Source organism: Ricinus communis, chromosome 3, assembly GCF_019578655.1.
Source record: "Ricinus communis isolate WT05 ecotype wild-type chromosome 3, ASM1957865v1, whole genome shotgun sequence".
Classification (NCBI taxonomy): Eukaryota; Viridiplantae; Streptophyta; class Magnoliopsida; order Malpighiales; family Euphorbiaceae; genus Ricinus; species Ricinus communis.
Genome location: NC_063258.1, coordinates 3,467,581 through 3,539,669, shown reverse-complemented (window position 1 = coordinate 3,539,669; position 72,089 = coordinate 3,467,581). Strand labels below are relative to the sequence as shown.

Sequence of the window (72,089 nt, the reverse complement as noted above, 5' to 3'; positions counted from 1 at the left end):
GCATCCTGAACTTCACAAAAAGCTTGTCTTTGCTGGTTAAAACTAACGCTTCAGAATCATAGGTTGAGTCTAACCCTTTGATTTCCAAAATGCCTTGCAGCCTAACACTCAAGCCATTCACAACTTTATTGGTGGCAAAGGTAGTCGCCCTTTAGGCTTGATCCAACACGAACTAATCAAGATCCTAGAGATTCTGGGGCATTCTTCTCTTAGTAGGATCTTCAGCATTAGCATTAGCAGCAATTTCAACGGCAATTATAGCCGGATTAAACAATACAGGAGCAACCAAGACAATCAGAGCAACATGTGAGGATTAATTTACAACCATCCCAACAAAAGTTGATAGAGCTCTCCTTGGATCACACCCCTCAAATCATCGATGACAACATTCTTGAGGATCTTAACATCTTTTCATTAGCTCTTTCATTGGCCATCTCAAATGTAGCTTTAGTCTCATTAGTGGAAGCTTGATGTCTTGGCTTTTCAAGAAGCTCTAGTATGGTTCATATTCTCAGTGAGATAGATATTCTGTCCAGCCTTCCATTATCTTGCCTCTTCTAACTTAAAGGAGTGTTTATATGGCTAAAAAAGCAAAGGGTTAGTGTGATGCATTTGATGCATGAGATGCATGGTGCACGTGATATGTATAAAGACAAAGAGAAAGGTTAATATACATAGAGTCATTATACAAAGCATCCTTGAGACCTTATTTCTCCCGCACACAATTCATGATAAGTATTTATTCCCTAAGATTTTAGGTCTGAGCTTTCTATTGATAGGAGATAGTAAACCCAATGCGCATGCCATAAGCCAATTAGTGACATCATAGAGCCAATCGGCTCTAAGGCTTGATTATGATCGATTTTGTAATTTTTTCCATCCTCTTTGGCCTAGAAGCCAATTTAATATGCACAAGAGATAAAAATAAGATTGAAAGTAGTACCGCAACTTTCTAGTAGCCCATATTATGGCTAGGCACATCTTTTTCATAAGGTTGTACTTTAACTCGCAAGGCATTAACTTTTTATTGAGATAATAGAAGGCATGCTCTACATCGTTAGGCCTGCATTATGCCACCATTGCTCCTATGGCTTTCTCCTCCAAGGCCAATTAAAGGATCAATAACTTGCTATCCTTCGGCGACTCGAGTATTGATGGCTTTATCAGATACTCCATGATTCTATCGAAGGCCTTTTGATAGTGTTCATCCCACATAACAGACTGATGTTTCCTCAAAACCTTAAAGATAAGATCATAAACCATTGTGAACTTGGAAATAGATTTGCTAATGTACTGCAAACGTCTTAGGAAACCTCTTACCTCATTCTTTGTCTTTAGTGCAAGCATCTCTTGAATGGCTTTGACTTTATCTAGATCGATCTCTGTACCCCGCTGACTCACTATGTGCCCTAACAGTTTCCTTGATGTAATTCCGAACACACTCTTCTTTAGGTGGAATCTCAAGTTATACCTTTCTACTCATCCTAAAAACTTGCCAAGAGCCTAAAAATACCCTTTCCTTGTTTCAAACTTTACCATCATATCATCAACATACACCTCCACCTCTTTGTGCATCATATCGTGAAACAAGATACTGGCTGCTCTCTGATAAGTTGCCCCTGCGTTCTTCTGTCCAAAAGGTATAACCTTGTAGCAAGTATGTCCCTTACTCAGTGATGAACGATGTCTTCAGCTGGTTCATTACTGCCATCATAATTTAATTGTATGAGAGAACCTATCTGTAAAGGAGTACATTACATTTGAAGCAACACTATCGACTAACACATCCATGTAGGGAAGAGGAAAGTCATCCTTTGGGCATCCTTTATCCAACTTCCTAGAATCCACGCACATTTGAACCTTATCACCCTTCTTCCGGGCTAGAACAATGTTTGCCAACCATTCGATGTAGTCAACTAGATCGAGGAAATTAGCTTTAACCTACTTGGCAACCTCCTCTCGTATTTTCTCTGCCCATTCTAGTCTCAATCTTCTCATCTTCTACTAGGCCGGATTGATGTGTAGATGAGTTAGGACATGGTGCTTTACTATTTCCTATCTAAATCTAGCATGTTATTATAGGACTAGGAAAATACCGCTTTTCTTTTTTCCTATTATTTTCTTAAATTCTCTCATCTCATTGGGACTTATATCATGAGCTATTAGAATATTCTACTGATTTACATATTTGCCTAAATTAAATGAATTAACTTGTATGGAATTGATGGCAAACATGCACATGTCATGATTATCAAAATGCATACTACCATCAGGAAAAATATCACACAAGTAAATCACTCATATCATTAATCTTAAAAATAAAAGAAACATCATCCTCATAAATTTTGGACGTTATTACATCCTCGTAAAATACATCAATGATATTATTTTCAATAAGAGCAACTAGCTCCTCTTAGCTTATATTTTCTGGGTAAACAATAGGCTCTTCTATCTTGATGGTAACCTTCTCTTAGACTTCCGTGATACTCAGCTTTACCATCTTGTCGATGATTAGATTTTTGAAAATCTCGAACCTGGTACCTCAATCCCAGCTATACTGATAGGTTTAGGCTCCCTAGAGTAGGGCTTGTACTTATGGACGAACATGTCTTTTAGAGTCTTGCCCTTCAGTTTGCCCTTGTCTTCTTCCTTAGAATATCCTAAGTCCAGCTAGGTCTTTTGACCTTTGAAGTCTGCAACTTCGCAGCACCCTGCTGATTCTTTCCTAGCCATATTCCAGGCATGAAGTTCATTATTTTGAACATGTTGGCTACCTTAGAATCCATGTAGTCCTTGTAGAGAACATCCCTAGTATGGGCATCCACCTTTTTGACAGCTTCCTGGATTGCTGAGATAACCTTACTACCTTCGACATTGATAATGACAATCTTGCCTTCATGAGAGAATTTCACATTCTAATGGACTGTTGAAAGGACTCCTCCTAAACCATGGAACCATAATAATGCAGATGTTACTGGGATCTCCAGGATAGTGAACTCCACCCAAGATTCAATAGGACCCGTCTTCACCAGTTTTGGTCTCGTCATAAGCCTTTATGACCATATCTAATGGGTTTAGGTCCTTCATAGTCATCCCTAGTTTAGGGAGTATGCGAGAAGGACGCACATTAATAGCTGACCCGTCATCAACCATCACATATGGGGTTCTCTGCCCTTTTACTTTTGTTGCTATATAGAGAGCGTTATTGTGGTCTCTCCCTCAAGCGATAGGTCTTTATCCGAGAAGGTGATCATTTTGATGGTCTTGTGGTTACCATTTTGATCATCTCCCCAAGGGTAGCTCCTGTGTTAACACTTATAGCAGATAAGACCTAGATCAGAGCCTTTTTATGGTCAGATGAATGCATCGGTAGTTCTTAAACATCAGTTGTCTTTTTCTCTTTCTTCTGTCATTTTAGTAACACGGCATCGCCATTTTCAAGTGCTTGCTTTTTTTGCTTGAAATCTTGTACCCTCGCTTTCTTACTCTCAACCGCTAGTTCAATCTCAGTATCGCTGTTTGCCTAGATGTCCTTGGCCTTGGCATCTTGAACGCCATTCTCATCTCTTGAACTATACTAGATGTCAATAGCCATGGCCAACTTCTTTTCCCTTTCTTTCCAAACCTCTAAGAGACTAGGCTCACAAGTGGCTTGATTGTCAACTGATCCCCAACGACTTGGCACAATATCCTTAATTCGAACATTAGTTGAGGGTGGGCTCAAATATCAGACCTTGAAGTTATATTTGCCCAAGGGCTAACCAAGCAAGTGTTCACACTCATACCGAGGAAGTTACTCAACCTCCCATTCTTCACAGTCGATTAAGTCTTGAATCTCGTGCTTGAGACGGTTGCATTGGTCCGCGACATGCCCGAAAGCCTAATGATACTCACAATACTAACCATTGTGAGGCTTAAGACTATCATTCAGTGATTGGGGCTTAAGCTTCCTACTTTATTTTAAGTGTTGAAACACCATATATAGTGGTGCCTCCAACTTGGTGAAGGTTCTTTGTGGGCTATCTCGTCGATTTAAAGTAGATTTATGAAAGAGTTCGAATCTCCTCTTCGCTAAAATCTGGGTTAATCATGGACATTTGATTTTGGGATGATGTTATTTGTAGTTTGATAAGGGATTTCTTCTAATACTAGGTTGGTAAGTGTCAGTGAGCTTACCACCATCAATAAGGTCCTGAATTTTATGTTTCAACTGGATACAGTTGTCGGTATAGTGGTAAGGTGCTTGGTGGATCTTACAGTATGTGTTAGGCTTATATCCGGGTATGTTAGGGTTTAGTGGGTTCTTTAAGGTGGTAGGTTGGAGCATGTCATTCTGAATTAATCTCTCAAAGATCTTAGAAAGAGGTTCCTTGAAGTTAGAGAACTTCCTTAGTTGTTGCACAACATTCACATCTAGGGTCCTACTCCCTTTAACCAATTTCTTTTGTCATTTATTTCTTCGACCTGTAGCATGTTATCATACAGGTCCATGAAGGTTTTAGGGTTCATTATCTGTAACCTTTTAACCCATCAAGGAAGGACGTTTTGGACCACCATATGAACTTGGTCCTTTTCAGAAGGCTTATTCTTCATTAGACCAGCCTTATTCCTCAATTTGGTTAGGAAATTAAAGAATGACTCATTTGGCTTCTCCTTAGTGGATTCAAGATTCTTGATTGGCACTTCCAAATGAGTATTGTAGTCATACTGCTAGATAAAAGAATTTCATAAATCGTGTCATTAAGCTTTGGCGGATTTTTTCAAACCGTGGTAACAGTTGACAATAGGTCCTGCTCAGCTAAGTAGTTCCCATGATGGTTACATACTACTTTAGATGAACCTTCGAGTCAGCAATCTTATTGAACTTATTCATCTCGGGCATTCTGAACTTCGCAGGCTGCTTGTTTCCCTGTTAATACCAACTTCTCGAAATCATAGGTTGGGTCCAGACTTTTGATTTCCAGCATGCCCTGCATCTTGTCAAACCTGGCGTTCAGACCACTCACAGCTTCATTGGTGGCAAGAGTAGTTTCCCTCTCAGCTTGGTCTAACATGGACTCATCAAAATCTCAAAAGTTTTGGGGCACTCCCTTTCTAGCTAGGTCTTCGGCATTGGCATTAACATTGGTCGCAACAACAATAATAGTTGTAGTGACATCAGTAGTTTCAGCGGCAACCCCAACTGGGTCAACAACAACATGAGCAGCAAGTGTGGCTTGGTTTGCAGCCATCCCGGCCAAGAGTTGCTAGATTTTCTCTCGAATCACACCCCTCAAGTATTTGATTATAACATTTTTAAGGATCTCGATGTCTTATTCATTAGCTTTTTCGTTGGCCATTTGTTTGGTAGCTTGACATCTCGGTCTTTCTAGGTGCTCTAGCACAATCCTAATCCTTGGGAAAAAATGGTTACTCTTTTCAACCTCTCAGTATTTTGCATCTTCCAACCCATAGGATAGTTTATATGACTAAAAAGGAAAGGTTAGTATGGTGCATGCTATGCATGGGATGCATGATGTATGTGAAATGCACAAGGATAAAGGAAAAGGTTAGCGCACGCATAGTAGTATACAATTCATTCTTCTAACCTTATTACTCTCGCACATGGTTTGTGGTAAGTCTTTCTTCCATAGGATTTTTAGTTTGGACTTTCTATCAATAGGGGATAGTAGGCCCAATGCGCATGCCATAAGCTCTTAAAGCAGATTAAAACAAACATGGTAATGTTTCACAATGTAAGCATAAAAGCCTACATATTTTGGGCTTAGGACCTGGTTCCACATTTTTGGGCCAAGACCTTTTAATGCTTAGGCTTAAGATACTTATAAGGAAAAACATCTCATATAGCAAGCAATAAGGTACCTAGAATAGATTATTATGGTCATTACCATGGGCTGAGTCTTGGGTAAGGATAAAAGGCTCCCACAAGCAAAAAGTGTTCTTCCTTGGCCCGTCTCCCCACTCAAGGATCCATGCAACAAAGGAAATACACTCATTACTTGTAAGTGATGGTAGCCAGTATCACAATTCTAGGATTCAAATAGAACCAAAGAATCGCTAACCAACACATCGAGGGTATAGGGACTAGAAAGTACAATGTGTGAAAGTGTACTGATGCAAGAATAACCTGTTAAATAATAGAATTAAAGACAAACATGTACTAGAATCATCTTCTCTTATCCCGAGTGGAGTCGCCACTATGAGCGACAGTTTCGGATGCACAACTAAGTGTCTTTAGCGACTACGACATTATAAGACTTTTCAACCTAATCGAGAATATGCTAATTAGTCATTAAGACTAGCGCGGAGATGAAGTCACCACCTTAGTAATCACTATGACACTTTTACTAATGAGTGGCGTTTCTGAGATTCCATAAGGAAACTTACGCTACAAAGTCTAGAGATGGATCCATAAGCCAACTTTCTTATTTGTGTATATTAGTCTTTAATTTTATTGGTTGACAAATTATTCTCTATAAATGTAAGCAATTTATATACAAGCATGCCAAATAACACCTATAATACACCTAAGTCTAACCCACTTTTATCCAAGTCGAGCCCATATTAGAATAGTTAGCCTAATTTACTAGTCAATTATGTATATAGCCCATTTAGTCGTAGCCCAATTACATATTATGCTCAGGATTTTTAGCATTTAGATCTAATAGACTACTTATTATGATAAGGCCCATTCAGTGTGATCCTAATTCTAATTAAGTCCAAAACCCTAACTAAACATGCCAAAAACCGCTAAGTCTATTTAGTTTTTGAGGTCTTAAGCCGAGTTAAAGTTGGTTAGCCTATTAGACTACCAAGTTCATATTGAATCAATTTTTAACCTTAAGTCTATGTGATCCATTTTGATCAATCATGTAATCACATATTTAATTAATATATGATAAATAAAATAAATAAGAATAAAGCAGAAAGTAAAACCTAATTATTACAACTCGTCTACAACTACGATTATGAATAGAAAAAGACATAAAACTATAGAGAAGCTAAAAGTACATAAAAAAACTACCAAAAAAATAGAAAAACTGGAGGTTGGCTTGAACAACCGATCCGCTCATTGCTGAGCCGATCGGCTTGAGAGTTTCCCGAGTTGGTTTTCAGCATTTGTCACTACAATTTTGCATCCCTATAACCGATTTTCACATGTATAAATAGTAAAATTTGATTAGAATAAAAAAAAGGTAAAACATTAAAAAAAAAGACAAAAAAACATTAAAATCAAAAGAACAGTAGACTATTAACTAATCAAAACCCTAAACTGCTAAAAAATCCTAAACATTATAGACTAACAAAAGGCAAATCTGAACATATTTAATCACCTAAACACAATAAAAAATATATTTAAACATTAATCCTATAACATATTTCTAATTAGATCTAAAAAATCCTAATTGATACAATATCATATTTCAAAATCCTAATTTTCTATTATCATAATCAAATCCAATAATCATGCATATTCATAGAAAGAATCCTAATTAATCATACTTATCATAGATCAAAATCCTAATCATGTTTCTAAAAATAAAATAAAAAAGAAAATAAAAAAATGAAAGATCCAGTTTTATAATGATGGTGAATGCTTGATTAAAGGAACCCTCAGGTTGTCATCGTGAATGTTGGATTTACGGGTCTTAGACGATGATGATGCAATTGACTCAAAGACTGGGTAGGAATCCATTGCTGGATCTAGCTTAAAGAAACCATTTATCGATTAAAATAGTTTCCAAAAATGATATTTCTTGAGTGGCTTATTTTCCAAAATTGTTCTTCCTTCAGTGGCTTAAACCTTCTAATGATGACTAAAAGCGACAGTGTTTCTCTTTTTTTTTTCACTTTAGATTTTTTCTCTATTTTTTCTTTCTCAGCGTCTTTCAAATATTGATCTCACTTACTGCCATTTTTCAATTCTTGATTCCTCCTTCAAAATCCGAATCACCTCTTGCTATTTTTAGAGGTAGGGTTTCCTAAAGAAAGTGATAGATTTTAGGAATATATCAATAAATATATTATTTTATTTTTAAAATTTAAATAATTATCGATCAAAAGGATGATTTATCATCGAGGAAAACCTTATAGAATCTATATTTGAACATAAAATCTTCATAAAAAACAACATCAGAGTGAAAAAATCTCAATTGGCTCTGTGTAGAGCAGATTAGCTTTATATGGAGGGGAGCTTAAAAAGTTCAATTCAGTCTTTGAATTTGTAAAAACTTCAATTTTGACTCTCAAACTTAATTTTTTCTGACAATTAGGTCCAAATTGATTTCAAAAAGGTAATTCCAGCTCGATTAACCTCGACTCTAGCCTTGGATTCACTTGTCCTTCACCTCTTGATACTTGAGAAAGCAGTAACTTTCATCATAGGGTTTTCCATTTTTCTCTCGATATCAGGATCCAAAAAAGGGTGCTCATAGTTAGGAAACCTTATATGTATTAGATAAGTATTAAATATTTAAAATAAAAATCATAGATTATCTTTTCCTTTTATCAGATTAATATCTAATAAAATTAAATTAAATCTTTTATATTCAAATAATTATCACTAAAAATATCCAATAATTATGATAAATCACTTCTAGAGACTCTTTTTTTTATCAATTTCAGGGTTTTAAGTTAAAAAATATGCAAAAAAAAGGCGTCGAATCTCGAAAAATAGCCAACTAGCACTGTGTAGAGCCGATTCACTGTGCACAGAACTGATTCAGCTCTATGTTAAGCGGATCGACTCTATGTACAGTCGATTCGGCTATACCCAAAGCTAGTTGACTTTATGAGTAAAAAGTTTGAAATTTTTTAGCAATTTAGCCCATGAACTTATAAAAACTACTATTTTATCCCTCAAAGTTAATTTTTTTTACAATTGAGTCCAAATTGATGATAGAAAAGTAATTTTGATTCAATTATTCTCAATTCTAATTTGGATTCACTCGTCTTGAATCTCCCGAGACTTGAGGGAGGCAATAACTTCTATTGTAGGATTTTTCATAATTTTGTCAATATCTAAATCCAGAAAATGGGTGCTGATAAGAGGTGGGTGGCCTTCCTCTACCAACTCATCATAGGAGTAGCCTACTTGGGCCCGCTCTATGTCCGCTGCCATCATCTAGCTCACTCGGGTCAGTCCCCACGGTAGTGGCAAGGGAATGAGCCGATCGGATGGGCATAACCTCCAATCCCTCAACCGATCACCCATGTACTAGATTCAAACTCTAGAGGCCTCTACCAAAATGCTTTTCCAAGGCAAGTGCCACCACTAAAGCCTCATTGTTGCCTAGTGCTACCCAGTCAGCGGGCTGACCCCACAGAAATATCTCCACCTACAAAGCAAGTATGATGTCCTAACTTCATCAATATTAATTTTTCACTAACATGTAGTGCTTCCAAGTACTAACCTCAGCCCAAGGGACAGTGTTAAGCTGTGAGTAGTGAGCACCTGGCTGATGTGAGGATCTACTCCGATGCAGGAATTGGTCCACCGATTGAGAAAAGGGATGGTAGGCCCGTTTAGAGTGGGGCACCCAATCAAGATTGACGCTTATAGGCTCATATCTACATAAAAGCACGGCCAGAAAATATGAATGTATAAAATAATAATAATAATAATCATAATAAAAGAAAATAAAACAAATAAAAGATGTACTAGAAGTAGGTAAGCAAAGCCACATAAAGTCCGCCCAGCTCAGCAACCTTAGTCTAATCGCCGGTACAGCTGCGCCAGCCCAACTCGGCCCTAAGCCAGCCTCGAGAAAGTGTTTAGGTTCGCCAATAAAGGAAGAATCCCAAAATGGACACACTACTCGGTATTGGCCAGAATGGTGCTCCCCAATCGATATGCAATAAAGAAGGCATACTGGTCCACCTCGGCATCACTCAGCGACTGTTCATCGGTGTCAACTCTCTTGATCCAGTGGGTGCACAATAAAGTTAGAACCTTTTTCATTTAGCTCTTGACAGTAGGCATGAAGCCTAACAGCTCAACCAGCCTACTCGTGCTCTGGCGGAATCAATAATCAAACATAGGAGGGTCGTTGTCACAAGGCAATCTTGTAAGAGCTTTGTAATCCAACAAGGTCATAGTCATCTCCTCGAAGCGCAGCTTGAAGCTTTTTGTCGTGTCTGACCACCCCTCTATCAATACAGTCATCGCTGCTGCATCGTTCCAAACGTGCAACAGATGTAACATGGAGGCCAACTAGGAAAAGCCAGCATCGACAACACATGCCCTCACCCTCGACGGTAACTCATCCCACCATTTATATGGATAAGACAAGTTACTCGCCAAGCCATGACTAGCAGTGAACGATTAAAAGCCAAATATACTAAGCTAATTCTCAGTCTTTTCTTTTCATTTCATTTATTTTATCCTATATATATCCCTAATATTGCAGTTGTTTTATGTTCATTTAGGTCCTATAAGCATCATGCAATCTAATGTTGTTCACATATTTTTTCTAGCATGAAAATAAATAAGCTAAAATAATAATAATAATAATAAGAAAACAAAAAGAAGAATTAGAGCCACTAACCTTAGGATGCTACCGAAACGCCTGATGGGTGGCCGGTTGCGCAAGGAGGGATGTATTATACTCCTCCCTGATCACGACGAAATGCTCCAGATAGTTCATCGTCACCGATCACCTAAAAAGTCGCATAAGGATTCCAAGAACACGTGCCCTCTGATCAACCATCTGAAAGTGCAAAGGTACACAGATTTTGACAAAGTCCTAAAACAGTTAGTCCTAGACGCCTACTAGGCATTTTCTCTCGCTCATAAATCACTCAATTCACTAAAAAACATAAAAACAAGGCAAGTGATATCATCTGGCATCACTAGCCTATTTATAGGCCAAAATTCAATCTAAGCCCATGTGGGCTTAGGCTAAGTCCACGTCGGCTTAAACTTAGTCCACATGGCCTTAGCTTAGTCCATATGGAGTAAGCCTAAGCCCACATGGGGCAAGCCCGAATTATAAATTATAATAAAATCAAGGTCTTATTTTACCTTAAAACATAAAGAATTGAGGCGAATTCGCCCCTATAATTCCAATTTATGGACAATTCAGTCCGCATACATAAAATTTATTATTCCCACTAACTCAAACCTAGGATGCCAGTCTTAAGACATAATTTCTTTGCAGATAATTGCTTTATTCAAATTCGCAAAGCACATTTTTCAAAGCAAGAGGGAAGAATCGCCCGCACTATCGAATTTTCTGTAATTTCTTCGATATCTAAATTCGGAAACGAGTGCTTACACCTGCATTTTAATATTCTTCAGTTTTTTTTATTCTAATCTGTATAAAGACAAAAACTTAATGGACTTGATACATTCTAAAATGGAAGGAGCTCATTCAAGTTGAGGCGGATCATCATGTACATAATTTGATGTTGTTTCAATTTTGAATTTTGGGTCATGTGGTGAGTATTTATAGAACAATAAATTGATAAACTTATCTCTATCTATGAGAAAAGAGGCTCCAACCAATAGTCTGACTGTTTTAATGTGGCGGTATTTTTTTGGAGCTAAAATGTGAAATGACGATAATGATACTAATTACAAGGCTCAGAAAGAGGAAAAAGATAATAGCAGTTCTACCATTGGTGAAGAAAGATCAATAACGATACATGTGTGTGTGTAAACGATGGCCCCTAAATAACAATGATAGAGCTATTCATCGATTATTTTCTCTTTTATTTTTTCAAATTTTAGTTCCATTCTTCCATTATTTTTAATTTGTAGTTAATTTGAGTATTTTTAATTTTATAAAAATAGTAGAAAGGATAATTTTGTCATCATATTATTGGTGTAAATTTAAATAGACTCTATCACTAACTAAAATATTAATGGAATTAGTAATTGCATTTAATTATATTTTTCTTTAAAATTTAAAAGTTAAATTGAGTCAAAAATGAAAGATAAGGGTTTAATTATTCTTTTTCAATCTCTTCAGGGGCCTTTTTGTACCTTTTGCCAACACACAGTATATTTTATTTTGTAATGATAAATTTTAATAAACATAACTTATTATTAAAATAAGAAATCAAAATCAAAACCCATCCCGTTCTCCGACCACATCTACCGTCACAGTTGCAGAATTCATTCCATCACCGCCCATCGCCTTGTCTGACCAGACCAACCAAGAATTTACTTACCGAAAACGACGATTTTGAAATTGAGATTTCGGAGTGAAATCGAGATCGAGATTGTTGAGTGAAAACGACGAATCAAATTTCTCAGTTAACATTTCGGAGCTTCTTTCTGGCGTCGAGAAAAAAATGGCGCTCAACAATTAACGAGAGAAGAGAGAGAGAGGGAGAGAGAGAGAGAGAGAGAGAGAGGGAGGGATTGAAGAAATAGCATTGAAACCCTTTTAAGTGCCGATGATGAAGGTAGCAACGCTGTCCTCTCGCACTTCAGCCTTTGGCATTCTTCCAACTGATCTTTTCTTCCTCCTTTAGCATCTTTATCCACTTCCACTTCTTCTTCCTGTAATTCCTCTGCTCTAATGCTTCTTGTTGATAAATGAAATTGTGAAGATGTGAGATAAATTGTCAGTTTGGAATTATTAATTTAAAGTGTTTGCTTTGATTTTTTTGATGTTTGCTTTTGGGTATTTGAAAGATTAGATCTAGATTAATAATGAGAAAGATAAGAAAATGGAGATAGTAAATTTTGGGTATTTGATTTTTCAAAGAAATTAAGCACATGGCTGGGCTGTTGGTTACTTTGATTATGATAATTAAGTGAGGCAGTGATTCTGCTGGCGGCTGTAGGTGGCCTGAAACAACGGTTGGGATGATAGTGGTAGTGATGGGTTGCAGACGGTGGAGGTGATGGCCTTGAAGGTTTTATTTTTCATTTTTTCTTAAAATCAAAGTTGCGGGTTTTGTTGATTCTTTGCCTATGATTTTGTTACTCTTTGAATTTCTCATTGTTTATTATTAGGATAGAAATGAACTTCCCTGGCATGTTTGTCTCTTGATTTTAGCTTGAGTTTTTTTTTTTTTTCTTTTTTCTTTTTTAAAAAACCACTTGGCCTATATCATGGATCCTTTAAAAAACAAAACTCAAATCTATTACATTTAGTTTTTGACTGCCATTGCAAGCAGGTATTTTGATGTCCATATAAAAAAATATTCAAATTTATTTTATTGTTCTAATCGATTGGCCACTTTGTATTTTGAGAATGATATGTTTCACGGTTATATTGCTCTTACACAGTAAAATTCATTTCCCATTAACCTCTGATTTTAAATTAGAAGAATTATCCTTCACTTGAGTAACTGCTTAGATTGACTTTGATGGGACGTGTTTAGTGGATCTTATATTTGCATGTAATTTGTTTGTGAAGATTGTTGGCCTATTGTTGTGCCTCATTCTGATAGCAATTTATTTGTTTTTGTTGGTTATATTGGTTTTGTTAATTTAATGCGCGCTTTTGTGCCTATGATTTCATGTTCAAACTTTCATTTGCTTGATTTTCAAATTTTTTAGGAGAAAGAATAAGAAATTTTCATTATTTTTAAAATAATGAGTTTTTAGATTGTGTGCTGAGGGTGCTTTGATGTCCATCACTTAAATATTTTTATTGTTTGATTTATGACTGGTTTTTATGCTTTTATCTAATAGATTATCAGATTGGTAGTTGAAGTTTTTTTGGGTTTTAATAATTTTTTATGCTTATATTCACTTCTCAAGCATAGGAGGAGCATTTTGAAAAACTTAGTGAGTCTGATAGACTACATAAGTGTCACCTGCCAGGGATTGTTTCTGAAACATATATTGATTACTGCATACTGTAATTTCCATGAGCTAATTTTTCTTCAATGCTCATGTCATGCTATGTATTAGCTTCTCTCTCTTTTTTTTTTTTTTTTTTTTTAATGTATGCTTGCATTTTAAAAAATAATATTTATAGTTCCATGTTCATCTTTTATGTGTGCTCATGCATGTGATTTTTTTCCTTGAAGTTTGCCTCATGTGGTCAGAATTATTGCCTTTTGCTTTAGGTGTGCATATTCAGTTAAAATTATAATGATAGATTCATTTGTTTTCCTAGGCTTCATTTAATTTTAAACTCTTTTGCTTCTTATTGGTTCTCTACATATGTGAAATTTTCCGTTCATCCTCTAGTAGTTTCACTATATTACATCTGTTTTCTGCTTATGTTTTTATAAAATATTAAAGGTTGTTTTTGATTTGTGTGCTGAGGGTGCTTTGCTGTCCATCTTTAAATATTTTATTCTTTAAGTTTGGGCTATATTTTAGGCTTATTTTCCAGAGATTGTCAAGTGGTAGTTTATGTATCAATTTTTTGGGTTTTAATAAGTTCTTATGCTTAATTCACTTCTCATTGCTAGAAGGGGCACCTCAGTATTTTTTGACAGCTTAGATGGTCTGCCGATCTGCATAAGTGTCAGTTGTCGCATGTAATCATTACTGAGTATTGTAATTTCCAAGACCTGACTTTTCGCAATTCCTCATGTCATGCTATTTCTGATACCTTATTTTGCTTACTTGGCTTCTATCACAATGCATCCATGCATTTAAAGAACAATTTTTATACTTCCATGTTCATCTTTTTATGTATGCCTATGTAATGTATGCCTATGTAAGTGATGTTTTTTTCTTTTTCTATTTGACTCCTACGGTCTGAGATATTGGTATTATTTAATATTTATACACCTGCTACAACATCATTTTACTGCCAGCATTAAATGCTGGATTAACCCCTAATTGGCTCATAGAACAGCCTTTGTTTTTACCCAAATGACTTATTATGTGATCTTCACTCTATATATGCTCTACCTGGAGTAAATGCTGTGTTGTGTTCTTCTGACTGCAGGAATTAGCCCAGTCATATTTGCTAGTGGAATTTTACATGTATTTTCTCTTTTGAATGAACATTTTGAAAATTTCTTTTTAGATGATATGCTTTTACTATTCTTATGCTTTAAAACTTACACGCTAATATTGTATTTAAATTAATGGCTTATATTATTGTAATAGCATCAAACTATGAAGCACAAACTCTACATTTTGTTTCTTATTTATTTGTATTTAAATTGATGCTCTATATTATTGTAATAGCATTGGATTGTGGAGCAAAACTCTACATTTTGTTTTATATTTGTATGTTATATCTAGTCTGCTGCATTGCGCAGGTGCTTTACCTAGTTAATAAATATAACTAAATTTTTAGTAATTATAATCCCTAGCCAGCCACTAGTCCTGCTCTTATTCCTATTCTAATCCTATTTATATAATTATTATCAGTAAAATCTTGTTTTAAATCCAAATTGCAATCGGACTCAGTGTTTGGTTTTAATTTAAAGATGAAAGAGAGGAAAACAACTTGATTTATAATTATAATTGAGGCCGACAATGAATTGCAGGCAACTTAATTATTGTTGATTGGGAGAAGACAACGATGTGGTTTTCCTTTTGGAGATCCAGAGATCGATTCTCCTTGGACGAACTCAGGTTTGTTTTCTTTTATCAATTTTGCTTTTCTTGGAAAATCTGCGATTTTGAATTATGTTTTCTTAGAATTTAGGTTTTTATTCAAAACAATACAATTTTTTGTTAGCTAGTAGAATAAATTACATTAGTCATAAATAGTAAATTTAAGGAGCATCATTGCTAGTCCACTTGTTGATATAAACATTCTGCAACTTCTCGCAATGTGAACATTATTATCTCATTTAATAGGTAATAATCACAATATTATTGACTCATTTTAATGCTCAAGGCTGAACCCATCAACTTGTAATTGGGTAGGAATTGAAGCTGTTCATAAAGCCGTGCAACTACAGTCACAATGTTCTTTCTTGTGTGATTTGTGCTAGGCTATAGCTTTGGTCCTGAAAGATGCATTGGGTTTGCGGTGTAGGCAAGGACATAAATTTAGAAATCATCTTGTGTGATTGGTAACAAGTTGTGTCTTTTTGCAAGCAATGTCATACACTTCACAATTAATGTATGCTATGAGACCTAGGATCTTAGATTAAAATCCTATATTAACATTGAATATTGTAATCCTTTTAGTTCTTAAGCTTACCCACCCTTGAGAATCCTTAAAACCTAGTGCACATTGTTCATCTTTTATTTGCTTGTCTGAAGCTAGAAAATCCTATAAACACTCTTTTGAAGAACTATTCTCGTGTGTGTAGATTTATTTATTGGTTTATTTTTAAGTTTAGCCAACCTTTGTTTGCTATCAGATCTAAATGGCCTTGTTTTAGGATCAAATTCCAAATTTATTGGAGTCTAACTCCGTCTATACTGAGACTAGGATTACTGGTAATGACATCTCCATATCATAGTGATGTAGGATGGCTTGCAGGGAAAGCGTAGGTTTGGAATTTTAGGCAGCAAAAGGATAGGATTAGGAAGCTAAGATCTGCAATTATTCTGCAGGTTGTTGCATCTGGTTGTGGAGAGTGATAAAGGAAAGATTACAAAAATTCCAAGCGTCATACATTAGCTTGTTTGGTATTGAGATAGCAAATAGTATTTTCTAAGAGCATCATTTTAGATGTTATCGAAAAATGTCTGAAATTGCTGTTAAAGATTTTAAAGTTTTTTACCAAAGCATGCAAATTTTCTGGAAACATCTTGTAATGGCCTATGTTTAGCATATTCAAGAAGGCACTTTTCTTAACATCATCTCTGGTAGACCTCTTGAAGTCCTTAGGCAGCAAGCTGAAAATTAAACTAGTTGTGCTTCAGTAGTTGATATTTGATACACTTACTGATCCTAATCCTAATCCTCTAATTACTGACTCAACAACTAGAGGAGGGATTGGGCCTGTCCACACGGCCCAAAAGTCACCCCTAGATGCCAGTAGTAATTCACCTAGGCTTTTATAAGCACATAAAAAACTATGATCATTTTTCAATGTGGGATATGGTGTTACAAGCTCCCTCAATCAAGGCCTTGACGTCCTCGTCAAGATCTGACCATAGTCCAATAGTCCAAAATCTTAGCGCACCAAGCGGAGTCACAAATTCTAGTGGTGGCTTGTACAAATTCTAGAGGTGGCTCTTGCGGATATGCCATGGTGTAGCACTTAGTTTTGTACAACACTTAGTTCCATACTCGGCCAACAAGTTGCTCTGATACCGTTTATAAAGCTCGAACTTGCATGAATTATTGACCCAACAATTAGAGTTAGCATTGGGCCTATCCATGTGGCCAAAAGTCAATTCCTAGGTGTTAGCGGTAATTCACTTGTATGTTATTAGCACATCAAATCCATAATTTTTTTTTTAATGTAGGATAGGGTGTTATGGTAATGTTTATGACCCTTAAGATATATGGAATGTTGGTTTGGGAAACCTAGAAATTGCAAAAGCAACCCTCTTAAGGTATCGTACCAGCAACTAATTTTAAAAATAGACATCCTTGCAAGACAAAGATACTTGATAATGTCCCAAATAAGCCCCAAATAACGTTTTGGACTGTAACTTTCAAGTATTTTTATTTATATATGATTTTCTCAAGTTCCTTGGTATATGTATCCTTATTAATGATGAGTTTTCTTTTGCATTAAATTTTTTGACTTCCTCTATGCAGATATTTGACTGATCAGCTCCAGAAAGTTCAAATTGTAAATGAGGTTAATAAGGTGGGTGACATCTTTTTTCCCATTGCCCCCTCCCCATCCTCCCCCTTTCTCCTTTTGTCTAATACTTTTGAAATATCTTCTATTTCAAAGGATTTTGTCATTGAGGCACTAAGATCGATAGCAGAGTTGATAACTTATGGTGATCAGCATGACTCAAACTTCTTTGAGTGAGACCTCTTAATACTTGATATATGGTTTTCATATTTGAGGTTCAAGGTTGAATAGTTTATGACTTCTTGATTTCTCTAGATATTTTATGGAGAAGCAAGTCATGGGGGAGTTTGTACGAATACTAAAGATTAGCAGAGCGGTGACTGTTTCACTTCAATTACTGCAGACAATGAGCATTATGATTCAGAATCTTAAATCTGAACATGCAATATGTAAGTTGGTTTCTGGACCAAACTTCCTTGAGTAAGCCAGTTTGCATTTTTTATTTCTGTTCCCAAGCAAACTTATAGGCTCAAAGAAAGTTTGGAAAATCTTGCAGATTACATGTTTAGCAATGAACACATTAACTTCTTAATTACTTACTCATTTGACTTTCGCAATGAGGAGCTGTTGTCTTACTACATTTCATTCTTAAGGTATGTTTTCTATGATGTAAGTTCTTCTGATAAGCAATCAATCATTTCCATATACATCTATGTTTTGATGCTTGATCACTGATGGCAATTTTGTGAACTTTCAATGGCATGTTTTCTGGTTCATGAAGAGCAATAAGTGGAAAGTTGAACAAGAATACTATTTCTCTACTTGTTAAGACTCAAAATGTAAGTTTGTCTTTTATGTACTGTCTCTGTTACTCCATGAAAATTAAATCAATTGTTCTGTTTCTTCTCTTTTTTATTTTTTTGTGTATGAATCTAGCTAGTTTTTTATTTTATCTTGCCTATGATTTTCTTAATGGACCTTGAAATTATTCTAAAGAATTTTATAATTTTTCTATACATGCTGCTGAAGGAAGACTTGTTATGCAGCCATCTTATAGCGTTCTTTCTAAGTATTTTTGTTTTTCATTCCTGTTGTTGATTCAATTTGACCAAATAACAGATTAGCAAGTTGCTTGTATGATACTAATTTTATTTAGGTTTTAGTTGTTGTCTGACAATCGCTGTTATGGGTATTCTAACCAGTGCATTGATTGATGCCTAGATTTTTCTTTGTCCATCCTAATCATGTTTCATCAACTTTGCAGTTCCGTTGAAATGCATATACTTTAGGAACTTGTTATGAAATTTCTTCTTGTTTCACATTGCTACAAATTCTTTACTTTGCTGTGCATGTAGGAAGAAGTAGTTTCTTTTCCACTTTATGTTGAGGCAATACGGTTTGCTTTCCATGAAGAGAGTATGGTTCGGACTGCAGTACGTGCTTTGACATTAAATGTTTATCATGGTGAGTTACTTTCTACTCCTGTTTATTTGTCTCTTAATGCAGTAAGTTTTAATTTCTACTGTCCTTGTTTTCAGTCGGAGATGAATCTGTGAATAGATTTGTTGCCAAAGCTCCTCATTCTGATTATTTTTCAAACTTGGTGACATTTTTTCGGAAGCAATGCATTGATCTAAACGGATTGGTCTCTGAAGCTCTAAAGTAAGAGTTGGGATTGTTAAACTTATTATAAAAATGAGTTGAAAGTGTTTCAAAATAACTCCAAAATGTTATCATTTGATTTCTGAGACAGAAATCCAGACACAGATGCAACAACAGCGATTCTTGCCGCAGTGGATGAAATTGAGGACAAGCTCTACTATTTCAGTGACGTTATTTCTGCTGGGATTCCTGATGTTGGAAGGTTAATAACAGATGACATGTTGCAAGTTTTGATACTTCCATTGCTTCTTCCATCTTTGCGCTTGGACACTGTTAATGTAATGATCTTAATCCTTTTGCATGCTTTCATTCATTCATTAATTTTTTCCTGCCCTACATGGCTTTCATTACCAGTCTTTTCATGCACCTTTTGATTATATATTATGCTTTGTTCTTACTTAACTTCTGTAGCTTGTATATCCAGGAAAAACAGATTGATGCTATCACTTCTCTTTATCTACTTTGTTCCATCTTACGCATAGTTAAAATGAAGGATTTGGCAAATACGATTGCAACTGCTCTCTTCTGTCCACCAGAGCTCTTCATTCCAAAAACCGAAGCTAAGCTTAATGGTCATGTGTCTGATCACAGTAACATGAATGACACCCTAAAGTTGGAAAGTGATAGTACGGGTAAGGTTGATGGTTGTCTGAAAGTGACTTTGCCAAACTCGACTAGTTCTTCACACGTTAATCCTGAAGATGCTGTCATGCAAAATGATTGTAGTAGTTCACACAGGAGCTTGAGGTAAATTTCATCACATATTTCTCATCACATTCATGGTGTTTTCTGTCTGTAGTTGCTAAGTTTTGTGTTGTAGTTATTTTCTTTCCTTATGGCATTGTGTCGCAAGCCCACCCAAAGCTACGTTTTACTGAATGAGTAGCATTATTCTTCTTTCCTTTGTTGCTAAGTTTTGTGCTATAGTGTTTCCCCCCTCCCCCCCAGAAGTCCTGCTGACTTTTGGCAACAGATTTGTCCTTCAGGCTGGAATTTATTCTTGGCCTTGTCAGTTGTTCTGGTTGGATGGCCACGGCATTTCTAATCTGAGAGACCTGCATCCTAATGTTTACTGCTGATTGGCTTTGCTAGAGCCTCTATGAACTGTTCTGCCTTAAACACATTTATGATGATAATGAGATAAAACCTATATTGTCATGGTTAATGCCCTTAAAATAGCAATGGGAATGAGAAACAAATTCCTTTATAGAAAAGGCTTCCCTGAATTTTGAGTTTGGAGAAATAGGTACTCTTTTTGGATAATTGAGAAGTTATTTCTAATCAAAGAAGTTGTGAGACGGTATGGCTGAAGTTTAAACTAAAATTGGGTTATTTAGCAAACTGCTAAATTGCTTTAAGAGATTATAACAATGTTACTTCGGTGGTTATTGATAATCACAATGCCCAGTTTCTGGAAGTCGTACTTCCGGAATAGCTATTTATGATACTATGCAATTTGTGCGATCAGATGTACAAACATTATGCGTGGGATTAGCTGCTTCAATGGCATCTTTTATCCTAGTTGGAGGAAAAATTACCAAACGTTTAGCATTCCCTCATGCTTGGCGCCAATGGGTTTTTATTTGAAAGAAAAAAGAAAACTATGCCTTCGCCATATGAAATGTTGAAATATGAATATTAAGTAATACTAGCATGGCAGTTCGAATGCCCAATTGCAAACCTAATGGAGCTCAAATCTCTCTCTCTAGCTGATTACAAAGTTAGTGGCAATTGAGTGACAGCTAGGTTGTGTAGAGAATTTCATAATGAACAGAAAAAGTTATAATTGTATTATATTTCTGTTAGGGAAACAAGCCGTAATATGTACAAATGTATCTAGATCTTTACAAGGAATCAACTCCTAAATAATAGGAAGAATAAACTAGCCTAGGAAATAAATAAAACAGAATAGAAAAAAATATACAAAATAATAATATAATTTCCTAGCTATTAAAGAAGGAAAGATATCATTTAGATTCTGAGAATATTTAACAGTCCCCCTCAAGTTGGTGAATAAATGTCCCTGCATTCCAACTTGCTAGTTAATTCTCGGAATTTCCAAGTAGACAAACCCTTAGTCAACATATCTGCAATTTGTTCTTCTGATCGAATGTAGGGGATACTATAAGACCAGCTTTAAGCTTTTCCTTTATAAAGTGTTTGTCTATTTCCACATGCTTGCTTCTATCATGCTGAACCGGGTTATGTGCCATGTTGATTGTAGATTGATTATCACAGCACAACTTCCTAGTTCCATCCCTTTTAATCTATAGTAGTTCACATATTCCAAGTGCCATGGCCGTAAATTCAGCTTTGGCACTTGATCTTGACACCACATCTTGTTTTTTACTTCTCTAAGTCACAAGATTATTTCCAAGGAATGTGCAATAACCTGTAGTTGATCTTCTATTAGTCAATGACCCTCCGTAATCTGCATCTGTATAGGCTTTGACCATTAGCTCATTATTTTTCTGAAACAGAATTCCATTTCCAGGTGTAGACTTCAAGTAGTGAATAATTCCTTGAACAGCTTGCATATGCTCTTCCCCTTAATCATGCATAAATTTACTGACTACACTAACTGCATAGGTGATATCAGGACTTGTATGAGACAAATAAATTAATCTTTCCATTAACCTTTGGTATCTACCTTTCTCAACTGAGTCCTCCTCTTTCTTTCAAGTGGTGGTCTCACTCAATAGGTGTATCAATTGGTTTTATTTCCAAGACAACCGGTTCCTTTAAGTAAATCTAGAACATATTTTCTTTGGGAAAGAAATATCCATTCTTTTGAGTAAGCTACCTCGATACCCAAGAGATACTTTAATCTTCCAAGATCTTTGATTTCAAATTCTTGAGCCAACTCTTCTTTTAGCTTTGCTCTGTCAACCAAGTTATATCTAGTGACAATTATGTCATCCACACATACAAAGAGAGCCATACTTATCCTTGGGCTGATTGCTTGATAAAAAGAGTATGGTCTCCTCTACTTTGTCCATAATTCATTCTTTGCATAGCCTTTGTAAACCTTTTAAACCAAGCACGTGGTGATTATTTTAGGCCATAGAGAGCCTTTTAAGACGACAAACCTTGTTTTCAATGCGACTCCATAAATACCTCTTCCAATTTTCCATGCAGAAATGCACTTTTAACATCAAATCAGGAGACTAACTAAAATGTGCTGCCAATGCTGATAGAGTTTTGACTGTGTTCATCTTGGCCACAGGTGCAAAAGTCTCCAAGTTGTTTATCCCATATTTTTTAGTATACCTTTTGACAACTAATCTTGCCTTGTACCTCTCAAGTGACCCATCAGCCCTATATTTCAAAGTAAACACCCACTTGCAACCAACCAGCTTTACTCCTTTTAGTTTATCAACAATGTCCCATGTTTTATTTTTGTCCAAGGCACTCATTTCCTCTTTCATGGCTTGAGTCCAATTCTTGTCATTCAATGCATCTTGTACAGTTCTCGGAATTTCTATTGAGTTGATAGATATGAGAAAGGCTTTGTGTCTAGGTGAAGGTTTGTGATAAGAGAAAGTGAGAAATAGGATGTTATGTACAACTCCTAGTTCCTTTTCTATGAGCTATAGGCAAGTCCAAGTCATCACAAGTATTAGAAGAAAAAATAGGAAAATTACCTCGGTCGTCGGAACTGGTTCTCATGATTGGGTTTGCTTTGCGGTTGATTCAACCTTTTCCTTCCTTGAGTAAGTTAAAGGCGGTTCCTTCCATTTTTTTGTGTTTAGCTCAATTGGTCTTCTTTGTTCTTTAATGGCAACAATCAGTTCTATAGAGGGTTAGGATTCAGTATTTGAAGAAATTGATGTTATGGATGCTAATGGTGGATCAGTGCTTGTTTGACTTGATGGAAAAAAGAGCTAGACATGGATGGTGACTCAAGAAGAAGAATAGAGTTGAAAGACCCTAAGCGATCTCTACCATCGACATTCTCACTCTCCACCTGATGATGAGAGTTAGGTACTGAAAAATAAGGAATTGATTCACAAAATGTAACATGCATGGAGATAGGATTTCTTAGAAGGTGGATGATAACATTTGCAGCAAAGGCAACACGTCCAAATACTTTTGGAGTAGGAAATCCATGAGACAGAAATTGAGGAAAAAATTTAGAGAGAATATGGATGGGACTCTTATTGTGAAGAGAACGAGAAGGAACCTTACTGATAAGAAATGTAGCAGTAAGCACTACTTCAGCCCAAAAACATCTAGGTACATTCATTTGAAAAAGAAGAGATCGAGTGACATTGAGAAGATGTCGATTTTTACACTCGGCAATTCCATTTTGTTGTGGGGTATGGACACATGAAGACTCGTGAAACTATTGCTTTGTCAAAAAAAGAGTTAAAAGAGTTTCATTAAAATTTGCTTTGGCATGATCAGATCTTATTCTTTTGAATGAAACACTAAACGGAGTGTGAAGTAATTGATGAAACGAAGGAATAGTGGAACAAACTTCAGATTTGTCTTTCATAAGATAAAGCCAAGTAACTTTAGTATAATCATCTATGAAAGAGATGAGCCAACAAGCCCCATTAGCATTTGGAATGTTGGAAGGGCCCCAAACTTCAGTATGGATCAAAGAAAATGGTTGAAAATAACTTTTGTTAACAACTGGAAATGGCACTGGATGGTGCTTAGCAAGTTCACAAACTTCACAATGGAAATACTAACTTCAACGTTTCGAAACAAAGATGGAAACATATTTTTGAGTAAAGAAAAAGGGGGAGGGGGGTAGAAGAACAATTAAAAACCTGCTGACATTCTTTTTGTTTAGGGATTTAGTAATTTGATGGATAGAGATAAGGCTGGATGTGGGATTAGGTACATGAAGAGCATTTTTTAAAGATACAAAAGATGGCAAAGTGATATTTTATCCTCACTAGCAACTAGCAAGTGTTTTTCGTCAGCAACAGAAATTGATTTCTGATTAAGACAAGGTTTATACGTATAAAGAAATACTAGAGCTAGAGGTCTGGTGATCAGTTGCACCTGAATCAACTATCCAAGAGTCTGAGATACCTGTATTATTTTCATTAAAACAAGCAGTGATCATACCTTTACTTGATTGAGCCAATGAGCACGAGCTGGACGATAAGGTCTCCAAGAAACTCTTTAGTTTTTTAGTCTCCTCATCATTGAATCCTTTGAATAATCCTTTGTCTTCATTAGAGGATTCTTGTGGATTTGCCTCTTGTTTTATCAAATTTGATTGATCTCTTTGATTTTTAATTCTGCTCCATACTTGTTCTTTTCCATGCAACTTGAAGCAGGTATCTCTTATGTGGAGCAGTTTTTTACAATGAGTGTACTAGAGATCATCATGAGAGGATCCTTTGGTTGGTTCCCCCTTAATTCTCAATCCTCTGTCTGCCATGTCCATCATTGCCTCTAACTACTGCTATAGCAGAACCAACAGCTGAGGAATGAGCATCTAGCGTCACCAATCACTGGTTCTCTTCCCCTCGAACAGTGGAAAAAGTTTCATTTAGCGTAGCAATTTGTCCTTACCAAGAATTTGGATCCTAACCTGATCAAATTCAGCATTTAGGCCCACCAAAAAATCAGACACTCGGTTCCTTTCTCTATCTTGGAGTAGTATTTGGGTATCGTCAGCCGAACTCAGTTTCAAATTCTGATACAAATCCATCTCCTGCCACAGACTAGTTATCACATTTTAATATTCTGTAATTGAAAGATTACCTTGTTTGGTATTAACAATCTTAGTCCAGATCTCATACATCATTGAAGCATCTTGATCCTTGGAATAGGTACCGTGCACAGTCTCCCACACTTAGCAGATTGAAGAAACATAAAATTGCAGTGTCTTCCATATCCCATGCTTTGAATTTGGGATCTTCAGTGCTTGGTCCTTCTCCAACAATGTGATTGAGTTTATCCTTCCCTTTGAGAGCAAGTTTCACAATTCTGGCCCATTGCAAGTAATTCTTGCCATCTAAACGAAACCTTAAATTCTGACGTCTTTAGAAGAGGGGTTGTTTGCTGATTCAAGCAACGTAGTTTGCGGGGCAGCATGAGTTGATTTTGTTTCAGAGATGTCAGACATCTTTGAGCAATAGTGGGGATGAAGGCCAAAAAACTAGCAACACAATAAGACAAGGGCGATAAAGGCCAAGATGTGTCTGCATAAAGAAACCCTAGGTGGGCTTTGATACCATAAACAGAAAAAGTTCTAATTGTATTATATTTCTGTAAGGGAGAAAAACCCTAATATATACAAGTGTATCTAGATCCTTACAAGGAATCAACTTCTAAGTAATAGGAAGAATAAACTAGCCAAGGAAAAAAAAATAGAATAGTAAAAGTTATACAAAATAATATCATATTTTCCTAGCTATTAAAGAAGGAAAGATATCTTTTAAATTTTGAGTATATCTAATACATAATAAGTACACAGTAGTTACTTGGCTAATCCATTGTATATGTGAATAACTTGCAGAATGTTTACTTTTCTTATGGTAAAAGAAGACAACATTAGGTTTTCTGTGGGGAATACCTAGAGGGAGGCATGAAATGAAGTTCACGGGAAATTGATGTTTTTATTTAGACTTGGGAAAAGGCATTGGGTACATATTCATGTATTAGGCATGTAGAAAATTGTGCACTTTTTCCTACATTTGAAGGATCATACCCAAGTACCTGTTCCTGTTTTAGGTATCCATTATTTGACATGGATGTGTTGAGATGAAAAGTTGGAGCAACATAACTTGTAGTGATTGAAAAAGAAAGTAATGTTATGTGATAATAAAATTTTAAATGAAATGGGTTATTGAATTAAGACAATATCCTTGCCTAATAATTTCCTACCATTTTATTTTTCACACAATTTTTTTATAAAAAGAAGCAATGATTGAAATGGGGCCATTCATTAAGTTTGCTTCACTATAATGAACAAGTTTCACATTCGTATATATGAAAACAGTAGCTGTGGTTCCATAAAGTAGCACATTTAATAAGAAGCTTATAAAATCTTGAAGGGAATTATGTCATAACAATAAGATCTGTGCACCATTTTTTCTTCTTGCTGTGAGTTAGATGGTACAAACAAGTCTTTCATGTGAGGCTTGACTTCTTGTTCCACAGTTAACAAGCCTCAAGAGGAGCACCGAAAGGCCATTGAAGTGTTTCATCACTGGCATTGCCATGGAATTACTATCACTTGGGAGAATTGCCTCTTTGTTATAATCCTCTATTCTTTTCTCTCAGCCTTTCCTGCATTTTCTTGTTTTGTGCAAAATATATTCTTTGGAATATTGCTATATTCAACATCAATAAAAAGTCAATGAAAATGTTGTGTTTTCACTCTACTGATCGAGGCTTTATGCCTTTTTTTTTTTTAATTATTTTCCTTCCACTAAACAAGTAATACTGATCCATAACCAGAGGTTGTTATTTGTAGTGTTTTATCTCACTCTACTGCTTCGTGTGTTCTCGTGTCTTTATCCATATGACTTGCATTTTTTTATGTGCTAACTTTAAGATATTTTGTCATACTATTTATTGGGAGCATATAATCATTTTTTTCATGTCTGCCATTTGTAATTCTTATGATGGTGCTTGTGATATTTATAGGGATGCCTTGCTTTCTTACATAACCAATGGTGATGACCTACAAGTTATGGGCTCTTTAAGTGTGCTAGCAACACTGTTGCAAACAAAAGGTTTTAATACTGGGGTTATTCAATTCAGTTATGTTCATATTGATTCTGTATTATCATCTCATTAAATATTCTCTTTTGTAGAATTAGACGAAACAATGCTAGATGCTCTTGGCATTCTGCCTCAGCGTAAGCAACATAAGAAACTATTACTGGTAAGTTGTAGAAATTCATCTCATGAATTTTGACATTAGTATTTCCGAGCATATATTGCTGTCGTCGCTCTGAGTGCTGATAAATATCTCATATTGTTGCTACCAAGAATCTGAATATTAAATGGTACTTTTTAACAATCATAAATTTTAATCACAAGCCTTTGAAGTATTGGTAATATGTTCATATTTGGTATATATTCAATGTGTCAATATGTCGGACTCCCAAATACTTTTGAAAATCTAATATGGATGTTCGGTAATTAAAATTGTCTCACCAATAATGATTTCTCAATTTTGAGAAAATCATTAACTTTTCAATTTGGTAAGAAAGACTATATTTTGAAGATATGTGTTTTTTGGGCATCCAACTCTGTTATTTAACATCAATTTTGGAATGGGTCGTAATCATGGCTAGAGATGGAAAATTGGTGGATAGAATCATGTTTGGATAAGATCGTTCTGAGTTTTGAATTATTTTGGGTCTGATAATTTCAGATTCTGGGGTTTGGGTCATTTTGGGTATTGCTCATTTCGAGCTTGGATTCATGTTTGGTCGAGTACAGATCTTCTAGGAGCATGTCTTTTTTGGGTTCGGATTATCACCGGCTTGGGTCAAGTCGGGTTAGGATAACCTCTAGCCCGAGTTACCTCAAATTTTGAGTTGGTTTTGAATTAACTTATTGAGTTTTGGTTAGGTTTTTAAGTTAACTTATTTTGTTTTGCTTTTTTATCTCATAAATTTATATAGTAACACCTACAAATTTAACAATCTTGCGATCATAGAGATCTAGTAACTAAACGAATTATTAGAGCATCTCCAATGGTGCTCTTTAGTTAAAGAGTATCTTGAGGAATATGAAAATATAAAGAGTAAAACATTTTATTTGAGTTCAATAGACCCTTTATATTTTATTCTTTATTTTGCTTTTGTTTCCATAAGCATTAATAGTTTGATTTTTTTTTATTTTCTTTTTAATTTTTATCAATAGGAAACAAGAATTAAATATCAATTAATCATGTCATAGAAATTCGTAATGCATTTATTAAATATAAAGTAGAGAGTGAACTTTAGTTCTCCATATATAAAGAGCCAAATCAACTTTTTATTTTATATTTAAAGAATAAAGAGTGCATTGAAATGTCATTTTATGATATCATTTTTTAAAGTAAAGAGTTTGACATATATAAAGAGTGTATTGAAGATGCTTGCAGTCAATTAATTTGTTGATTAATGAATAATTAATTAATTAATTAATTAACAGTTAATTAATTAACAAATTATTTATCAACTTAACATATAATAAAGTTTTTAATATAATTAATTATCAATGTTAATTCTATATATTGATAATTAATATGTTTATGAACATTTAATCAAATTAACTCATTATACTTACTACGCAACGCCTACTTTATTATAACTTTTTTTTTTCCCTAAAATTCTTGAAACCAATAAAACTAAATTATAATATAACAAATGCAAAGAATCTATTTCCAAACTTAAATTTTTTTATTTGACTTTTTGTTAATGGTTTCTTGTTTATGTGATATGTTTTTATATTCAAACTAATTATATATTTAATACTTCAAAAATCCATAAAGCAACATTTTAAAAGATTAGCGACTTGGAGATGAAAATTTAAAAAAAATCATAAATTAAAATAAAATTAACTTAGAAATTAGTAGTAAAAGATTATTATATATATGTTTTTGGTCATTTTGGGTTCGGGGCTTTAATCTTTTATTAAAATTTAGGTTTGGCAGGTTGGGTTTCAGGCGAGTTAGATTGGGTTTCCAAGTTTGGGTCAGAGACTGTCATCTCTAGTGATGGCTTGTGACAATTTTTCACATTGTTGTGTTGGCATGCTTGTGTTTATTAACCCTTATCAATTGATCAAATATTGAAATCTCTTTTATCTATTTTCTGTACCAAATTGTGATTGATAATATCTCTTTCTCTGAAAGAACATTCTGAAAATATCTAATATGTTAATTGCCCATGGAATCATGTATTGCTTCTTTTGCAGCAAGCATTGGTTGGTGAGGGTTCGGGTGAAGATCAACTTTTTGCTTCAGAACTTGGCTCTAGTAGATACGCTTTCAGTAGTGAGCTTGACAGCTATCTACAAAAATTGAAGGCAATATAGCATTTCCTCATTTTCCTTTTTTTTTTTTTTTTTTTTTTTTGTTTTCAGTGTTACGTGTAACTAGCTCTAGCAATTTGCAATTTGAATTTCATGATTGGTATTTATGCATCATTAAAGAATGTTAAAATTAGTGGTCTGACATCCAAAAAGTTATGAACTAAGGATCAAACAATTTTAGTCATTTTATATGATCTAGTTATCATTATGCTACAAACTCTTAGACTTGGATGATTTTGATAGCATTGGATTATTTCACGTTACATCTTTAACTGAAACTGAGTAATTACACTTTTAGATATATGTACGTTGGTTGTCTCTATCTTTCATTTAGTTTGCTATTTTTTAAAATTTCAAGATATGCAACTTTAAACAATGTATTTCATTGTGGACAATTTGCATATTTTACATCAAATACACAATAGTATGGAGTTTATTACATTATGGACAATCAAATTTTGTCCCTACTATACAGTTTTAAGGATCCTCTGTCAAGTCCCCAACATCCCATATTTCTAGTCAAGTATGTGGTCTGTTCCCATTGTCGTTCTATGTATAAGGGTGAGGATAATCTAGGTAACTTTGCTCTAAATATTGCCCCTTTTTCTATATTCCAACAATCATAACAATGCTTGTACTCCTGTAGGTTGATTACTCCAGCATTTTGCTTTTTAGTATGTTTTAACCTTTTCAGGCTCGAGGCTCTTATAGTTTGGTGTTCAATATGAATAAATATATGTCACTCTGGACGGATTTTACATCTTACCAGCTAACTGATTTCAACATCGTCCATTTTCACAAATTAGGAGCATTTTATTAAAACTACAATCTCCTTTTAGTCGTTTGATTGTCCCATAAGAATGATGCATAGATACATCTGAACAGAAATAAGATCTTAAAATGCAGTTAAACCTAGGTCATAAAGATTTTCTTGGATCATTCACATTTTTTAAAAAGTACCACCAAAAAGTTTAAGAAGTTTCACAAAATTCATATCGTTTTAAACCTTTAATTTGTCAGAAGTTCTTCCATATGATAATATAGTTATATGTTACATTTTCTGTTTAATTGTTTTCAACAGGAGCAGTATGGAGGATTATGCTATTTTCCAGAGGTGGGAACGAGCCCTCGTGTGCATAGGTATCAGGTACGTTTTCTTTGTGGAGTCATATGGGGCATTCTTAGATTGTACATAATTTCTTATGGTCATGAAAGCATTATTTGCTTCTTTCATTTTGTTGATTAAATGGACATGCTTCAACTTTGGTTTGCTTTCCAGAATTAGGAGTTCTATTTTGTTCACTATTTCTTATTCATCTTTGATTGAAAAATTTATTCTTTAGGTGCTTGATGCGTTGGTCAGTCTTTTTTGCCGCTCAGATATATCTGCAGAGACATTGTGGGATGGTGGTTGGCTCTTGCGTCAGCTGCTCCCATATAGTGAAGCGGAGTTCAATAACCAGCATATGAAGGTAAATTATGTTATGTCTAATATTAAGTGATATCTCTTTGGTCTTTGTTTTAATAGGTAGTTGGTTTAACCTATTTCTTGAGCACTCTATTTTGGTGGCCATTTCTTTTATTTACTAATTTTGTAGACAGATTTATTGGATGGATGAGATAGATTTCCTAGAATTAGCTGATATATTATCAAGTTAGTGAAACTTAAATTACTTAATTTGCATACTAGCAATCGCTGTACTGCTCTAATATTTGAAGATCAGAAGAGTAATGATGCTTCCTTTGGGGGATGGTAGGGAAAGGTGACTTCAGTTTGATGACCCTTTGTGACAAACATTAAATATGGCCGGTTAAGATCTTTTGGAAGACACGTGATCTATTAAACATGAAGAGTTAGAATTAAATTGACGCATGCATAATTCTTTGCATTTTTTTCTTTGTTCGTTTATATCGAATCTGCAAAGAAGACTTGCAATGTGATAATGGACTCCTGTGCGAAAATGGAAAAAAAAATTGGAAATTCAAACAGTTATTTTTTTTTTTGTTTCTCTGTTAATGTTTTGTTTGGTGAGGCTTCATTTACGGTAATTATGGTGAGTGCTTGGAATATTTTAATTCTCTTTATCGATTTTTTTTTGTAACTTTCAATACTTCAATTATTCAGTAAATCTAAATTATATGTTCTTTTTTATTTTAAAAGCTTAGATGGTTTACATAGCGACAATTTCAGAACTTGTACTGCACAGATTAATTGAAAAGGGAAATATTAAATGAACTGACCATAGCTTGGTTTGATATTAAACATAAACGTTGAGATTTTGGTCACTCTTTGGCCTCTCCAAAGTACAAAGGATAACTGGTAGGATATCTACTAAAATTGCACTACCTGTATCTAAAACCTTCTACTTGAGCCTGCTCCAAACCCAGTTATTTATCCCTTGTTTACTGTCAGCCTCCCAAAAGACTACCCACATAGTACTGGAGGCCGGCCAAATCCAAGCCCATATTAGGTAAAATACTTTTCATTAATCACTTTTAATATATTTATCCTATTAATATCTTTCTTGAAAAGAAAATAAAAAGGGAAAAGAGAAAAAGACCTCAACTATTGTAACTTAAGCTTTCTGAATTTCATTTGAAGAATATAATGTATAGATGGATTTAAAAGACATTTTCCAATAAAATCTAAGACAAAATCCTGCCATCTTCTCTAGGAAACAATTGGACAGATCTATCAAAGTTTGGGATGAAAATATTTCTTCTTAGAAGTGAAAAGTCCAAGAGAAAGTAAAGCAAAAAAATGGGATAGCAGGCAAAGATGTAGATAAGGAATAAGGGTGAAAACTGTCACACTGTTAGGTCTGTAAATGGGTAGAGCCAAGTGAAATGTGGTATAGGCGAGGACTGTGTTAGTGGTTTGGTCACTTGGTCAATAATGGTAAACCTTTTTTGTGTTGGAAAGAATGTAAGAGACGTGAAGCCTTATAAAATGCTTTTTTAACAAAAAAAAAAAAAAGAAAGAAAGAAAAGAAAATGAAGGAAAATGCTGGCGCTGCCAATAATGTGTGTCCTTCAGTCTAGGGTGGTTTGGCAATCTTGGAAGGGTAAAAAGGTGAGGGTAGATGAAAGTTGATTTTCAACGACATTAAACCTACATAGCAGTCTCCTAATTGTCTACCTATTTCATTCTGTTTTACTTGTATTTTTCTTTCTTATTCACACCATTTTAAGGATTTGGTTAGTAGATTGGTCTTATCCATTAAGATTGCATCTGAATTGGGGTTAAAAAAGAGTTAATAGTTAGATGAGTTTTAGTTAAGGATGTAATAGTTACAGGTCTAACTATTAAGCCCTTAACTTTGTTTCTTAATATCTATGAAATAAGGAGTAATGATTAATGCCTTGTGGTTAGACATTTTTAAAATATATTTTAAAAAAATTAAAATGAAAAATTATTTATTAGTAAATTAAGATTGTTTAAATCAATTAATAATAAAAAGGAATATAATTTCTTTCTTTTACTTTTAACTCTGTTGAACCTAAAAGGGATGGGGTTAACAAAAATGCATTATAAGAAGATTAATCACGAATCTCTTTAACAGTTAACCTAATAAAAGAAATTTATACCAAACAGGGCTAAAAGAGGTTAAGGGTTAACCCTTAATTGTTAGCCTTATTCAACCTCCAACTGAACTACCCTAAGTTTACAACTACCTGTAAGTCATTTATGTGTCATCTTTTCAACCAAGTCGGTTCCCTCTAGTTTCCCTGAACCATAGGAAAACTCAATCAAATTTGCCCCTTTATTTTTTTTCCGGTCAAGTCAACCATAAGAGAATTTTTTAAGGCAACAAAATTGGAATCATAGCATTGCCTAAAAAGGCAAACAGAGCAAATACTAATTGTACTTCATTTAAAATTCTGGCAACTATCAAGCAAACTCCTAATTTTACACGAGTTGAACAATTGGTCAGCAACTTTAAACTGAACAGCAGAAGAAATGAAACACACAAATCTTATATCAGTTTTCGGCTGCTGAAAAACAATCTGGTTTCTCTCCCTCCAAATTGCATATACAGTAGCAGCAAAAGCAACCTCCTTACAGTACTCGAAATACTTTTACCACCACATTTCCTACTAAACTGATTGATCTCTCTAGACCACACCATAGGGCATTTAGAAATTAGGAAAGCTTACACTCAACACTAGATACTTTTAGAGAAGCTGCAATTAAATAGTACGTGTTTTATAGTTCAGCAGCACCGTTGGAAATACGAAAGCTATCATTAGCTACAAATCCTCATTTTTGCAATCTAGATTTAGTATAAAACCTTTTATCAATATCCAACCAAAGAACAAAAGTATAACTTGCAATATGCTTGGCTCCTCAAACTAACTTCCAGAAACTCACTTTGGGCATCAGCCACTTTAGGAGTACTAGAAACATTAGCATCCTGGATATTAGTGCTTGGGAAGCAATCAACAAAGATTTGCCATTAACCCAAGGATCAAACTAAAAAAAAAAGGGTTTGCTGACCATTTCCTGAAACTTAAAACAATTCTTAACTTTAGGCCTCAATTTGACTAAATGCCTCATAACCCATCTACAATCAATCCCATCTCAATTGTTAGACAGATTTAGATCATTCATTAAAGTTCATTTAAGAGAGTAGAACAACATTTAAGACCTACTCTTGCAGTTTAATATTCTTAACTCTCTTAATTAATTTGTTTTATCTTGGGCTGTTATAGAGCATTGATTGCTCATTAGAGTTGAGTGTACGCCATAAGCACTTGGGAATTGGTTTTGAGAGTTAGCCTAGGTGTATGGAAACTATTGTAAGGTTGTGTGTGAGCCTTAAATACAATTGTAAAGGATTTGGTGTGAGCCTAGAAACACTAAGTTTGGGAGTGAGCTTCGAAAACTCCTTATAAGAGAAATTTGAGTTACTGAATACCTAATTGGATATTGGGAGTAGACGTAAGGTTTGTAAATACCTGAACCACTATAAAATTTTGTGTGTAATTCTTCCTCTTCTTGGTGCATTTAGGGACAACAAAGACCCAAGTATGCTTGCACAACTATTTTCTTCCAAACAGTTATATTTCACCCTAGGGCTACCTTCACTCTCTTTCTTACAACGCTCCAAGCAATCAAGATAATCTTGCTTCCTTTTGGAGTACCTTTCCATAAGAAACTATTCGAGGGTTTTCAATTTTCTTCACCATGGGCAAGGGAAAATGAAAGCTGAACTCCAGAAGACTCACATGTTAATATAATAGAATTAATCAATGGGGCCTAGTAGCATAAGAAAGGCTAATGACAGGCCAAACAGTGATCCTAGCTAATCCCGTCAAAGTCTTGTCGCGAGCCAAATATTCCCAGCTGATCTAGTTCAATTGGTAAGCTAGGGATAGCTGGTTCTATGTCCAAAGCTAGCTCTAGGAGAATTTCTGAACCTATTTTCTATGGCTTAAGGAAGGGCAGCAAGCACTAGTAGGGAAGAGGAGGGAGAGACTTTCTTTGTTTTTTAAACTAAGTCAACATTTCCAAAGCGTGGAATCGAGTTTTCTTAGGATCCTTTAGGAAGTGAGGGATTTCCTTCTATGACGGACATGTTTTGCTTTACTTCTTGAAAGGAATGGGGGTGGATAAAGTAAGCTAGTATGAAGTAAGGGTTACGGTAAAGGCAGGAAGTGCTCTAGTAAAAGTAATCGGATCACCTCATTAGATGCCCCTTGCACCATGGAAAAAGTATTTCCAAATTACCTTTTTTCATTACTGAAAAACTAGCATTTCAGATATCCACCAAAACCCACTACTAAAAACACCTTAGAAGGAAAGTCACCATAATTTCTCTCTCCATTAACACTAACATACTAGTCTTATCATAAGCGCAATGATCCGTGAACAGATACTTCTATAGAAAGTAGCTAGTCTACTCAAAATCTGGATGACCAAAACTCCCAAGGAAGCTTGAGGAACTAAATCCAGATTGGGACGTTTTGCAATTCAGACATTTCTAGCTTCATTTTCACCTTCTTTTCCTTCAACACTAGAGGATGGTTATGAAAAGACATAGGACCATCCCCAAGGACGCTAAGTTTGCCTTCTTCAGATTCAAACTTAAGCGGAAATAAGTTACTCTCCCGGTTATGAACCTCTTTTGAACTATAGCACTTCCATATGTTAATTACAAGCTCTTGATCTCATAAAGTTTAAGTTTTAACCCTAGTCCAGATCCAATCAACCATTTTCCATTTGCTCCTCATAAACCTATTCTTCACTGAACTCGGCACCACAAACACCATAACTAACCACCAGAGGAATATATTCTAATTCACATCTGCTGCTCCACTGATAGTTATTAACAAATAAGAAGCTCCAAGATTTCTTTGGTTCCTCATCATTTTGCTGAATCACACTGGGATCAATTTCAAGATTTAGATCATCATGTGCCGCAATTACCATAGAAACCCTAGAAACTTGCTCGTCAACAATTGCATCAGCAACTTTGTCGCAATCCTCAGAATCACTCTATGGATCTAAAGAATGCTGCTTGAAATCCTTATTAACAAACGTAAGATCATTGCAAATCTCATTAACAAGCTGAGATTTCTATCAAGAAATAAGAATTGCCAATGAATGTGGTGATTCTTCTGCTTTTCTCCTATTAGGAAACAGCACAAGTTAGCAGGCTAACATGGGCTGAGGTAGAAAGAAAAAGAAACATGCTAACAAAGTACCATGATGAGTGAAAAATTATTTCTATTTTGTATATTCTGGATGAGACCTAGCTTCAGCTTATTGTTATGTTCTTTGGAATAGAGATCACTGTAATTCTTCCAAATATGGATGTGAAATTGTCAGATGAATATTATTTAGGAAGTAGGAATTTCTGGATTTGGAGAAGATATTGGATGATTTTGTTAGGTATAAGCTACGAATGGATGGATGATGAAGTTTGTTTGTCTTTTTTGATAATAAATGTGCATGATCATAATGATTTATGGCCAAGTCTATTTTTTAACTTTTGTTACATTGATGCATCTGTAATGCTTCTTATGCACATATTGCACGTTTCTCGCTTTTAAGGTTGATGCCAAAATACCAGTAACTGAAGTAAAGTATGTCTAAATACAGCCAGCAAGTGATAAAATATTCTTCATGTAGTTATATACCCAATCTTTTACATTGTATTGTCTTGTATTTTGTGGACTTTATTTTGTCTTCATATTTGATTTATTTTTCTAATGTTTGTTTGGATGAGCTAGCAGTTATAATTTTATGATGAAAACATATTCATGGCACAGGATTCATACAAGAATTGCACTAGTGCTGTTATAGAGGAGACCAGAGGTACCTGGCCTGATCTACTTCTGACAGTCCTATGTGATGAATGGAAAAAGTGCAAAAGAGGTATGTGATGAAACTATTGTAATGAATTATTTGGCTGTTATTTGAACTACATATGTTGTCCTTGTAGCAATTGAAGCTTCATCCCCTCGCAAAGAACCAAAGTACATACTCTTGCTGTTACAGAAGTCTTCTTGTGATGGTAAAGCACCTTGTATATTCAATAACTTAAAAGGCATTACAGCCTTCTTTGCATTATTCATATTAATGGAAAGTTATTCAGAGACTCCCACTGACTGTTGGTTTTGCTTACAGATTTACTTCCTTGCGAATCATCAATTATTGCTGGTGAAAGACTCTGCGAGTTGGTGAAGGTTTGTGCCTTCCTTTTCAGAATTTCTTTTTGCCCTCTAGCTAAGAAGAGTCTCATATAGATCAGATGCTTGTCAAATAATACAGCATGCTTGAACCTTGAAGAAAATGTGTGGTGGTTGAGTTGCTAGTTTAGTATCACTTTGAAGAAATAGGGATTAATTGAAAATAACACTAAAAAACACTAGACTATCCTATTTCAAAATTAGTAAACTTAATGTTTGAGGTTTCTTGACAACTATACACTGTGTAGTTAATGATCAGAAAAATATAAATTTTGCATTACACTTGGTCTCTGAAGTTTTAGTTGTACTTCTCTTATACCCCTAAAATTTTATAATTCTTAAGCATTTTAATTCCTGAATTGTTGCATGAAAGTCACTTTAACCCCTCAAATCTTAGACTTCCTGTAGATAATTTTAAGGATTAAATTTGATAATCTGGAAACAACTGGAACTACCAGAGTGTTTGTAATTTCAAACCTTACCGGATTTTTTTGTAATTAAACCACAAATAATTAGACTCCTAGTGATCTGGTATTAGTGATTTCATACATGTTATGGGTCATTTGTTTTCCTCTATATGCGTTCCTACAGGTTCTGATATATTTCGCACTTTCTGTTTTAGGTGTTTGTACTTCTTCATCAACTTCAAATTTTTTCCCTTGGTAGGCCTTTGCCTGAGCAGCCTCCAATGTCTCTTCCAATTGATGCCCCTGAGAACTCCCGGGCTAGAACTGCTGGCATGGACAATTCAGGTCCAAAACTTGGCGCTGAGTTGAAACTTGGTTAGTTCTCCGGTGTTCAATGTACTGTATGATGATGATGGTAACTTGTGTCCTATGAGCATCCACCTGCATGTATGCTGCACTTTGATGTATTATTTTAGTTTTGGTGAATAGTATTTCCACTATTTTGTCATATTACGGTCTAGCTCTTATAATACGGTTTTGTTTTGTTAGAGTATGAACTTATTTTCTAAGAGGTAATATCATGACAATTATGTGATCAGACATTTCAAATCTCTCTGGTCGCTGCCATATGCAGTTGATGCCGTGCCTTGTAGGATTGCATTTGAGAGGGGCAAAGAACGTCATTTTTGCTTCCTAGCAGTTTCTATGGGCACATCTGGGTGGATCCTCCTTGTAGAAGAATTGCCACTGAAGCATCAGTATGGAACCGTCCGTCTTATGGCTCCTTTGGCTGGTTCCAATGTATGTATATGTGTTCTCTTTATTCTCTAATATTAGACTGCATATGTGAACAAAAGTTGCAGCACTGAACTCATTTTTCTGTATCTTGTATTGTGCGCACTGGCATAAACCAGATGAAAGTGCTCGAGACTTTGATACTTATCGGTGTCAACATTTTGCTTTCAGGGCTTGGCAGAGTATTAGTAGCTTGCAACTTACAACTTGTCTGTTTCTTGTTTTCTGCCTGCAGCCTAGAGTTGATGACAAGCATTCAAGATGGCTACACTTGCGCATTCGGCCATCTTCTCTACCCTTTTCTGATCCTACTAAATCTATAACCACCAGAAAGACAAAAGCTTTGGTTGATGGGAGATGGACCTTAGCATTCAGGAATGAAGAATCTTGCAAGATTGCTTTGTCTATGATCCTCGAAGAGATTAATCTGCTAAGGAATGAGGTTGAGAGAAGATTAAAATCATTGCTCGATATTCAAGGGGCTGTAGATAGTTCACACCAATCTTTACATCATTCTGAGGCTTTATCTTCAAGTGCTACACCTTCCAATTGATTGTAAATTTTTGTATTTGGTTTTGAGTTTTCCAATGACAGTTTGCTATATGCTTTGGGTGGGAATATTTTTTATGCCTAATCACCCTTTTGTATATGATTATAAAGCCATATTAGGTATATATATATATATATATATATATATATAATCCAAGATGTAGATTAGCACCCCAGCTTAGTGCTCATTCTTTGTACTTTAGGTTCTTTTGCTGTGATTTATTAGTTTAGCGGAGGATATATTCTCCCTTATAGCTGTTCTGACAGTAGGTTTTCGCTTCTTCTTTTTCTCTTTTTCTCTTTTTTCTCCTTATGTTGTAGTCTGTGTAACATAAATGTATATTTGAGCCAATTTCATAGTAAAAGCTTTTGGAACACTGCTTTCACAAAATTTATTGCACCTTCATAACTTTGTGAGGTTAGTTTTCTCCCTCATTAACGGTTTGGATGGTTTAAAAATTATATATTACACACATAATAGAATTGTATCTTTTATCACATAGTATTGTGGGCATCTTTTTCTGCCTAGTGATAGAATTGTATTCATCAAAATATCTAGCTGTATGCGGTTGGCTCAAGAAACTCTAAGCTCCAGCTCAGTTCAAGTTGAATTGGAGCTTAGATCTGGTCAGGAAATCTGAAGCTTGAGGGCCTCGGGTTGGTTCCATTCATTCTTCTCTTCCTCTGTTCTGGAAGCGGACAGCTATAAGGAAATTAGGAATAAGCAAGTTCGGATTCTCACTCGAATTATTCTTCCTTAATAGTTATTGGTAACAGTTAGTAGCTGATAGTTAAATAATTATGTACAATAAAATTAATTATAGTTATTGTTGTTTATATATTTAATCATCAATGTAGATATTAATTTAATTGCTTTTTCTATTAAAATGATATATTTATTATTCTTCTAAAAGAATTTTATTAAAAAGAATAAAAATATTTTGTTTTAATATTAAACTAATATTTTAAGAAATATAAAAATATTTAAATTGTTATTTATTTGTAAAAAATCTAAATTAAGTTATTATAAATTAAAATTAAAAGAATAATAAATAAAATTAGGCAAATAACAAAAAGATTAATTTAATTTATTCATTTTAAAATTAAAAATTGGTGAAAAGTTTCAAATTGGAGTTGTTGTGAGTTGGTGTTATTGAATGTTCTAACAGCTACTGACTCTTCAGAAAAATTAACTAATTATCAGTTACTTTTAAACAGTTAATGATAAACGCCCTCCGACTACTATGGGTAACTAACCTCGTGGAGGGTTGAGTCTGAACTTTAGCCAACTGAAGTGAATTTGAGCCACAATTTATTATGCATGTCATGAATCAGGAGTGGGAAAAGAAAAGTAATGTAGCACGCATATAATTGCAATATGGAGGAACTCTATTACGCCAAAGTCAGACTTGCTAGATTTAGGAAATAAATCAACCGCTTGAGTCTTCGTTTGGAGCGAGGGAAAATAAGAGGAAAGAAATTAAAAGAGGAAAATAGCCTTCATGCTGGGAAAAGAGAGGAAACTAATGGGACTGAAAATTTTTCTCCTTAATTTAGAAGGACAATAAAATAAACAGAGAATTTCGTTAAATACTTTAGAATCTGTAATTTACTTTTTGTCATTTTAATATCTTGTGAATATAATTATTAGTAGATAGCGGCCGAATTGCATAAGGTCGTTAAGTGATTCTGATATGGCATGCAATAGCCACTATTCTTTCAATTATCACATCAGCACTTGCTAATAGTATAGTGTAATTTAGCCGTTATTTGGCAGCAGTCATATTTACAGGATACCAAAATAATAGAAAGTAAACTCTAGACTCTAAAATTAAAATACGTTAAATTATAGTATAATTTACTGAAATTTTCTCAAAAATTAAAGGGTGAGAAATAAAGGATGGATTTCTTCTTTTATTTGCTACCCATGCAAATAAGAGATAGAAAAACTAAACTTACTACTTTCTTATTTTATTTCATCTGTAAAAGAATTCCGAAACATAAGGTTAATTGCTTAAAAAGATGGCCACGTGAGATTTAAAGTTGGAAATTTAAATTACTTTAAAATATGGACAGTTATGGTGGTAAGAGCTTCCATTTGGGTGTATAATTCTTCATAAGGTAAATAGCAAGGACCATAAAATAAGGTTTAATAAGTTTTATCTTCTGATTAAGATTAAGATTTACTTTTCTAAATATAATAGTTTATTTTCTATTTTATAAAAGAAAATTCTTTTTACCCTTACCCTAATACACCAATATACTAACTATATCTACTCTTTAAAAAAAAAAAAAAATCTTCTTATTGGTATTTGTGATGTAATCATAGTAAGTCTTATTCTCATCTCACTGGGTGAGGTGGGTGAGGTAGCTTGGACCATTTTGAGTTGGCTTTTCATCTTCCTTTTTCTAAGATAATATGTGCAAATATAGTGAAGTTTTTGGTTTGAAAATGGACAGAGTGTGTTGATACCAGGAAAACTGAAGAACTTTGAAGTTCTTCTATTTATTTTACTTGTGTTGGATATAGGAAATCTCCAATCACATTGGGTAAAAGAAATGGATGTTAATTCCTTCCCTCTTTGCCGCCTCTCTCAGGCATGCTCCGCCTGTCTTTCCTTTCCCATGGATTATTAGATACTCGCATGGCCAGGTCCATAGTATGGCCGATAGGCCCAAAGAGGCTTTAGGAAACATAGTTATGTGAGCCGAAGTAGCTCTTGCTGAAGTTGATCCAGTTCTGTGCTTGCCCCGCCCGTTTTGTATAACGAATATGAGCCGCAACCATCACGCTTTATATTCCGGTCTCCTGATCACATTATATTGTAGTCCGATCCATATACAACATGTGCGTTTTGACATGTGTTAGATTCCTGACATATATGTTAAGAGTTCTGATGTGCATTTTAAAGAAAAAAGATTATATTTATTAAATCTGTACTAAATATTCATTAAACATATACTGAATATTGAAATAAAGTAATTTTAAGAGAATATTAGAATAAAGTTCAATTTGGCCACTGATCTTGTCACACGGACTTAATTTAATCCTTTTTCCAATTTATTAGATTTTTTAGCCAAAACTTTTGTATATTTGGCTCAAAATAACGCTATTTCGAAGAAAAAAAAGTGAGAGTCACTCCCTTTTAAAAATAAAAATAATTAAATATTAAATATTATTTAAAATAATTTTAGTGCAATTAATATAATTAAGCAATAAGTAGTTATTACCACCATTATTCTTGCTAAAACTGCTCTTACCTCCACCACCTTTGGCACCACCACTATTATAACTGTCTATTTCATCGTCATTATTAAGAAAAAACAGTAATAATATTTTAGCAATTATCAGCATCTATTTTCTAGATCAAAATATCGAAAGAATTACAGAAAACCCTATAATGAAAGTTATTGTTTTTTCTGAGTCTCAAGATATTGAGGATGGACAAATACAAGTTCGAGTTGAGAATAATTGAACCAAAATTACTTTTTTAGAATCAATTTGAACCCAATTGGTAAAAGAAATTATGTTTAAGGGATGAATTACAAGTTCAGGGACTTAATTATTAAAATTTTTAAATTTTTTTACCCTTTAAACTAATCAGCTCTACATACAGTCGAATCGGTTATTACCCAATGCCGATTGGCTATTTCTCAAAATCTGATGTTGTTTCACATGTATTTTTTACCTAAAATGTCAAAATTGGTAAAAAAAAGTTTCTAAAAGATATTTGTGTGGCATTTTAAAATATATTTAGTGATAAGATTTTATTTTTTATTTTATTGGAAATTTAATCCTAAGGAATTTATTTATGTGATAAAAAAAGTAAATAATTAAGTATCTATCTGCTCCTCTAGGATTTCCTGAAACCCTACTATTATAAATAGAATGATATGACTTAGGTCTAGGGTTAGCTACATTCATTAAGCAACAAACTTCCAATAACCTCCGTTAATTCACGTACAGTCATTAAGTAGAGAGAGTTTTAGAAAACATAAGTAGAAGTCACTAAGAAAAAGCTTCAGATTTGAAAACTTTATTTTTTGAATGACAGAAGATTTTCCAAACCCAAGTAGCACTGAATTCTCAACTAATCTTCGATTCCGTCGTCTCATCATCTCTAGAGACTTAAAGATCAGTATTCAATGGTGACAGCCTGAGAATTTTCCAAATTCAATATCATTAGCATCTCCATCTTTACAAATTGATTCTTTCATTTTATATTTTGAAACATGATTAGAATGATTTTCTTTAGTTACTTTGTATGATTCACATGATTTACATGATTAGACTTAGGTTTTTATGAATCAACATGCTTTCATTATGTTGGGTATTGAATATGATAACATGCTATGTGTTGAGTATTAAACCTAATAATATGAAATTATGATGGAATTTGAATATGATGGATTGAATGATTAGAGTAATATGTTGGATTCATGTTCTTATTTGATTATATCAATTTCCTAGGATTGCATGCTCAAATCTAGAGTCTGCCATGAAAAGTTTTTTTCTTCTTCTGTGAGTTCATTCTTTTGTATGTTTGTACCATTTTTATGTGATTTGATCTAGTTTGATTCATTTTTATCTCCATTATCTTATTTTCGAGTTTTAATCGTATTTTTATTTTTTTGCATGTTAAATTGGCTTTTGGACGAAAGGATCGAGAAAAAAATTATAAAACCAAGCATAAACAAGCCCTAGAGCTAATTGGCTTTATGATCTCAGCCGATTGGCTTTGCACCACTTCTGCTCTATTTTTCAAAATTTTTATTGGATTTTGGCAATATTATTCATACAATAACTTATTTTTATCTGTTTTCCTTTGATTTTTAGTTGTAATAGTTAGGTTTAATTTTCTACACTTTAATTTATGTATTGTATTAATGGATGCCAAATATCTACTGTGTAAATGCCTGATTAAAATTAGACACATAGACTTTAGGCTAAGGTTGAATCTTAACATGAAAAATAGTCCATTAGGTTAAAGAGTAGTAAAAATGGGCTTAAATTAAAACTTATATAGACTTAGTAGGTTTTGCCATGCTTCAATCAAATTTGTTGGACCACACTAGAATAAAGATCATCCAATTGGGCCTCAACATAAAATAGTTCATTTAGGTTTAAAGGTTAGAACTAAATATATAACTTATAATTGAACTAGACTAAGTGGCCTATGTACATAATTAAATAGTTAAAGTAAGCTAACAAATTAAACAAGGGTTGGGCTTGAATAAAATATGCTAGACTTAGGAGGATCTCACATGCTGTAATGAATGCTTATAAAAATATAACTATCACATTTATAAGGAATAACTCGTTAACTAATAAATTTAAAAACTAAAATACACTTCCGGATCTATCTCTGGATGTGGCAAAAATTTCTTATAGAATCTAGTACACCACTCAATTAGTAAAAGTGTCTAGGAGAATTATCCGGGTGGCGACTCCTATTTTTCCGCCAGTCTCAGTGATTAGTTAGCATATTCTCAATTAGATTGAAAAGTTTTGCAGTGTTGTAGTCGCTATAAAAACGAGTGTGCACCCGAAACCTCCACCCACATCAATATTTATTTTTTATCATATTTTATTTATATATCAATATATTTATTTTAATTTAAATAATTTAATACAAGAAGTTAATTTTTTTTATTGTATCCACTCTCCTTTTAGAAAGTGCGTAACTCACTCTTTTATATTTGTAAGAGGTAAGGCTAATTTGAGTAAAATATATAAAGATTTGGGATAAAATTAGAAAATAGCTAAATTGGTTAAACGTTATTTAGACACTTAGCCCATTTGATCATTTTAATACTTTAACTTTTGATTTAACTTAATAGACACTTCAATTTTAATTCTTTGTGATATTTAAATACTTTTTAATACGTGACTTCATTCAACACGTCCACATGTATTATGTATAGGTATTTTAAATTTATTATAAAATAAAGTTTAAGTATCTATTAGATTAGAAAAAATATTAAAAGTATTTAATAGACTATAAAAATAGAGTTTAGGTGTTTGTAAGATTAAATTGAAGGAATAGGTTCAATTTGCTCCTAAGCTTGTCATCAAAGTTTAAATCACCTCTCTTGACCTTTTCTAGCCGTTTTAGCATAAAACTTAGCAGACATGGATCATTTTACTTCTTTTTCGAAGAATGATCTACACATGTTTAATTTATTAATAAAAACACTGAAGAGATAGAATAAAAAAAAAAATTAATTTTTCATATTTTCTTTTTTATCACTTTTCTAGCAAACAAACAAACTCTACCCGTTAAAATTTTATCAACACAAAACAAAAACTAATCCTACCAAAATCAAATCTTACCCAGATAAATAAACGAAAATCAAATCCTATCTAGAGAAAAAAGAAAATCAAAGTCTACCCAGACCGGATCTTACCCATGCAAGCAAAAAAAAAAATAATAACTCAAACACAAATATGAAAAACCAAATCGACAATACTACGGGCGTCGATTACAGAGACAATGATGGCAATGATTGAGGTTGTAGGGCGATGGTGAATCGAGGTTGTATGAGCAACGACAACGATGACAACAACAAGTAAATATGATGGTGGATTGAGGTCGTATGGGCAAAATCGAAAACTGACTTTTGGTCCTTTATTTATTTATTTATTTTGAAAAATAAGTAAAGATGGTGGTGGACATAGTTGATTTCGATGGTGGTGGTTACTGTGGTGGAAATTTTTTATTTTTCTTATTGATTTATATTATTGTGTGATGTTGCTATTAATGAGTTTTATAGTTGGGTTAAGGGTGTTGTTATTGTTGTTGCTCGGTGGTGTTAATGGCAACGTCAGTGTTAATTTGGCAGTGGAGTTTAAATGTAGAGGTGGTAAATTATTATTTTTGTGTAATAGATATTCATTTATAATGAACATAATAAAAAATATTATTTTATGCATATTATATGATTAATATTGCTTATCTTTTATTGTATTCACACACTTTTGATGGAAGGTTAATGCACTCTCTCATTTTTGTAATAAAAGGGGTTAAAATGAGCTATATTTACTAAGTTTTGGGCTAAATTGCCATATCAGATCAAAAGGGGTGATTTGAACTTCAGTGACAAATTCATGGGCCAAATTGAACCTCATTTCTAATTGAAAGTTCAAGTTTTAAAGTGATTAGATGATTAAATTTTAGGTGCCTAAAATATGCATTGTGCTATGCAAGAAAGGAACACTAACAAAAATTATCCACTAATTTAAATTGACCAAATAGCAAGAACTCAAGAATATTAAACTTCAAAAGACAAGATATGGACATACTTGATAACTAAGCAAAATATAAGTCGAGCATGAAAGAGTAGACCAACCATGAAAGAATAAGCTGACTATAAAAGAATAGGCCAACCATTAAAGAGTAGGTCGAGCATGAAAGAGTAGGCTGACCATGAAAGAATAGGCTGAGCAGACAAGAGTAAGTCGATCATCTAATGATAATCGAGCATTGCATGTGAGGTTGTCACAATCAAGAAACACCGAGTTGACTAAGTCCAAATCCAAGTACAACCAGAAATCTTGAAGACTAAGTCATAGTCGAACTCTAATTGAGAAATCTGATCCGACCTGAGATTCTATTGTATGACTAAAAAACTAATCCTAATAGGATTGAGAGACTTTACATTCATAAAGTCCTACTCCTTATAGGACTAGGAGACCTTCAGTTTTTATATAAAGGATTGTAACACAGCATGTCAAGTACATTGATTCTTCTATAATCATTACATACTCATCTTCATAATACCATTACTAACTTAGCCATCAGATTGAGTGGTTGAACAAACTCGTATAGTGCTTTCTAACTATTGTTACAAGTACTTCAGAGCTCAGATCAAACCCTAAGATACTTGTTAATAGCTAGGTTCTTTTACCAAGTTATCAAATGGTGCCATTAGTGGAAAAAGAATTGAAAGTCTTTTTCTACAAATCAAGTCACAAGTTAATGACAATAAACAAGGAGATTGATGCTCTTCACCTACAAGTTCATCCAACGTCAAAAAAAGGTCAAAACAAGGAAGCTAAGTACATGGACACACGAGGCACCAGTCTAAATAAGGAAAGAGATGATTTAAAGATGATAATAGCAGTAATAGAATATCAAGGGTCAATCTTCAAAGCTCACGAGAGCGCACCAAGGCACATAATAAAAGTGTCGATCTCCAAAACTCATGAGAGAGCATCAAGGCACATCATAAAGTGTCAATCTCTAGAGCTCATAAGAAAGCATCAAGGCATATAACAAAGTGTCGATCTCCAAAGTTCATGAGAGAGTACTAAGGCACATGAAAATTTTTTGTTTCAAGCTCATCACCGGTATTGATCCTAAACCAATCGATCTAAGCACATCAAGTTCATTATAGAGCAAAAGTATATTAGCTCATTGTCGAGAAAAAGTACATGAGCTCATTAGAGAGAAATAATAGATGAGCTCAGTGGAGAGCAACAATACATGAGATCATTGGAGAGCAATATTATATGAGTTCAGTGGAGAGTAACAATACACAAGCTCATTGGAGAGTAAAATTACACGAGCTCATCAAATAGTAGAAGATTAGTTCATCCAAATATGTAAACAAATTCTAAGAACTGCATAACACTAATTCATCCATAGTGATTAATAAATTCTAAGGAGAGCATATCGACAAACAACATCCTTTCGAGCTTGCTGACAAATCTCCTTAATATCAAGATCATTTAAAAAGTTATCAATTATTGAGCATAAATACGCTCTCATTAGAGGGTGGGGCTAATGATAACAAACTAAAATATAGGCCGAGCATGAAGAATAGGCCGATCATGAAAGAACAGGTCAAGCATGAAAGAGTAAGCCAAGCATGAAAGAATAGACCGAGCATGAAAGAGTAGACCGACCATAAAAGAATAGGTCGTCCTGACAAGATTAGGCCAAGAATGATAGAGTAAATTGAGCATGAAAGAGTAGGCCGACTATAAAAGAATAGGACAAATAGATAAGAGTAGGTTGAGCATCTAATGATAACCGAGCATTGCATGTCGAGTTGTCATATCCAAAAAATACGAGGTTGACTATGTCCAAATCCAAGTACAATAAGTAGTCTTGAAGACCAAGTCATAATAGAATTGGGAGACTTTACATTCATAGAGTCCTACTTCTTGTAGGATTAGGAGACCTTTAGTTTTTATATAAAGGATTGTGACACAACATGTCAAAGTACATTAATTTTTCTACATCATTACATATTCTCTTTCATAATACTATTACTGAGTTAGTCATCAGAATGAGGGTCAGACAATTTCGTCTGGTGCTTTCTATTTATTATTATAAGTACTCCAAAATTCATATCAGACTTAAAAGATACTTATTGATAATCAGGTTATTTGACCAAATTATCAAGACTCATCAAAATAAAAGTTATCCACTTAATCCTTTGGCCATAAATTCATGAAGAACTTGAATTCAAGTTCAATATCAATCAAGAATTGAGAGAAAAGAGTAAAGTGAGAAAGTTATATTTTCATTAATCTCACATACACAAAACTTAATGAGAGTTTTAACTTATATACTAACTATAAGACAAAAATAACTTTTTAGCTCAGCTAATTTTGTTATAACAGAATTGTTATAACTAACTATAAAAATATACTGTACATTATGCTAACAGCCCCCCCTCAAGCTGGAGAGGACTGAGAAATATCCAGGAGTCCCAGCTTGGAGACATTATGCCTAGTGGAGGAGAGCTGTTTGGTTAATATGTCTGCGAGCTACTGATGAGAAGGCACATGAGCTGTAGAAATAAAACCTGCCTTTAGTTGATTCCTAACAATATGGCAATCAATATCCAGATGTTGGTTCTCTCATGAAAGATTGGATGTGATGCTATATGAAGGGCAGCCTGGTTATCACAATGAAGAGGAATATGGAGCTGTACAGGAAAGGAAAGGTCAGCTAGAAGATATACAATCCACTGAAGTTCACAAACAGTGGAGGCATACTCCTATACTCTGCCCCAGCTAAAGATTTGGATACAGTGTTTTGCTTCTTGGTCTTCCAAGAAATGAGCGAGGAACCAAGAAAAATGCAGAAACCAATGAGAGATTTTCTAGTGTCTGGACAAGAAGCCCAATCAGCATCACAATAAGTTGTAAGAGTACAAGTAGAGGCAGCATGATAGAATAAACCTTGAGAAGAACCTTTGAGATATATGAATAGCAGTATCCTAGTGAATTTGGCTAGGTTTACTCATGTGTTGACTAAGTTGTTGAACAACATGACTGAGGTCTGGTCTAGTCAGATTCGCAACAAGTCTTCTATATTTTTCAGAATCAGAAAAGTCAGGATCATCAACAGAGACTAGTTTGATGCCTGAAGGTAGAGGGACACTTGCTGGTTTAGCATGAGATAGACCTAAATCCAGAATTAAGTCTCTGATATATTTCTGATGGGAGAGAAAAGTGCCTATAGTTGATCTAGCTATCTCCAAGCCTAGAAAATACTTAGCATGTCCTAAATCTTTAATGGTAAATTGTGCATCCAAAAAAGACTTAAGTTGCTGGATCTCAGAATTAGAATTACCTGTGACTAATACATCATCAACATAGATTAACAAAATAGTAAAAATGTAACCAGAAGACTTAACAAATAGACAATGATCATGAGCTGACTGAGAAAATCCAAAATTCATCAAGGCAGTAGTGAACTCCTTGTTCCATTATCTAGAGGCTTGTTTAAGACCATATAAGGATCTTTTAAGTTTACAAACTTGACCCTTTTGAGCTTTAGAATACCTTAGAGGAGGCAACAGATACAAATCTTCATCTATAAATCCATGAAGAAAAGCATTGTTAATATCAAGTTGATGTAAAGGCCATTGTTTGATGGTTGCAGTAGCAATAAGTAATCTGACTGTGACTAACTTAGCTACAGAAGAAAAGACCTCAGTATAATCCTCTCCTTCAACCTGACTAAAACATTTGGCAACCAATCTTGCCTTGAATCTATCAACAGTACCATCTGCATGTCTTTTAATTTTAAATACCCATTTGGAAAGTATGGCTTTCTTTCCTTTGGGTAAAACAGTCAAATCCTAAGTATGATTGGATTCTAAGGCACTTAATTCTTGATCCATGGCTTCTACCCACCTAGGGTCTTTCTGAGCAATAGTAAAAGATGCAGGTTCAGAATCTATAGATACATAAGCCATAAAATCTTTATAAGAAGAAGAAAAAGATAGGAAAGGGCTTGAGTTTGCAATGGCAAGGTTTGAAGAATATCCTTTTTGAAGGTTGAAAAGAAACATAATAGTCTTTAAGGTAACTAGGTAAATGAACAGTTCTGGGTGGAGGCTTAGAAGAAGGAAGAGGAATGCAAGTGGAATGAGAAGTACTAATATCAAGACTAACAACAGTATATGTATTAACAGGAGAATTAATAGGAAAACTTGTAAAATCATCATTTTCATGTGAAACAGTAGGTAAACAATCAAAATAATTTTCAGAACTCTCATCTTTAACAAAAACAGGAAAACAAGTATCCTTACTATTGGTTTTGACAGAAGAAAAAAAGGAAATATATTTTCATAAAAATAATATCTCTACTAATAAGAATAGTATGTGAATCCAAATCATAAACTTTATAAGCCTTTTGCCCTGGTGGATAACCCAGAAATATACATTTGATAGCTCTATTTTCAAACTTGGACTTATTTGGTTGAGTATTTATAGCAAAACATAAACAACCAAAAATTGTGAGGGAAGAATATGGTGGTGATTTCGAGAAAAGCAAAGAATAAGGTGATTTCCAGCCAAGGACAGATGAAGGTAGTAAATTTATGAGGTAGGTTGCTGTAAGAATACACTCAGAATTTTGATGGAAGAGAGGCATTGAGTTTAAAAGCTCTAGCAACTTGAAGAAGATGCTTATGCTTTCTCTCAACAACTCCATTTTGTTGTGGAGTATATAGGGTGTACTTCTTTGATGAACAATACACTTTCTTGACAAGTATTCAGTTAAGGTGGAGTTTACGAATTCTGTGCCATTATCAGTTCTTAATGTTTTAACAGAGGTTTGAAACTGTCTTTTAATGAAAGCACAAAAATTCACAATAGTTTTAGGTACTTGAGTTTTATCTTGCAACAAGTAAGTCCATGTACATCTGGTATACTCATCCATAAGGGTTAGGAAATATATAGCACCATTTAAAGACTTTTACTTGAAAGGGCCCTAAAGGTCGGCATGTAAAATTTCGAAAGCAAGAGAAGTTGTAGTTGAACTATTTGAAAAGGATAATCTTTGCTGTTTAGCGAGAGGACACACAGTACAAATGTGATCTTTTGGTTTCTTTACATTGAATTCTGAAATATGAGAACTTTGATCAAAATAAGGATGTCCTAATCTAGAATGCCAAAGAAGATAGCTTTGATCATTCATGCAACTAAAGGAAACATCCTTATTTTTATACAAACTTTTGACAATATTATTAATAGGTAAAACAAAAGAAGATATTACTTGTTGCAGTAATTCTGTAGTGAAATGAAAACTGGAGGCATCTATCTTATATAAACCAGCTTGTTGTCTGCTAACATCAACAATTTGATCACCCCGTTGGTCCTGGAAAACACAGCCAAGAGGATAAAATGTCACCTTGACATTGTTATCAAAAGCTAATCTACTAACAAAAAGTAGATTATATTTAAAAGCAGGAACAAACAAAACATTTTTCAATATCAATTTGGAATTTAAAACCACAGATCCTGTGTGAGTGACATTAGTACGGGTCTCATTTGGCAAGAAAATAGGTGATGGTTTTTTTAAAGGTTTAGGCAGATTCAAATAGTGAAAATTAGCAGTCATATGATTTGTAGCACCTATATCTACAATCCATATAGTTATACCATATACATTTGCACATAAATTAGAATAAGCAGTAGAATTACCTGAGAAACAAGCAGCTGCATTAGCAAAATCCATCTCCATATTTCTTTTGCCCTTCATGAACTTTTGAAACTCTTGTTGTACAACAGAGCTAATAATCTTACCAATGTCATTCATTTTAAAACCAATATCATTCTCCTCATCAAAAGGTGTCTCCATAGATACTTTCTCAGAAACATGTGCTACAAACCTGCCTCTGTTTCCAGCTTGATTCCATTTTCTAGAATTCCTCCCAAATTCTTTGAACCTGCATAAGCATCTCTCGGCTTTTTATACCACTCAGGATAACCAATTAGCTTAAAGCACTCCTCTTTAGTATGGCCGTTCTTTTTGCAGTAATTGCAAAATTTGTGTGGATCTTTCAGCCCTTTGGTTTCTCCTTTCCTTGTAAATTGATCAGTTTTCACCATCATTGCTGCATCTTCAATTAGTCTAGAAGCAGAATTAAAAATAAATTTCTGCTTTTAATCTTTCAAAACGAGTGCATAAGCCTTGTTTGTACTAGGCATAGGTTCTATCATCAACAAATTACTTCTTACATTTTTAAAAGAATCATTTAATCCCATCAAAAATTGCATTATCTTATTTCTATTAGACATCTCGACTAGTATTCTATTAACATCACAGGTACATATATTGTAAGAATAGGAAGGTATAGGGGCTAACTCACCAAATTGATCCCATAATTTCTTCAGCTGAGTGAAATAGAGTGCAACGAACTTGTTGTCTTGCTTAATAGAATTGATTTCCCTCTGGATTTGAAATTCCAAAAGTCCATTACATTCTCCAAATCTTTCTTGAATTTCTTCCCACAGTTCCTTTGAGTTTCTTGCGTACATGAAGCCTTCTGATAAATCTTTTGCAATAGAATTCAGTATCCAAGACATAACCATCCAATCTTGCTTTTTCCAAACTTTATATTCCTTTGAGTTACTAGGAGGAGCTACTATATCACCGGTTATAAACCTTAGCTTATCTTTTGCCCTTAGAGCAATTTCTATGGAACGACTCCAAGAAAGATAATTGTTTCCATTGAAGAGTGTACTCACAAGAAAAGCCCCATTATTTCCAGTTGATTGATTTGATTCTTCAATTTCTAGGGTTTCTGGTGTCTTCGAATTGATTTCAGTTGCCATTGTGAAAAGTAAGCAAAATCGAAAAAGTAAACACAAAGATTGTGAATAAGATGAAAAGAAGAACAAATCAAAGAATCTTAATATCAGAAAGGCTCTGATACCATGAAGAATTTGAATTCAAGTTCAGTATCAATCAAAAATTGAGAGAAAAAGCCAAAGTGAGAAAGTTATATTTTCATTGATCTCACATACACAAAACTTAATGAGAGTTTTAACTTATATACTAACTACAAGATAAAAATAAGCTAATTTGGTTATAACAGAATTGTTATAACTAATTATAAAAAATACACTATACATTATGCTAACAATTCAACTTTGGTAAAAATAAACCTTAGTTATATGGGTCGGCTATATGTATTATCTTACTCCATTATGCACCATTTTGTTGCTACAACACTGCAATAAAAGATAGGAAGAGGCATACAAATAGAAACGTGGCCATAGACGAGCCATTTTAAACTCTTTAAACTTTAAAATTTGTGCAGTCCATTTTTAACTGATAATAGTCGAACTAATAATGGTTATTAAATTCTCATACATTTAATTTATTTTAATTACAAATCTTAATTTATTTTATTTTAATTATTTAATTTTAATTTTAATTATAACTTAATCACTTTGTAAAGTAAAAAATCTGCATAAATATTAATTAATTTTATTTTAATTATTTAGTTTTAATTATAATTATAATTTAATCATTTTATAAAATAAAAAATTAACAAGTCATATTTTTTAAAATTATGCTTTTTAATTTATTATTTTTTTTCACATATCATTTTTTTATATGCAAAATATCTAAGTTGAAATACAATTAAAATTAAATGATCAAAATAAAATATATTAAAATTTTATAATAAATAAAACTAAATATTAATTTCAGTTACCATTTGTATCATTATTCTTTAATCCTTCCTAAAAATTCTTTACAGTATATAAAAACCGTATTGAACTAGCTGGCATTATAAGTGTTGTACCAAAAACGATTCATATAAGCTTACATCTCTAGATAAAACATAAGCTCGAACAGTGCTCTTGTTGATTGTTTGCATTGAATCTTAGGTTCTTAATTGCACTTCCTGAATAACGTTTCTTTTTCATTTTCTCTCGCGGTACTGTTGTTGAGGAATTTATAACCTTCAGTAACTGCATCAAATGATTGTAGCAAATTATGCCATGCGCCCCCGGATTACTTTGCAGTGTGGTTTGGAGGCTGGATCATATGCCGTTTCTTTATTTTTTTCAAAAAGTTTTAAATTATGGTAAAATAAATTATTAAAATTAATATTAAATTAAAAATTATATACTTGAGTAAATATTTTTATATTTATGAATATTAATTTTTTATTCACGCATTTTACGATTATTATGATTATTTTGATTTAAAATAATAATGTAAATTGAGTTTTATAAATAAAATTAAATAGGATTTTCATATTTTATAATTATTTATAATATTTTAAAAATAATAAAAAATTAAATACTTTTTAATGTCTAACTTTTTATATATGAATTTGAATTCTATGTCTTTAAAATAAATATACATATCAAAATAAAAATCATATATGCTAAAATATAATAATACATGACAAAAAAAATTTATGTCTCAAAATTTAATATAATATTTAAAAAGTTAATATAATAACTAATATATTTTTTTTTTATTTTTTCAATTAGTCATACTCCAAAAAAATTAAAAATCGATTCACTTCCAATAAATAAAAAATAGGTTATTTATTAAAATAAATATAATATAATTTCTAGAAAGTCTTCGTATACTTAAAAAGATTAATATATTATTATTGAGTGAAACTAATTTTTTTACACATTTGACAATTTAGTTCGCTAATTTCATAACTAATCGTGTTACATTTTTTATTACATCAACTTTTAAATGTTCATTATTTTAGTGAAGGTTCATTTATGATTTGCATGTTTGATTATCGCTAAATCAATAGTTATAACTTTATATACGTTTCTCATATCACTATGAAATATTGTTTCAGATGAAAATAATATTGATTCTTTATAAAAGTTCGATTCATTGTTTTTATGATGCATATTAAAATATTTTTATAATTGATATAAACATTCATTATTTATAAATATAATAGTTATTAGTTTATTAATAGATATTCAAAATTAATGAACACTATATTCATTGATCGATTCTAACATACATATATAATAAACAAAAAATGGTTAAGATAAAATTATATTTTAAATATTTGTATTGTGATAAATATCTTTTCAACAAAATAAAGCTAGCATACGATAGACATTTAATGCTTAAAAAATGAACATTTATAGAATAAAGTTTAATTTGGCCACTAACCTTACTATTCGGGTTCGATTTAGGGGCACAATGCATATTTAGGTCCTTTACAAAAATACTCCTTTTTACAACAATAATCTTTGGCTCCAAATAAATGTCTTACAAGAATCCCCTTTTAACTAAAAATCTTTACAAAAATATGCTTATTTTTTCAAGGAATGCTCGTGCATTTCTTGTGTGGTACTTTGCATTCAATAGCAATGCAATCGTTAAAATGGAACATATGATTAGTGGATATTTTCTTTTCTGCATTTGTAAATTTGAAAGGAAACGATTAATATGACTATAGGGTACGAGTTTCTTTTTTTATATTTTATATTATACCTATTTTTTTATTTTAGAGATATTATATTTTTTATAAGAAGAAATATTTGCTTAATTATTCATATATTATTTTTGTTTATAACATGCATCTTTTTATCGCAGAAAAATTATTTTTTAAATAAAAAGAAATAATTATTTTCATTCTATATAAGTAATTTTTTACTTTATTTATATTAATAGAAATTTTTTCCTCCACTTCAGGATATGAATTATTATTATTTTTTTTAAAATGATGAGAATTATTAACGTGAAAATTGAAACTCAATTTCTAATATTTCCAAATTGAAATTCAATTTTTCATTAAAAATATGATTTTAATATTTTAGAACTATTTAAACTGGTAAATATCAATCAAGTAAAAGAAAATAGAAGACAAATCAAATTAACAAAATATCAACTAAAATAATTTAGCTCAAAAAATTAAAAGGTCTCAAGCCAAAATAATTTATTTCTATAAATTTTTAAAAATTTAAACTTTTTTACAGTGAGTAAAATCCAAAAAATTTAAAAAAGTTCAGAATAACAATAATTCTTCTTTTACATAAAATAAAGCTGAAATAATAGAGATTGAAAAAAAAATTGAGAATCAAAATAAAAAAATTAATAGTTTTATAAAAAATGTGAAGACACTGCTTCATGAATCTAAAAATCAACTATACCAGTCTTAAATTTAACCACACATCAATTAAAATCAATAAATCATTCAGTTTTAGAAGAATTATTAAATAAATAAAATTAAAATCTAAATAAATATGAATAAAATAACAAATTCCTTCTTATTTCATTATAGGTTAACTACAAAAAAATATATTTAGCAACAGAAAGAAATTAAAATAGAGACAAAAAAAAATTAGCTTAAGGAAAGAAATAAAAATAAAAATTTATAGATCAAAAAGCAACCAAACATAAAATATATCATCTTAACATCAATTAAAGATCAACTAAAAATCAACAAAAAAGATTATTCAAAGTAACTATATATTATCCTAAATTAACTTTTTTGACTTATAATATTTATAGGACTTAATTTTTAAGATAAATAATTAATAAATTTGAGGTGAGATTAATTAATAATGACATTATCTTCAATCGTGTAACTTTTCATATATAATTAATTTAAATAACTAATATAGAATTTATTAACATTAATAAAAATGAAATATATAAATTTGTGTTATTTAAGGAATTATTTTAAGTGTGACCAATATTAAACTATGATAATAATTTGTGTAACTAATTTATTTAGATTTATTTGATCAAATTGAAGCATAAACTACATTAATATCACAACTATAAATGAACAACAATGGTATAAATTTCATCCTATGGTTATTGACTTAGTGTTTTCATAGTCATATACCAACTTAATTAGTTGATATCACTCTTTAAATCACTATGTGTTAGAAATTTCATATTATTTAAAAAAAAATTCAAATAATCTATTAATGCTAAGGATTTAATTAATTAAGTAGTTAGTTTTAGGCATTTTGATTAATTCCAATCTTATCAATGAGTTCTGCATTTATCCAATTTATTAATTCTTTTTAGTTTTCTATCAGAATGAATGTTTAATTCCTTAATTTCTCGGATTTCTTCTTTGAATAGCTATTCAGTCTCATTAGCCTGATATAGTCGTATATCTATGTTTTAAGTTAATTTTACACATTAGAGAGAATGATAATTTAAATGACAACTACATAGTAAAATCAAATCTACATCTTGATGCGTAGTGTGAAACTCTCATATACTAAAGAATAAAAAAAATATTAATTTATAAATATTAAGATTCAATTTATCCAAAATGATTAGTTTTAATCATTTTGATATTAGTTGGACCAAAATTGAATCCTATTAACATTCTTTATTCTGCACTCTTTCACTTTACTTTTCAATTAATTAATTATTTAAAACTTAATATTATTAAAATTTTATCTAATAAAATTGATTTAAAATTTCTCTCAAACAAAATTAACATATTAATTAGTATTCTTATTTTTATTTATAAAAAAAGAAAAGCAAGTAACTTTTAAATTAACAATTAAATAAAAATATTTTAAAGTTATTTTAATTCTTTTATAAAACATTTTATTAAAATATATTGAAAAATCTTTTTTGAGATAAAATTTTAATATTTATTATTTTAGACTGTATACAAATTATTAATAGACGATACATATAATCCGTTTTCTTTTCTTATTCTTTCACTGTTTTTTTATCTTTTATCAATATATATAATTTTTTGATAAAATAAATAAATAAAAAATATAATTTAAAATGAAGTACAATAAGAGATATGTTTTTGATTATTTCTAAAATATATATGGGGTGTAAATTTTTTAAAATATTAAAAGGAAAGGCCATAAATGGTAGTCCAAAAAAGAAAATCCAACACCATATCAAAAAGCAAAGAATAGTAACATGATGAAACTGCCACCGCCCAGCTTTTCGGAATTTCTATCAAAAAAATTTATTAATTCTATTAATTGGATAAATTATAAAAAAATATTAGAATTTTATTTAAAGTTAAAACTTTTTAAAATAATATAAGTTTATAAAGGACAATATTAAAATAAAAAATATAACAATTAATTTATTATATTTTTCAAATCATGAAATTTAAAAATTTTCACTTCTTAAATTAAAGTTTAAAATTATAAAAGAAAATTTCAAAAAGAATGAATGATTTTTTTTAAAATTTATGAATCTAGAATTTTTTTTTACTTGTAAATAATAGATTTAAGTTAAATTAATAAGTTTTAGAAAAAGAATTTATTTAGAATCTTTCAATTTAGACGATTTTATAAAAATTTAATTAATTAAATTAAATTGAGTCACGTTAACCCATGTAGTGCAACGTTGAATCCGTTATAATTGATAGAATATTGGATACAAGAAATTAAAAGAAATCCAAAACTGGAAATGAAAGGAATCATTATAATTTAAGGAAGATTTGTTTGTACACAATAGTTAATGAGGTGTATTAATTGATTGATAAATTAAATGGGCCACATGAATAATAATTAATGGCAATTAAAGAAGGTACAATACAACTATCATTCCCCTATAATAGGCCTTACTTTTGTCAACAACGCAAGAAGAGCTTCTTGTAAATTAGTTTAATCAGTATATATATATATATATATATATATATTATTAATTAACAAAAAGGGAAAAAGTAAAAGAAAAACATGAAAATAATTGCATGTAGTGTGAGAGGAAGACAGGACCCACGTCCGCCGTTTGATGCAATCATTTGTTTTGTTATTATGAAGTTATAAGCCCTTTTTGGTCAAAAGAATGATGCTCGGTTCTAAGGAAAGAAATAAAGTGGTATTCTTATGTAATTGGCTTTGGAAGATTTTAGGAAAGTAAACAGCCAGTAATGGCTTAGATCCGATCATATGTGAATATCTCAGCTTAAACAAAAATTTGAAGTTCCAAAATTTTCCTTTTATATTTATATTGAAGAAATTTTGATTTAACTATATTATTAATTTAAGTTTCATTTTCAAAGAAAAAAATTGAATTGAAATATATTGTATTTAAATTGAACATTGTAAGCTATGTTTAATTTTAATTTAAAATTAATATTTGAGATTTTTAATAAAAATATAAATTTAAAAACAGAAAATAAAAAAATTAAATTTTAATTCTAAATAAATAATTATATTATACAAATATGATTCATCGTATTCCATTTGAGATTAAAGTATGTATGTACGAGTTTTAGAGTTTGATTACTTTTTGTTTTTTGGATTGCAATAATGCCTAATTAACATTTTATTAATAGCAACAATGTTATTGTTACTTGGATAATAATTTATTTATTAAAAGAGTTCTTGAGAAACCTTTTTATGCCTAGTGAGTGGGTTCCACATCTTCTACTCTCAAATCTTCCACTTGTTTTTTATTTTTATTTTTTTGTCTTCTTTCTTTTTTCATGAATAATATATGTTTATAGTTTATGCAATATTGGTCTTATTTAAGATGTTGGAGTCAAATTATGAATCTTAATGTATCAAAATATTCATCATTACATGGCCACTCTTTTGCCTTTGCTTTTCCTCCATTATTAACTCATTATGATTAATTAATCAGTCATCATGATCAAGAGGATGTGTTGGATATTATTGAATTTATGTATGAATATTTTAACCATTTAGTCACTTTTAATATTGTAAATTTTAATTTAATTTAATAAATATTTAAATTTTATTTCATTAGTCTATTAAATATTTTTATTTTTATTTTAATTTAATAAATATTTAAATTTTACTTAATAATAAGTTTAGAATATCTAAACGATACATGTGGACACGTTGAATGAAACTATATATTAAAAAATGTTTAAATATTATAAAAAATACAAAAACGATATCTGTCAAATTGAGTCGAAAGTTAAGATTTTAAAATAATTAAATAGTCTAAATTCAGGTGTCCAAATATGTGTTTAGGCATTGAATAATCCTGTTGCACCATTAGCTGCTTCACTTGTAAGAAAATGTGGAAACTACAATATCTAATTAAATTCTTAATGAAAGATATTCATGTGTCAATAAATTTTAGCCTAATTTTCACAAACATCAAATATATACACCATACCGATTAAGAAAATAATATGTATGTATAAATATTTTATATTTTAATATTAAATGTCATATCTAATTATTTAAAATTATTCAAAATTTTTTACTCATTATCAGTTGCCAGGGTAAAACTCTTCTATCTAATTATTTTTATAAATAGTTTTTCTAAATAAAGTTAAAAATTTAAAATAAATCCTATATTCTTTCAATTTCTTTTCTTATAATGGAAATGAATCATAACTATGTATTCCTATTTCTAATAAATTAACTCTAAAATAGCATATCCAGTTTATTAGAAAACTAATAGAAGTGAAAGTGCAGAATTTAAACCCTTAAAGTTTTTATTTGTTCGACTATGAAAATAAATTATGAATATTTTCCACATAATTATTTATTATATTTCTAATTATTTAGTTATGATGCAAAGTTATTCACGGAGCGATTCATCCTATTTAGATATTCATGATTAAAAAATGCTAATAAACATTTGTCATTGAATTCATCTTACTCGAGAGTATCTATTTTATTGTTTGTTGCTAGATAGGCAAGTCGTCAATCTCTAAAATAGAGTATGTAATGGACTTTATCTGTTGGGGTATAGGTGGATATTTTCTATAAATTTTTATTATATCAACTACCCTTGTATAATTTTTATTGAAGTGTATATTTGGAGGTGGTTATAGAGCGAAGGCTTTTAAAGTGGACTTCTTATTCATTAGATAGAAAAAATCACCAAAATTTTATAAAATACTGTCAAAGTTATTCCAATTCAAGATCTCAAATAGAGTCTATATTGATGTAGTGATCTAATATAAGATTTCTCATTGAATTGTTCATTCAATTAGCATTCTAAATATTATGTCTTGAAGAGGAGTTGAACCTCCATGCTCTTTAGCACGAGTTTTTGAGTTCGAGTGTCTAACATTTTACCGTTAAAGCATCTTGAAAGTGAATAGTATTTCTTGAATATTATATCTATCTAGTATGATGTATAAAATATATGACAAAAGTGAAATGTTAAGGTATTTCTATTAATCGGTCATGTCATATAAGTCTGAATCGGACATTCAATTGCTTCGATTTAAATTATTTAAAAAATATCTTATATATATACATATATATACATATATATATAAAAGAACAATTAAACTTATTTCTCTATTTGATTGAAGTCCAAAGACATGAATAAAGTAGAATCTAAAATAAGGAGAAAAATATATATATGTAAAAGTGGGATAATTTACATTTATTCCTAAGGATATAATAATGGAGAGATTCATATATAAGCTATGCCAAAAGTGAGAGAAACCCTATCCCTCGTTGCCTTTTTTTTTTTTTTTTTCCTTCATTGGATTATAATAGAGTTGCACTTATATTTTCCTAATTTTAAATCAGAACATAACAATGTCAACTATATTTTTTTTATTGAAGATCATATCTTAGTGTTATTTTTCTAATTACAAACGAAAATTTTTCAACTTCAAATATTACTCAAATTGAGTTACAAATTTATCATCAGTCTAAGCTTCTCATGCATATGTTAATAATACTTTGATTTATTATTTTTTTTCATGTTGTGTTTGGTTGAACTATTAAATATTTTATTTTATTTTATTTGCAAATATATTTTAAATAAAATTCTTTGAAATTAACTTTTATGTTTAATGTGTTAATATGAAGTTTATTGCAAATGAAATAAATATAATGTCGAAAATAAGTTATAATAAGAAAAATAAATTTATAAAAAAAGACGTATAAGATAAAGTAAAATGAAATAATAAAATATTAAAATTAATAGAAACATTTTAAACTTATGAAATATATTAATTTATTAATAGAAAAACCATTTAAAAATTTTACCTCTTTTATTAAAATTTAATTTAATTACACCTAGTTTTCCAAATTTAATTATATAAATGCTTAATGAGGCAATACTAGTCCAGATAATAGTGGCTCAGGAATTAACTTGCAGCTAAAACAGGGAAAGCAAAGCACATCCTATTATGAAAATTAGCAGTTACATAAAGGATACTTTGTGGATTTTACAAAGAGGAAAAAGGAAAAAAAAGACTTGGAAAGTCAGTCCATGAAAGAAACTTGGATTTTCTTAGGAAGACATGTACCCATAAACCCATCCCCCAAAACTTTGTCATTTGTACCTTCAAAACAAAGCCTAATCACCGTACCCTCTTTACCTCCAATTTTAATTGTATGCAAAGTTGTTTGAAAGATGTCTTTCAGCCATCTTTCGATAACGCTATTAACAATATACCCAAATTTATCTACTATCTCCTCTGATACCCTCTCTTCAATGCTAAACCCAATTGAATTTTGATCCCCAAAAGCCTCCTCTACACACTTGTTCATCTTTGTTGAGAATTCCTCTCTCATGATCTTTCTACCTTGACCATCATTTCGATTCAGAACAAAGCGGTTCTTGATCAAATCAAGGAACCTAGATGGGGCAACAGGATCAGAAGCAGCCTCGCGAGTCAAGTCGCTTGAAATTGGGCTGAACTCCACATGTTTCTCCTCACCATGTTCATCGTCTTCCTCATTGGCTTTGATGTTAAGATCCAGAGTGTTGAAACTTGTCTGCCTGGAGAAGCAATCTTTCTTACTGCTTCCATTCTCAGCATCTTCTTTTTCCTCACTTCTTGGAGCCTTTCTCCTGCCTGAAATGTCCCTCTCAGCTTTTCTCTTACGATCCGTGTTTGGTGTTCCAAAACTATCAAGTTTTGTTTGCTTCACTTCCAGGGTCATCCTGATCACAGAATTTTGATTTGTTTTCCCATGTTCGTAGCCCATGAAGTCACTTCCCCTTGTCAAAATGAATATTGCTTGGCCAAGGTTTCCTGATTCTCCAAATTTCCCACTTTCAAATCCGTCAGCAAGGAACTTCAACAAGTGTGTATCAGAAAAATCAATATCTTCCACCAGAGCGACAAGCCTTTCTTGGCTTCTGAAGGCTCTTGTGATCATTTCTGAATATGGAACTGCCTCATTGTCTCTTCTTTTCATGTTGATGTAGAGTAGCGAATCAGCTGACCCCAAAACAGACTCGGCAATTGTAAGGGCTAATATTCTTTTTCCCACTATGTCATTGCCTTGGATCAGTAACCAAGTTCCTTTCCTGTTCGATTTGGATTCGAATAATGCTTCTGCTATTGAATGAATTATTTCAGATTGCCATGGCACATTGTCTTGCAATAACCTGCACAAATCATTCTTCCCTTTCGCTGATTCCCCTGTAGCAGAGAAGAAAGAATTTCCAAGAGCCAGGGTGATTTTGACTTCCTTGCCTTGAGTATTCTTGAGAGAATCCAAGTTTGGTTGCTGCTTTTGGGTTACATCACCAAATTTGAAATCAATTTTGCACGACTGTTGGCGTCTAAACTTGGGGACAAAACTGGAGGTGAAATCAGGCTTCAAAGCTGAATCTGTGAAAGAGATCGAATTCGAATCTTGGAAGATGTTGTTTTGGCTTGGCCACCGAGGGTATAATGAATAGCTCTTCCCTGTCAGGCCTTGATTGTTGTTGTTGCAGAAAGTGGAAGCCAAATTGTTTTGAGTATTCCTTCCTTGGTGGTGTAAGCCCTGGCATAATCCATTCCATTTTCTTCTCAACTCAGCTTCTTCATTCTGACAATTTAAATTAACAGGGTAAGATATAAATTTTATTCATTTCTAAGAATGTACATGTAAACGTGGATATATATATAAAAGCTAGTTACCATATCATTGGTGGTGGTGCCTCGTGGATTAAGCCAAGGAGGCAGATTTTTCTGCTGGACTGATTTGAGAACTTGGGCTTCTTTTTCATAGCTGGAGATGCATTCTGGACAGCAAGTTAGCTTATCTTGTTCATCCTTGCTATTGCTAATTAATGGTTTTGTTTCCAGTACTTGAGATGGGTTTTGGTTGAAGGTCATCCTTGATTCATGGATACTGCAGCAAATCAATGTTGGTTAGTAAAAACAAGCAGACATTTACAGGAGTACTGTATTGCATGTCTGTATTATATCAGTATTTTTCTTTTGAAGTTGATTGAAGCATTGCAAAAAAGCATGCAACTCATCAAACAAAAATAAATAAATAAGAGTATTACAGATATCTAGTTCAAGCAGTACTATAATTACACTAAAAGGGTCTGTAACATTGTGAAGGTTCCAGGCTGTAGTTACAGTGCTTCAAGAAATCATTAGAAACAAAATAAAAAAAAGAAGGGTGACAGGCATATATTTTTAATGAAATCAAACTAAATTTTAAAGGAGGCCCCATTCACAACTATAGAGCAATTTATTTGGCTGTCTCATGCACTAATCCTCTAAACATGATAAAGAAAATGCCAATTCAGAATGGAATAGAATTAGTAGAAAAAAGAAGAGAGAGAGGGATAAAATGATTTTTTACAAAAAAAAAAAAAGAAGAAGAAGAAGACAATCATAATAAATACCATATCAAAAGGTAAAAGAAAAAGAAGGGAAAAAGAAACTTTGATTGGAAATTGGAAGCAGCCTGTATTTGTTCAAAGTGCATGCTTGTCCCTTGAAATCATTATATTATATAAAATGAAAAGGTTTTGGTTACAAAAAATAAAGTTTTCAATTTCTTTTTTCTTTTGCAAAAAAACAATAGCAATGAATTGCTATGCTACCCTGAAAACCTCTCATTTGCATTAATTTTCCCTTTTTCTTTTCTTTTGCAAGTTCTGCAAAATGCAGTTGCTATATCCTGAGTCCTGACAAAACAAAGCAAAAGCATAAGGACAGTGATTCATTCTGTCTCACCAAACCGTAAACTTCTTTTTTATTTTACAGATGTTTTGGCCTCATTCAGACCATAAAGTACAAAGCAAGAAAAAAGCTTTCAATAAATGACCATCAAAGGAGAATCCATATGTCTATCAATCTGCTGTCTGTGCACACAATAATATACATAGAAATGGAAAATGAAAAAGAGAAAAAGAAAAAGAAAAGAAACAGTGAGGAAGAGTTAATTAATAACCTGGAACCATGGAGGCTCAAGCCAAGTCCACCTGAAGGAACTGAGACTGCTTGAAGAGCCCATTCAATCTCGAGAGAAGGTTGTCTCATCTGGCACCTCATGTATGTCTGATAATTTGCAGTGGCCATTAACCAAACCCTTGCGTTTGAGCAGCTATAATCAGACAGTAATCTTCCTGTTTCTGCCACTAGATGATCAACTGGACTATATTCTCCATTGATTGCACTTTCTTCAACTGTCCACTTCAGGTCTCCTGTGTATATAATTACCCCGCTATCTCCAATAGAATCTACTTTCCTTTTAAGTTGCGTTATATTCATTTCTACATCTTCTTTCTTCATGAACCTTAAAGAAACTGGTGCAAACTGAAACTTGACAAACTGGATTTGTTTCAATTCAGCTGGAACCTCTCCTCTTTCTACTCTTCCCATCAGCTCCCCAACAAGACCTTCAGTTATAGACACACAGTCACCCACTATCACTGTGTTCTTCTTCTTCTTTCTCAGGAAGACCTCAAAAACCAGCTTAATGTCTTCCTTCACAGAAGCTGATGAATCTGTGAAATAGTTGGTTGAGAGCTTCTTTTGTGGAGAGAAAAGAAGTGGGTTTTTCTCAGCAGAGTAACTCAAGAAATGGGTTTGCCAAAAAGATGTAGGGTTAATGATCTCTCTGTGGGTTTCACCAGGAGAAGAAGGTGAAGAGAAAACGCCACCGGAAGTAGTGTAACACTGAAAAACAGAAGAAGCTGAAGAATCCTCTATATTGCTTTTGACAGAAGTACTAGAGAAACCAGCTTCCCTCATAACCCTACTAACACTAGGATCATCTAAAATAGATATAATAAGCTGCTCTAACTCAACCTTGATAGTCAAGAGTGGTTGTTGTTGCTGCTGTTCAATGCAACCTCTTCTCTGATGAGCTTGTGCCCTTTTGAGTGCAGCAATTAGAGCATTAGATAAAGAAGGCTGGCCATGAAGAAGAGGACCGGGTGTTGTTGGGAGTCTGTTAAGTGCAACATTGAAACAAAGTTCAAGAGCTCTGCATTGAAGAGGATGTGAATTTTGATGGGGTTGAGATTTGAGACAAGCCCTTCTTAAAAGACTAGCTCTTGAGCTAAGCAAAGTGGCAGCCACATGAAGAGGAGTGACCTGAGCATGGCCTCTCCTCCTTGCCAAGCTTAGAGAGTGCTTCAATACTGAAGCAGCCTCTGCTGTGAGGGTCTGCTGAACTGTGCAAGCTCCTGAGCGCATTACTCGGCTAAAACCCACCCCCCCACACCACCCCCCCTTTTGAAACTTGTTCTCGCTAGCTCTAGGACCCAACTTCCTTTCTTTCTTTCTTCTCTTATCTTATATATCCCCCCCTAACACCACCCCCACCTATCTCTCTCTCTCTCTCTACGCTAAGACAGAAACTTTGGTGACCAAAAGCCGGTTAGCTCCTTGCTCCCTTGTGATTTGGAGCAAAAACAGAAACTACCCACCTGAGTTAAGAGGCCTCAAATGGAAAGACACAGTGAGATTTTATGGAAAGACTTCAAGTGTAGGTAGAGTTAGAGAGGTGTTTGTAGAGTTTAAGAAGAGGTAGACTAGACCATGCCACCTTCTTTATACTTGCTGTTTCTTGATCTTTTATTAATTAATTTCTTATAATTATTCTTTAAAACTTTTTGGGTTTTTCACTTGCTTTTACTTTTTATCTTTGGCTTTTGGTGATGAGTTTACAGTTAGACTGCACCATCTTTTTATACCTCTCAATTTTCCTATAAAGTGTACTCTAATAAGTCACTTGATTTTTGTTTTGGTTATAATTAGGGTAAAGAAAAAGGATTGCTTTTAATAATCATTTTCTTTTTTATCGGGACTATAAAAAATTATCAAAGATATATATATATAATACAATAAAATAAAAAGAATTTGAAAGGCATGCATGATGCACTTAATCAGATAAATCTTGTCTCAAGATCATCAAAAGCTGCAAAAGAAGATTTCAATCTACCTTTATATGTTATATTATTACCATTCTTTTTTTACTTTTTGGTTTGTCTCAATTCAAATATATAAATTAATCAATTATTGAATATACAGTTAATTGAAGGATTTTTCTTACCTATTATATATATATGTATCTATATTAAATCAATAAATAAATAAATATTATATATTTAGTTTAAATAATTAAATATAAATATTGAGATATAATATACTCATGATGTATTTCTTATTTGTTAATTCTTTTAGTATTTGTATATACATCTAATGATAGGATATTTACATGAACATAATAACAAGAAGCAGAGTGACGATAACACTTTAATTCCTTTCTGCAGTGTTATGTCTCTGAAAGAAATAAATACATAAAGGAATTTAAGAAAAGAAGAAGAGGCCCACATAAAATGTGACCCACAATTCAAAATTTTACTCAACAATGAGAGAGAGCTCCTTCACTTTGCCACGTCACCCTCTTTGAATAGACAGACAAGGCCAGCAGAAATTCAAGAAAAGGTAGAAAGAAGCCAGTCTGTGTTGTGCGAAATGAAAAGGATACCCCAAATTTCTTTTTTCCTTCCTTTTTGTTTTCTTTCTCTATCTATAAATATATCTAATTAATTTTTAAATATTAACACAGTATAGATTAATCAATATGTATTAAATTCTTATTTATTTATAAATTTGTGTGAACCTCTTATTTACTTAATATAAATATGATAATATATTTTTTAGTAAATATTTTTTAATAAATTTTTAGACGGAGTAATAAATTTATATTTTAGATGATAAAAAGTAATATAATTTAAATTAATTTTATATCTTTTACTCATCTAATAATAAAATACAAAAAATCAAACAGTAAAAAAACTCTTTGTCTATTGATATAATTAATATTTGTTCTTGAATAATTATAATTTATACAAAGTTTTGTTCTCACAGCAAAAAAAAAAAGTCCCTCTCTTTTCTCTCTCTTAATCTCACTCTATACACATACACACAGCCCTTTTCTTCACGCCAATCCTCGTAGAGAGACAGCATTTTATTCCCAAAGTACCCAAAAAGCAACTCTCTGTCTGCTATCCTACATAGCATTATTGGCTCTTTTTTCAGCTCTCTCTCTCCCTCAATCTGCAAACTGTAATGACCTTTTCTTTTGTCTTAATTCCCATTTCATTTCCAACAACCCACTTTTAAAAATTTCCTTGTTTACCAAATGGAGTAAGTAAAACTGAAATCTACATTTTTAAATAATACACATAAACTCTTTTAGTGACACCATACCTTGTACACTTATCAACTTTCAGGCACTTGTTATTGTTTTTCACTTTCATCTAATATTCCTGTATGTTTTCTTTTTGCCAGTTCTGCCAATCTTATAACTGCATCACTCGAAATAAACTGCCTAAGCTGGCCTTCTAAAACTAGCAGTGTTTTTACAATTTGGTTTCTTAAACTCCACTTTAATTCAATTTGTGTTTCCAATACAATTTGGTTTCTTAAACTCCACTTTAATTCAATTCGTGTTTCCAATTTCACTATTTTTTTGATTTTAATCTCTTAGAATATGGAAATGTGTGCATTTATTATGGACTTATTGAAACATACCTTAAAATATTATTTAATAATTTAAATATTGTGTGGGCTAGCAGCAAAGAACGCATATATTAAATATTGTGTGGGAATCTTATCTTCTATAATTCTCATACTGTAAACTCAAGGCAAGATAAATTCTCAAGCTAAGACCGAGTAGAGGCAGCTTTGCCATGAGAGGTTATTGTGCTCTTTTGGATTCTTGTAGCTGAGTTAGTCCTTTTGAATTATAGAAGAATAGATCATGCAAGCTAATAGCTCATAGCCAAAGGATCGAGAGGAAGAGATGAAGAGTTTAGAAAGCCATAAGGAGAATTTTATTTCTTGATAGATGAAAGAGAACTGCTTGCTTATATTACTCAAGACTTCTCTTTATATAGAGGAGCCTTATTACAATAAGACAGAAAAGATAAGGTGGGAATCTTATCTTTTACACGTGTACACCTAAGAAGAAAAGATGAGATTACACACTTACATAAAGATAGATCCTATCACATGCCTAAAAGACAGAAAATAATACACCTAATAGGACAGAAAAGATAAGGTGGAAATTTTATCTTCTTACACCTTTTAATTATATCATGAATCATAGAGGAGAGAGATTAAGTATTGTATTATCTTTATTGCCAGCAAAAAAGGTGAGTTACCACGGACCATTATCATCATCCAGGGGCTGAGAATCTTGCATAATGGCATCTTGTTGTTCAGTGGTTAGACTTGGATCATCTAGTAGTGATGGCAGTACAGTTAAAGTGTATTGTTCAGTAATGGAGTGTTCAATCCATTGATTATTAGGTCCATTGTAAGTGCAGACAAGTGGTGTAGAAACATTGGTCCTTCCCAAATCATTTCTCAATTAGTATCAGAGCTATAGGTGACAGAGAAGAGAGTCTAGCTATCGTGACTTCAGAAATCACTACCCATACCTCCACTCTACAACTCTCTCCTTCTTGTAGAAAATCTGTATCCAACAAGATAGTCCATCTTGTAGAAATTTCTCATATTCCTGAAAATGTCCAAATAGAAAATACCCTTGTACCCATTATCAATCCATATAACATTTTCAAGAAGTAGAACTTTGTTCGAAAAACTTTCAACCAGATCATTCATAAATAACCCTTATCTGTTAAGGAGTATGTTCAATCATCCTCTATTTCACAATGTTTCCTTACTTCTACCACTCAGGAGTAGTATGTTACTCTGGAGATTCCCTCTTCCTTTATAGAACAATGAAAGAAACAGGGATACACTCATCTCCGTCTTGGAGCTGTCAAGCTCGTACTCTCTTATCATGGTAGGATGGGTTTACCTGTTACGGCTCGAATGTCTCTCTTGGACACCAGGTATCTCAGATACGAGCATGCAGTGATTGGGACTATTGTCACAACGCTTAACACTGGAAGTGTTGTTCTGACTTTCTTTCCAAATTTTAATTTATCTCTTAATGATCCTTATTTATCCACTGCACTTAAAGTCCAAGTTCAGATTACTGGAGCAAACCAAGTGATTGATGCTCTCTCTGCAACCCTGCACCACCAAATTGTCTATAGACTCTAAGACCATGCCTTCAATTTACAAATCTCAGGCTTTCAAGCCACCTCTGATGCATTTTTTATCATGGCAGACTCTGGCCAAGTTCCTACAATAGTCCAAGCTCCAAGGCAGCTGGAAAGAGAAGATCTGCAGAAGTTAATTCCAACTGAATGGGTGAAAAATTATGAGAAACTCCAGGCATCCCAAGCCAAGCCTGTTCAGGCTACTGATCCTCTTTTTGTCACACAAAAGGATAGAATTGTGAAAATAATTTTCACAAAAATGGAAGAATCTTCTTCTGCTCCCTCTATTTTCTAGGCTTCGATGATTCAACCTGCGTCCAGACCTAGAGAGAAGATCCCCATTCATTCTTTTCAATCCTCTGGACATCATATCTACACTGCCAGGATTAAGGGACACTTCATTTGGGATATTGACTTAGAAATGTGTAAATCAGGATGCACCTGCAGAGATGACCTTGATTTTGCTGAACCATGTTTTCAACACTCTAAAAAAACCCCAAGAGTCATATCTCCAGAAACTCCGTGTTCAGTCACGAAACCACGACAAGATGAACGAGATCCAGACGGTCTTTGGATTGGCATCCACAAAAAATAGAAAGAAAAGCAGGATAAATCTCCTCTTCCTATGTATAAGGAAGCTTTGGAACTTCTTGTAAAAGAAGGAAAGACTGTCCTTGACATTACCTTTAATGAGATGAAACTACTTTTGGCTAAAAAATGAATTATTTTTAGACAGAAGCCTTCCACTACTTGCAGACAGGAGATTTACTATAATTTGCCAGCAGTCCAGACACCCCAGACAATCCAAAACTGTTTCATGTTCCAGCCTGAAGTTTTTCCTCCTCTAGGGAAGTCAGAAAATAAAAGATCAGAAATCATCCCCTCAAGGGTTACTCCATCAGGGACTACCACTCCACCAGAAGAAGTACTGAATTGGCAGACTTCTAATTCCATAGTCCAGAACTCTTATTTAAAGAAGATTGATGAAAAATTAGATCAGACTCTCCATTTGGCTCACAAGTTGGACCAGAAGTTGGATACCTTCTCTCTAGAAGTACTCTAACTATATTCCTCTTTAACTGCCAAATATCAAGCCTTAGATAAAGAGCTTCGAGTTCTCCAACCGATTACACCAGCTTTCATCCAGAAGGAAAAAGAAATTACAAGGCTCAAAAGGCAGATTGATCAAATAGAACATGACCTTAGAAAAGATCAGTCTTTTATAGTTCCTTCCTTTACATCAGCAGCCTCTACATCTTCTACGACTGCTCCCTCATACTACTCTGTATTTCCTTTCCTTCCATAGCCAGAATAAGAAGAAACTCCTTACCAACCCTTTGGTACTTTCTCACACCTCTATCCAAAAGGCTCCACAACCCAACAAAAGAAAACTTCACATCCTCCAATCTTGAAGGAAAATAAATTACCAGATCAATCACTAATCAGCCCTTATGATTCTGATTCTTCTTCAAATACCTCTGAAATGGCTGATATAACAGAAATACTCATGAACACTTCCACTACTGACCCAATCTAGAAGTAGTAGAGCCTGAAGATGGCACAGAGGATGCACAGTCATATTTTGTTCCTACTAGAGCTTCACACCCAAGGTCAAAATCCACAATTGGAACTGGACCTTGGTTCACTTTTGATGATTTGCCTCCATCAAAATGGAGAGATAAGCTTTCTGAATTTTTGGCGTGGATTGATCTTCAAATGACTTTTGATGGTGCCACACTCAAAAAGGTTCTTGCTGAGTTTGTAACAAGATTCACAGGCAATTTAAGGGATTGGTTCCAGTCACAGCCTGAATACACCGGGCTCCAATTTGTGACTTTGCCAACTCCATCAGCTGCGGTCACAGTCCTCCATAATAAGTTCCTTAGAAGCTATGATATCATTATACGACAACAGAAACAAG

The 72,089-nt window shown here is 32.9% G+C and overlaps 2 protein-coding genes across 2 annotated transcripts; one reads left to right on the top strand and one right to left on the bottom strand.

Annotated features, from left to right (window-relative positions):
* The first annotated feature begins 12,040 nt into the window (after window positions 1–12,040).
* LOC8262660 (protein TRANSPARENT TESTA 9) lies at window positions 12,041–39,087 on the top strand. Its single transcript, XM_002519357.4, has 22 exons — window positions 12,041–12,510; window positions 15,418–15,505; window positions 17,601–17,652; window positions 17,743–17,819; window positions 17,902–18,035; window positions 18,143–18,239; window positions 18,368–18,425; window positions 18,942–19,050; window positions 19,125–19,248; window positions 19,340–19,526; window positions 19,673–19,995; window positions 26,866–26,954; window positions 27,036–27,106; window positions 29,134–29,244; window positions 30,332–30,397; window positions 30,594–30,722; window positions 36,526–36,631; window positions 36,699–36,770; window positions 36,884–36,942; window positions 37,568–37,727; window positions 37,987–38,153; window positions 38,383–39,087. Exons 2-22 carry the CDS (start codon window positions 15,453–15,455, stop codon window positions 38,698–38,700), a joined length of 2,562 nt encoding a protein of 853 aa, XP_002519403.1. The 5' UTR covers window positions 12,041–12,510; window positions 15,418–15,452; the 3' UTR covers window positions 38,701–39,087.
* Window positions 39,088–61,997: 22,910 nt separating this feature from the next.
* Window positions 61,998–66,622, bottom strand: LOC8262661 (protein SMAX1-LIKE 4). Its single transcript, XM_002519358.4, has 3 exons — window positions 65,032–66,622; window positions 63,759–63,972; window positions 61,998–63,666 (listed from the first exon to the last, which is right to left on the bottom strand). The coding sequence occupies exons 1-3, from the start codon at window positions 66,279–66,281 to the stop codon at window positions 62,104–62,106; spliced, it is 3,027 nt and encodes a 1,008-aa protein (XP_002519404.2). The 5' UTR covers window positions 66,282–66,622; the 3' UTR covers window positions 61,998–62,103.
* Between the last annotated feature and the right edge of the window lie 5,467 nt (window positions 66,623–72,089).

Excerpts from the sequence above, each read along its gene's own strand:
- LOC8262660 (XM_002519357.4), top strand. The coding sequence starts at position 15,453 with ATGTGGTTTTCCTTTTGGAGATCCAGAGATCGATTCTCCTTGGACGAA. Across the intron at positions 27,107-29,133 it reads AACATAAGAAACTATTACTG|CAAGCATTGGTTGGTGAGGG; the intron begins GTAAGTTGTAGA and ends CTTCTTTTGCAG. Across the intron at positions 30,398-30,593 it reads CTCGTGTGCATAGGTATCAG|GTGCTTGATGCGTTGGTCAG; the intron begins GTACGTTTTCTT and ends TTTATTCTTTAG.
- LOC8262661 (XM_002519358.4), bottom strand. The coding sequence starts at position 66,281 with ATGCGCTCAGGAGCTTGCACAGTTCAGCAGACCCTCACAGCAGAGGCT. Across the intron at positions 63,973-65,031 it reads TTGAGCCTCCATGGTTCCAG|TATCCATGAATCAAGGATGA; the intron begins GTTATTAATTAA and ends GATTTGCTGCAG. Across the intron at positions 63,667-63,758 it reads GCACCACCACCAATGATATG|AATGAAGAAGCTGAGTTGAG; the intron begins GTAACTAGCTTT and ends TTAAATTGTCAG.